Source organism: Myripristis murdjan, chromosome 22 (assembly GCF_902150065.1).
Source record: "Myripristis murdjan chromosome 22, fMyrMur1.1, whole genome shotgun sequence".
NCBI classification, from domain to species: Eukaryota; Metazoa; Chordata; class Actinopteri; order Holocentriformes; family Holocentridae; genus Myripristis; species Myripristis murdjan.
In genome coordinates this window covers 9,755,937-9,828,025 of record NC_044001.1, presented here as the reverse complement: position 1 = coordinate 9,828,025, position 72,089 = coordinate 9,755,937, and the positions used below count along the sequence as shown (strand labels likewise).

The 72,089-nt window shown below is 42.4% G+C and overlaps 3 protein-coding genes across 3 annotated transcripts in view; 2 read left to right on the top strand and 1 right to left on the bottom strand.

Annotated features, from left to right (window-relative positions):
- Nucleotides 1–2,555, bottom strand: part of crip2 (cysteine-rich protein 2) — a 19,448-nt gene extending 16,893 nt beyond the window's left edge. Inside the window, exon 1 of the mRNA XM_030044620.1 lies at nt 2,385–2,555. Within this exon, the coding sequence (XP_029900480.1) occupies nt 2,385–2,427 (43 nt within the window). The 5' untranslated portion in view covers nt 2,428–2,555. The remainder of the gene's footprint in view (nt 1–2,384) is intronic.
- A 13,669-nt stretch (nt 2,556–16,224) lies between these two features.
- On the top strand, nt 16,225–54,814 carry mta1 (metastasis associated 1). The gene is made up of 19 exons (XM_030045076.1): nt 16,225–16,352; nt 16,941–17,052; nt 24,944–25,011; nt 28,277–28,370; nt 36,758–36,884; nt 40,007–40,070; nt 40,416–40,533; nt 41,988–42,090; nt 42,432–42,531; nt 43,801–43,989; nt 45,185–45,259; nt 45,584–45,642; nt 46,007–46,137; nt 47,088–47,239; nt 47,981–48,170; nt 48,741–48,830; nt 49,305–49,460; nt 52,479–52,628; nt 54,137–54,814. The coding sequence occupies exons 2-18, from the start codon at nt 17,025–17,027 to the stop codon at nt 52,586–52,588; spliced, it is 1,854 nt and encodes a 617-aa protein (XP_029900936.1). The 5' UTR covers nt 16,225–16,352; nt 16,941–17,024; the 3' UTR covers nt 52,589–52,628; nt 54,137–54,814.
- A 3,305-nt stretch (nt 54,815–58,119) lies between these two features.
- Nucleotides 58,120–70,888, top strand: tmem229b (transmembrane protein 229B). Its single transcript, XM_030045305.1, has 2 exons — nt 58,120–58,249; nt 69,394–70,888. Exon 2 carries the CDS (start codon nt 69,449–69,451, stop codon nt 70,043–70,045), a length of 597 nt encoding a protein of 198 aa, XP_029901165.1. The 5' UTR covers nt 58,120–58,249; nt 69,394–69,448; the 3' UTR covers nt 70,046–70,888.
- The last annotated feature ends 1,201 nt before the right edge of the window (nt 70,889–72,089 follow it).

Sequence of the window (72,089 nt, the reverse complement as noted above, 5' to 3'; positions counted from 1 at the left end):
CAGTCCCTGCTCTATATAGCACAGCATGTACCACTCTGCCTCCGCAAGAAAATGGGAGCATATTTAGATCCTTATAAAGACAGGAAAAAGACAATTTGCTTGATCAATAACACATGTCCTCACTGTAGATCAAAAGCAGGGTGTTCTTTTTTTTTTTTTTTTTTCTCCACATTGCACCCTCATTCATTTCTGTATCCTGACTTTCATCCATTCTACATACTTCAGCCCAGCACAGGATGTCTTGCTTCCCTCCGCAGTCTCGGGGGAGTGAAGTGGCTGAGAAAGGGACGTATATGGGAGGAGCTGCTGAGCTCATTCTACAGCAGCAATCTAAATCTGAAATTCCTCACTGACATCATTGTGATGTTTCAGGACGTGGGCAGCGACGGCCAAAACGGTTCTCCCTCCCTGACCTCTCCCTCGCCTCATCATAGCTCTGACAGCCACAGCTTCCCCTCCTGTTACTGAAACCTTAATATTACACCCATTAAACCCCTTCGCTCACTTTCTCCACTCCTCCGTAGTGTGACGTCCACAGCTAATTTCCACTCATGCTGGCTGACTGTTCCCAGTAGCCATCCAGCATCATCATCATCGTCCCGCTGCGCAACAGTCGACTCAGCCCCAGGCGCACTCCACCCAACAAAACAAACCCAACCATGGTAAAAATAACTTCACAAGGCAGAATCTTGGTGTGTTACATAAAAAAAAAAAAAAAAAAAAAAAAAAAAAAAAAGCACAGAAACCATAGAGGAGCTGTGACTAACTCGCCGACATGCTGCTGCGAATTAAGGCAACAATGCAAAAAGAATAATCAGATGTGCATGATTGTATTTCAGGAAAATAAATCTTATTTGCCTGCATATTATTCCAGTCCAGTGACTTGCGGGACCCACAGGATGAGCAGCAGCTGTGATGTTCACTGCCACCCCCGTTATGTAAGAGGACTTCCATCCACTCACAAAATTGATTTTGACCCCATGACGGCTCTGCGTGCTGTTAAGTGGAGGCAGGCTCAGCACCGAGGAACGAATTGTTTTTGTAACACGCAGACAGCAAAAACATAAACATCGGCGGATTACTCGGGGATCAACAGAATGGTGGCATATGCTCCCTGAAAATAAATTCATCCTACCTAGAAAATTAAAAAGGGCGCAAATTCAGACTCAGAGCAGCTGTGGGCAATTGCGTTTATCCTCACAAACTGAGCCCTCGTTTCTTTGCTGTGCTCTTGCACTTCTTGCACCTCACGGGTTAAAAAAATGTCAGTGTGCACCCTTAATAATGTAAATACAACATGTAATCTTGCTCGGTGTTGCTACGTGTGAATCAAGGCTCTTTGCTCAAGTGGGTGTTTTGCCTCGCATCTTTGTTTACAAGCCGGTTTTCTTCCCACTGACACAGCGTGATGCTACTATGCTCCTCTATGAGTGGGCAATGTCAGCATATGGCATTACTGCACTCTTGGCAAGGGCTAGCAGCAACCTCCAAAGCCAACTGCCAAGCTTGGATATTTACCAAACACAACAAATTAAATATGGCACAGATCAGTCTCAAAATAAGATAAATCATTTAGAAACTCTTGTGAAGGCAGCCCAGACAGGGGGATGCTTTTCATCGCAGAGGTCATATGGATTTTATCCGCTTTTTAAAACGATAATTCACTGAAATGTTTGGAAATGTTTGCTCACATGAGTCCACGTTTACACTGACCCCATTCCCTCTCTGGCTTCTGCTTTTTCCAAAGTTTGTCTCTGTCAATTATTTACATTGCCAAGCACTGGCCAGACTAACTCTTGCCCTGAAGAAATGCCTAATCTAAGGAATGCTTTGAATCCTTCTTATAGGAAGGATTCCTTTGGGAATAATGGGCAATTTCTCATTTTTCCCACCAATGCTCCATAAAGCATTGGGGTCTCAGTATGATTAATGACACCATTACTGCAAAGAACAAACATTTCACACACTACAATATGCTTAAGATATATTAGAATAGATTTTAGCCAAAAACATATTAATAAATGTAGACTAAATTTATTTGAAATGTGTTATGGAGGCTGGAAATCTTTGAAAAGTCTAATTTCCTTTCATGAGAACATTTTGTAACACATGCTGAAGTAAAAGTGATATTTAGTTTCTCTATATGTGCATAAAGTACAGCTAAAAGCACTGTTTCATAACATGTATAAGCAAAACAAAATGAAGGGTTTAACCATACAGTCTCTGTAGAATATAACAGCATTAATAATAAGAAAGTGCAATTAATTGTGGAGGGTCCAGGCTGATCCCCTATCACGAGTATCATTTTGCTAATGAGCGGGATCACCATCATGTGCTACAAGTATTTTTGCAAACCAGGGACCAAAAAAGCGGACAGGACTTACCGAAATACACCGTCTTGTCACACTTGGGACACTTTGAAGCCATGTTGCGCTGCTTTGGGTCGAATGAAAGTGGTCTGTTTTGTTTACTGGCGCGTCGTCCACTTTCTTCGTCCTGTGTCTGTGAAACAGCAAGTGCCCCGCTCAGTTCACAGGAGCTGGAAGCATCTCTTCAGTTCACCGCTCCTCATTTGCATAGCCCCGCCCCCGCCACGATGCCCGTGCTCATGAGCACTTCACGTGCTGTCAGGAAAACTGCGCACACACGGCACGAAACGGTGAATACGCTTAAACTTCATAATAAGGCTACCAATCACATGCTTAAGTAATATTTAACTAATGCTAATGATGTATCATGAATTCCCGTTGCTCACCAATAACAAATGATCAGGTCACCATGACTTAATGTGATTAGTGCACACGTAATAGTAATTCACAGCCGTTTTATTAATTAATTCATATGCGAACATATTAGCTGGATTCCGCTTGCACAAAGGTGAATCTCAGCTCCTCTGATTAAAAAAAACTTCCTATTTCTATGAGATTATGCACAAACTGACAAATTAGAGGAGAATGATTAGGTACGTTGAAGCTCAATAGGATTGCCATAGGTCTACCCAGTAAAATGACAGCTGAGTGTAAAAGACACATGGAGTGTTCATCATTACTTTATAATTAGCTCACACACTTCATCATCTGTTCACTAATTTGTATCCCCTTGAAAACTGAATATTCAACCAATGCAACCACATGTCGTCCAAATAAAACACATCTTTTTTTCCCCCCACGATGATGCAAACCTTATTACTGACAAATAAAGCTTGTGGCTTGCTCCACTGATCAATGCATTTATTTGGGTTCACCTCTCTCCCAACTAAAATAGAATACAAAACAAAAATCACTTAATGGTTTGTACTGTACTGTTTGTAAGGTAAGGTCAGTCACAAGATGCCAGCAATCACACATTTAAAGATCAGTGGAGATTATTATTATTGTTGTTATTATTTGAGTGCATTCCGTCATTATTTGCCCAATGTGGGACGAGTGTTATCTTAAGTTTGATGCTTACGAGTAGCACTTGAACGCAGCGTCACTCTCTCCTTGGACCGGCCTGCGGTCAGTCCCAGTTAGGCGGGAGTGAGTTTGGACAGCCGGTGGAGAAATCTATGAGGGTACATGCAACTCCCACTTTCCTTTCCCCTTTTCCACTATAGGAGTAGGCAGTGTTTAGTTGAACTACAATGCTCTCTTTCAGAGTGAGTGACTCGTAGGAATTTATAAGGGAAAGGAAGACGCTGAAACGTGGCTGGGGTGGATCAGCTTTCCTCTTCATGGCATTTAGGCCTGCCAGCTTGGGAGATAGGCAGAGCAGGAAAGCAGCTTTTGGATTTGTCACAATCCAGCACCATGACTTGTTATTAAATTAACTTAAAATGACTAAATAAAAGACTCATTCATGAGGCTTTATCAGCTCCTCCAGCAGCAGTGCGTCTGGTTCTTTCCCCTGGGCCTCTTGAATGTGACTGAGGTCACTCTCTTTCACACATCAGTGCTGTCTGTCCGCCTGCTGACACAGTGCAAGTCTCCGTCCCGCAATGGACATTCCCCTGCTATTTCCCCACATACAGCTGTGTCCCGACTGATTATCACTTCTCTGCATGCCTGTTACCCGTTCCTCCTTATCACTGAGGTCACTGTTTTAAAAAGTGTTAAGTCTTAACGGTCAGCTGGAGTCTCTGCAGCTGAGATCCTTTTGAGGCAGTGCTACTGTACACAGGGCCGCTTTTAGGGCTGTCCTGACTGGCAACGGTGCCCAAGGATCTGCCTCTGCATTGTTGCCTGGATCACTTGGAAATATACCTTGTTTTTGTCTTCTCATTCCTCATCAGCCAATTCTAGTAGCCTTTACACTTAGCCAGTTGACGTCTAGCTGACTGGATAGCTACATGGTCTGTAAATGCATCCAAGACACAATAGGGCCTGGATTTAAATCTGAGTTCTTAAACCATGTCAGGTCACATGTTTATGCATCCGGCTACACAAGCCAAATATGCTCCACTTTAAATACCTGTGCAATCATCCGCACTGTGCAGGAAAGTCCAATTATAGTTTTATCCCCCTATAATGAACAGACATTGATGTGGCCAAGTGTAAATGGAATGTGAATAAATCAGATCGGGATGTGAAATTGATAGAATACCAGGTGTACATGCGATACTGTACTGATTGTAATTTCAATGATTGTCAAAGCAGGTTTGTTATGGAAATACTTTGGTATGTTGATGGTTTGTTGGCGGAAATGTCTTGTTTCTGCACCTTTTTTTTGCACTTTTTGTCCCAGCAGCACTATCGACTAAGTCATTTTTTGTCCCTTCTGGCATCATTTGGCCTATTAATAGTGTGCGAGTTCATTCAAGGTTCTCTCTGTTTGTGACTCTGTGGTCTCCTGTCCGAATTTCACCTCAAAAATTGCCTGCCCCGGTGTATCACCGCTCTCACAGTCAGAGAACAGAGACTGCCTGCCCCGGCGATGACAGTATCAGTTCCAGAGAGGACATGATGGGTTCATTTCTGTTCACCTCCATTCGTTTGCTGTGGTTGCAGGTTTGTTGCCAGTTCAGCTGCAGCGCACAATCAGGCTTGCTGAGAGGAGAGGAGGTCAAATATACAACAGAGAGAGGGGAACGGAGAGAAACAGGAGGCAGGAGGTTGAGATTGAAGAGCCAGTGTTTTCTCTCGTCCTCGGTTCAGTGGACGCGGTGCTTGCTGCGAAGATGGAGAGAAAAGTGAAGTGTATGATTCATGCTATCTGTGATATAAAACATTTATGTGAGGCAGGGTATTGCTGGAAAGGAGAATATGAGATCAGCAAAATTTCCCTTGGCGAATGAAGTTTAAAAACTCACAGTAAGTTCTCCATGAGCGGGGGGGGATAAATGGGACGATGCGATAAGAGTTGATGAGTGAGGGGATGAATGCTTCTGGCAGGCTTACTCTCTGAGGCGCTGTGTCTTGATGCTGCTGAGGAGGGGGCTAAACTAGGCGGACCGACAGAGACATATCCAGGTCACTAGCTTTACTTTTTACTTGTTTCTGATATGGCGCCTGCTTCAGACCCAAACTGCTTCTTCAGGCAAAGACAGGCAGCCTCACAGGGAAAGGCAGGCCCAGACAACAGACAACAACAATGACTGGAAAGGTCAGGAGATTTCAAACCCTTTCATGTTCCAGACTCCCAGTTTGACTTTCATTTAGCAGCAGGTGCCAAGCTGAAGTGATCTTGCCCCAGGGTCATTGTATGAAAAAGATATTTTGATTTGTGTTAAGAAGCCTTTTGAATTGTGTAGATGTCATAATAGAAACAGATAACTGACACTAGAAACAGTACTGACACTGAGCACTGACAGATAGATTCAGTGAGGTGAGATCAAAACATTGTGTTAATCATTCATACATATCATGTATCCTTACAATTTATAGTGAACTGAATTATAGTGAAATTAAATTGAGTACTGGTGTGGGGTACCAATGTATTTTAGTGCCTACATCATCTCATTTTTTCACACTTACATTAGAAAAAAGCTTCTTTTTTTTTTACTATGGAAATAATACATTCCTGTACACAATGCATTTTGATTGCATTATCTGTTTCTATTATGTCTCTTTATTGTATTTTTATGTGCTTCATTTCTGTATCTCATCACCACTATAAATGAGAATCTCTCCTCAATGTTTCTTCCAAGGTGAAATAAAATTGGAAGGTGATGACGAAAATCAACAGCACAGTGGTAATGAAGAAGCAGGAATCACACTCCCAACCTTGGCAGTACGCTCAACGCGTTGAGTTACACAGGACTAGGAAACGACGTTCAGGACCTTGAAGCAGCCTGTAGTGGAAGGGTGTACACAAATTCCTGCAGCACACCTGCCCCAAAAACGCCTCACCCCAACAGACATTATATAATCCATGTGGCCCAAGGCCAAACAGGTGCCAAAGCTGCCTTTGGCCCCAGACAGCAACAATCCAGCGTCTCTGTCTTCAGTTTCTTCCCTCTTCCTTCCTGCCCCCCCCAACTCTCAAACACACACACACTCCCACATTCTGGCTTCACAGATGCAAATGCAGGCATAATCCACGTGAGCCATGTGACACACTACATGGTGTTTGCACAGCCAGCGTGAGACCACGGCAAGCTATTTCTCTCAATAAGTTGGCACAACTGTGAGAGAGGATGCTAGATGATTTGGGTCAGGGTGTGGGGTTTTGGGGTTTATTTGAATGTACCAGCACATCGTTTTAAAGCCCGCAAGCAGCCATGGAATTTAAAAAAAAAAAAAAAAAAAATTAAGAGCATGTCTATAGCACGTGATTTATGAGCAAGGAGTGTGTGCGTGTGCTTGTGAGCGGGAAAGAGAGAGAAAAAGAGGGTGAATTAATTATTGAAATGTTCCCATAATACATACCCTGGCGTGGCGGTGGTTTTAGAAACAGTCAGCCTATGTTTAGCTGTGCAGGGAGACAGGAGGAGACTTGCACATTCGCAGCAGATGATAAGGAGATATATTGAGTGGCAGACTCTACTGTGTCTGCTGCTCTCATCAGGACCCCAGAGACTGAGTGAGTGTTCAGTTTAGAGGAGATATCTGCTCTTATTGATAAGACTAAGAGGGGGTGACGAGGCTGTCTTTATCTGCTTTCTTTCTCTGGGTCTCATCATGTGAAGGACCCTGTCTCCTAAAACGATCCCTGCCCTCTTGCCGTGAGACAAACAGTTAAACAAAAAGAGTTCAGCTAATTAGCCATAATAATAATTACTACCCATATGATAAAGACCTAGATATGATACTCAACACCTTCAATAATTAATGAAGTAGAAATCCAGTGTAGGTTCTTATGAATGTTTTGTAGCCATAAAAGGTGGTGATTATTCAGTATGAAACATTGCTGGATCAAACACCTCAAACCAAACCAAAGTCTCAGCACCTCTACCCACTTGGACTTTTTACTCGACTCGGCTTTCGGGGAGGCTTGTAAATGAATGCTCAGTCTGCCTCTAGTCTTGCACTATTTTCTGTCTCCAAGTGCACATTTTTAAGAGTGCTCCCGTGCTTCCTTTTGCTGTGGATGGTCAGTTTTCTGAATTGCCCCGGCTAAAAAAAGTATTTTAAACCCTGCGGGACTGTGAAGATCTCGGATTCCACAGAAGGTCATTTTCAGTGATGTGGGTACAGTATATTGTTTCACTTGGCAGACATCTTTACTGGCCTTTTGGGGAGGCTCCCCTGTCTGCTCTTTCACTGCACCCTTTTCTAATCTAAAAGGCCTATTTTTAGCTGGCACATACATATATACAATAAATCTGTCTTCTCACTGCCTGCTCTGTGTTTGCTTCCAAAGTGAATGAGGAGTGGGAGTGGGAGTGGGGGGGGCAGCATGCCATTCGAAGGACTGTTATAAGGGTGTGGGACCCGTGGAGAATCCTTAATGAGGGCTCTTGTGAAGGGAGGAGGGCGTGGTAGAAGCAGTTACTGGGAGCTTTTTTTTGAGGTTTTGATCTCTCTATTTTCTCTCATAATGTATGCTCTGTGATTCTCCCTCCCACAGATTTCCCTATCATTGCTGAGGGAATCTCCCTTGGGTCCTACATGGGAGATAAGACTCTAAATACAGGACTTGGGCCACAGTTTCTTTTTCTACATTAATTATAACTATTATTAACCTGAGGAGGATAATTAATAAAATGCCTGCTTAATAGAAGATGAATTGAAGGTGACTTTACCTAATGTGATTAAGCAGTTTATGGCAACATATTTAAGATCAGTGCATTGGTCTGCACACAGCTACTGACCTTTGCTGTTTACGCTGCTCAGTCATCAGCAGTCAGCCGTCCTGTTCTGGCGCAGCGGGCTGAACGTCCAACTAATTAAGACTTTTCTGTTTGTGCCGCAGCATGTCGCTGAAGTGTAACTCATTAATGATCAATACGTGTGATCGGTGATTCATTGCTCTTGACAACTCCAACTTACTCAGCGGAAGTATCAGCGGTGAAATGTGCTGTGTGAGCTTCATTAATCTGGCACCAATCAGCAGAGGAACTCATTCAGCAGTGCCAAACACTGACAGCTGGTCTGCCGTGTCAATCATGTAGTTTGCATGTTGACAGTAAGCTTCACAGCCTATGATGGTGCAAGTTTGTCACCAATACCAATTTTATGCAGTGCCATTTGATATTTTCTACTAGATATATGCTAAAGGCTTATTTTTCTTTCTTTTTTTTTTTTTTTTTCGAAATGAGGAATGCAGCATTTGGCATAAATTGACACCTCCTCTTACAAAAACGATTGCTGGCACAAACTAATAGGCCCACATTATTATAGTTTAAGGACAGTAAGTAGAGGATGTCCTTAGTAAGCTATATTTTCTGTATCTTAGTGGCATTGAAGGAAGACTGAAGCTCTGGAAATGAACACGTTAAAGGAGGTCAGCGGGGTGAGGAATGATGCTTACTGGCAAAACCCAAGAGGGACCATATCTCACTGTCTATTCTCTTCAGATGTCCTCTATCTGACAGGCACTCACACTCTAACTGTGTCCAGAAACAACATCAGACAGCGTCCTGCCTGTTTGGCCCTCTGGGGCTCAGACTTCATAATAAAAAAGCTCAGCACTGGAAAGTTTCTTTACCTCCATGTTAAACAAAGCCTGTCTGTTTCTTTCACACAGCAAGGGACATTTCAAATGTAGCCGCCCTACACTGACTAGACGCATTTAAAGCTTTAAAAATTTTGTTCCACTTGATGTAGTGAAACCTGCTAAGCACGCCAAGTAGAGCTCTTGTGGTGTATAATTAGACCCTCTTGACATGGGTGGTGGTGCAATGGAAAACAAAGCTCCCATATCACCTAAGAAGCTCTTCCAGGTCCCATCCTGTTGTTAGGGGCTTATGGGAGTCTTTATGGGACTTTTTTCCTCACTGTGTTCCCTGCTGGATAAAAGAGCAGGGGTGAGGCTGCTGCACACTACACTTTGCGGTGTAATGAAAGGTACAGTCACCTCTTTTATGTGCATAATAAACTTTCACACCTATTGGCCTGCATGACTTACACTGTATGGTGCGATCAGCAAATGTACCCACCTCACAGGCAGCATGTACCCACCTCGTAAAATACTGCTAAATTACAGTGTTACTGAATCCTAAGTAGAGACTTTGCAGTTATGTCGCCAATCTCCTGGTAACCACAGCTGGTGCCATCACTGAGGTCCGCTCTGCACATGACTGCATATATAACAAACAGGTTAGAAAAAGAAAGCAAGGTGGTGCTTGTGCAAGTCCAGTGTCATAATTTAAAAAAAATGGTCCGATGAACTGGAATTTAGCTGTATCCCACTGTGAAGCACTGCATATGTGGTAGGTTGAATAGTGTCAGCTCAGTTAACCTTTGCAAGCTATTTCAGCAAAGCATCTATGCTAATGTTAACATACAACCATTGCCCAGTACCCGACTAGTTAGCTACTAGCAATGTAATACCACAGCCACGGTGTACATCAGATGCAATAGTAATAAAACAGTGATAATAAGCTGAACACATGCTAATGAACAAACTGGCATCATCTACAAACTGCTATTCAATTGCAATATTTTGAACAAAGTATAAAGGCATAAAAAGCAAACATTTATCCCTCTCCAAAGAGCACCTCAAACTAAACTATGAGTCCATGAAGTGCTCCTTTTTAACATTCTTTCCAAAGTATAAAGGCATGATTATATGTCTTTATCTATGTCTATACATCTATTTCTGTATCTTTTTTGGCATTTCACCCAACATCCAGGCTGCTGCAGTAGGGACTTAGCCTCAATAAGTGGTACATGCTCTACCGTGAGCAAGGTGAGACACTGGTGCACCCCATTTGTGTTTTTTTTTTTTTTTTTTTAACCTTTTTAAAACTTGATCAAGGAATCTGTGCAAGCTTTCCATTGCACATATGCTTGTGTGTACTTGTGCAAATGGTAAATAAAGTCTTTAGAATCTTGAAATTCCCTTGAAACTAAAAGGATCGGCGGTATCAGCAATTAACCAATCTCTTTCCAGACATGAACAGAGCAAAAATAGCCACCCAATCATGCTGCGATGAGTCAAAAAGGTTTCAGCAGGTGTTCTCAGCCATAACTGCAAAGAGCTGTGGCGCTTCAACGTGGCTACCTTAAAGTCACATCAGTGGGTTCTGATCATGTGCAGTGGAGATCCAATAGAGGATACGCTTTTAGTTCATCCAAAGTGCAATGACTACAGTTCACTTGGAATGAAAAACCTATAGTCTTTTGAATCTCCATGGCACATAATTGAACCACTGCAAAAGCACAGCAACAGTGTTTTGTAGGCTAATGTGTTCTTCTGCCCTTCTTTTTATAGGTTTTATTTCTACAGTAAAAAAGAATGATTTTTATTGGAGAAAGTGTAGCACCTGTCCGCCTGTATGGATTAATCATTTATTTAAGGTAATAAGTCTGCCTCAGTTGTCTCAGCAGAAAAACTCCACTATTGATTATTCAGCAATCTATCTAAGCGGTGCACTAAGTAACAGGTTGTGTTCAATTGAATGTAGGACGTTTGTGTGTATGAGTGCATGTATGTGTGTGTGTGTGAGAGAGAGAGAGAGAGGGAGAGAGAGAGAGGAGTTTGTGCATGTGTGTGCTTGTATCCAGCCTGAACAGACATGGTAAGGAAAGTCCCTCATGCTGCTGAATCGGTGATTTAAGTGCCCTGGCATCAGCTGATAGAGCTCTGCCTTAACGGCGTCGACCAATAAAATGACATGCATGCTTGTCAGACAGAGATTGATATTCAGTATCCAGCTTTCTGATGCCAGTTGCCATTCCACTGATGCCTTTTTCATGTCTGCACTTTGTAGCGTCCCTCACACAGCACAGTCCTCTCACCAGCTGCCAGTTTTTCTCTCTGAAGATGCAGAGGCATTTGGTGGGTTACCAGCTGTTCCTCAAATGAACGTGTGGCTCTCTCCTGGCGGCTCCTGGTATTCCTGGCACATGATCGTCCTGTGATTGAGGTTGGGCACTCAGAGGCAGGATTCCCCAGCAGGGTGGGGTAGATACAGACAGTCATTTTGCTATTTAGGCAACTGGAAGGTGTGTCTTTCCGGTTGCTGTCCATGTCACACAGTCTTGCTATCCCATTGCATCTCAGTTGCATCTCAGTTTTTTTTTTTTTTTTTTCATTCAGAAAAAGGTCAGAGTTTCAATAACCCACATGTGCAATATGGTTAATCCTTTTGGATTAGGGCCATGGTTTCTTGAGAGGCTTTCAAAGTGTGGCTATTTTGAAGTGTCTGCAGCGCAGCCGTGTAACACAGACGCTGCATAGGATAGGCTAAAATAATTTTTCAAACATTACCCTAGCACTCTTTATTACTATTATTATTATCATCATCATCATCATTATTGTTAGTGTTACTACTACTACTACTACATTATTGTTATTATTAGTGCCACTAATATTATTGTTATTATAATCACTTTATTTTGGTTTAAGAGTCAGAGATTACATACTTTTTAAGGGATTTTTTCTCTCAAGTGAAAAGATGAGCAGTTTTGATTTTTAACAATCTCATTAAAATTCACAGAACTAAAAAAAAACTAAATTAAAAATAACAGAAAAAGTCGGGATTAAGGTCCGCTGCATTTAAGATACTGCTGTCTCCACATCAGTCAATGATATTAACAGGCCTGCACACACACACACACACACACACACTGAGGAGAACCACAGAGTCTACTGTATGTGTGATCACAGCTCTCAGACAGACACACACACGCACTCACACACTCACGCTCACACGCACACAAACGCTTTTGAATTTAACACAGGCTACAGCGGCGGAGAAACAATAATGAGGACATAATGAGAAAGTTTGATTTATGCTGTGTTTGAAGTCTACAGGCAACTTTTGTATCTGTCGGCCCGGGGGCTAATCGCTGGCCGCCTGTCACAGTATTCATAATGAATCAATTACCGAAGTGTTATTTCCGCCATTAGGGACCGCTGCATTGCTGGCCATTTTTTTCTCCACTGCACGACTGCAAGCCCGGGTGCATCTGAGGACAATAGAAAAGGATATGTGAGTGCTGCCCCCTGCTGGTGGACTGCTGCAACTGTAACTTGGAGCATCTTGGTTACTGATGCTTTTCAGTTACATGATCACATTTTGATGATTCTTGGATGATCTGCAGGACCTCAGGGTGCGTGGTGTACGTCATCTAAAAACCATGATTGTTAGTGTTGCTATACAAGTGCTCACTGAATAAAAGGAACTCTATATCGAGCCCCTATTAGGTCAAAAGCTGGACAATAGTGCCCCCTGCTGTCTGATACACATAAATACATGCGTTTGATGTCGCTGTGTGCACCATGTCTTGTGACAGTTCTCTCTGTTCACTCACTGGTATTTTTAGCTGTGAAATTTGTCTGACAGATCCCCTACAGCAGAGATTTTTATTGAAAAGAGTCACCGCTGCCTCACACCAAAGCTTGTGTGGCAGTGACAATATGGCTATAGTTGCGAACAGAATATGCAATTGTCATGTTTGGGACTTCAATTAAGGCAGTCTTGGTTAATGACAGACATTGCTAAAGTGTGACTAGATGGATTATATCCATTAAACACGCCTTGGCTTTATATAGGAGTGTGAAAACCCCAAACTCATGGCTCTTTTGTGACAGTGATGCCTCCTCGGTGTTGTGTAGCACTCAGCGGTGTTGTGTGTGGATCCCTGAGCGTGAGGACTCTTTGCATTGCTGTTGGTACACTGAGGTACATCACAGTATGAGTAATGTTTATTTCCCAGTCACTATATGCACATGCTGCATGAGTCAGAGCAGGGGGGGAGTATAGAATACAGTTTTCCCTGAGAAAGACGATGGTGCTGCTTGAAACGTCATTGTCACTGACCTGGCTTTGTCATCTTTTCTGCCTCAGTCAGGGAACACAGGCACCAGTTTGTTAATAAAAGTAGTTGGGCAATCCCTTTGTTTTTTTAAACACAAAGTGCACCCATGCATAGTTTGACAGCTAGGTGTGGAGGGGGTGGGGGGGGACTATGCTAACAATAGTTCCATTACTGCAGTACCTCCCATACTGTAGCTAGATCCAATCACAACACCCAGTGAGAGAACAAGAGGACGAGGAGTAACAATCAAAGAAATGGAATGGTTTCTGCCTGGAAACGGGCTTAACTGATTTCCTCTGTGTCTTTGTCTCTCCCGTGCATTTATCTGCTGGATGGAAGAGTCGAGGAGAGACAGAGAGAAAGGCCAAGTAAGAAAAAAGAGACAAAGAGATACAGTGCAAGGCCATCAAAGGTCATCCTCCAGCACTGCAACCAAAGCAAACCGAGGGGAGTTTCAGCGAGCATTGTGTGTCTCGGGCCGATCCAGCTCCACGGAATGAGATTCATGAGGGAGAACACCTGCACTGTGTAGTGGTCTCCCTGCATGCTTGCCTGCCTATCTTCCTTACTGCAGTAACATCTGGCAGAGGAGCAAGTGAATTCAAAAGGAACATCTGCACAGCAGCGAGCAGCCAAGCAAACAAACAGCCCTAATGGATGCAGTCACAGTTCCCAAACACAAAGCTTCATTGTTGGACACCTATTTTCCCTTAATTAAGACCATATTAAGTATTGGCACAATATTCTTTCCAGGTTACTGGGGAACATTAGCATAGTTAGTCAGGGAGCTGTCTTGTGTCAAAATGTGTATGACAAGTAATATACACATTTGCACATTCCAATATTATACATATTTATTGGAAAGAAAATTCCATTTGCAAGGCCAGCAGGAAAAAAGCACAGTACAAGCTAACAATATTCAGTTACGTTAACAGTTATTCAGTTAGATAAAGGTAATTTCAGGAGTCTGGTTGCACAGTTTCTTTTCATAGAGCAGCCACTGCAGAATACACACCATACATTATGCACAACAAGCATATAAAGCCTCATTCACCGGTTAACAATACTCTGTCATATTATCACACAAAATTATAGTGCACATTAAAATATAGTGCGCACCGTGCACAGCAATATAGAAAAAACTATTTCAAATTCACAGTAATTATAGTTGAATGGATTACATGCTTGCACACAGACACAAATAGACGCACACACTCTTTCTCTCTCTTTCATAAGTGAGACTTGAGAGACAATACGAAATTCCTCCAATGCTGCATAGTTCCAACACTGAGACTGCACACTTGAGCAGGAGTGCGTACAGTGAATACCCATGATTGGCTTAGAACGGTCATGTGATTGCAGGCTGTAGTCCCCTGTGTTAGGCCATGGTAATTGAGGTTTCCATATGGTATAGATCAGATGTAGCCTTCACCACAGCATTCCTCCAGCATAGAGGCTCCACGCTTATGTCCACACTGAAAACTCAGCTAATCAAACAACTACCTCCGGGAGGGAATGCAGAAGCAACCCCAGCTTAAAAACACAACACAGTTCTGTCTTCATCTCTTTCAACAACACCCTCTCTCTCTCTTTATTTCTCCCTCCATACGGTGCAGCGCCTCACTTCTATAGGACACCTTCAACGGCAGGCTTTTTTCCACTAAGAACAAAACAAACATATCACAGGCCAAAACTGTCCTCTTAGCCTGAAGCTCAAAGGAGTGTGGCTGTGTTTGTGGTAGATATTAAAGAGGGAAACGGTGCGTGGTCGCAGTGAGTCTTTGTGGCGTTAAATAATATCCCATGTTTTTCTATGGAAGATTATGCCCAGAGATGTAAAATCCTGCCCAGTTTCTATTTGGCTATATCCATGCATGTCTATGCAATTTACTGAGTAGGTGGTTGTAATAAGCTTGATAGTCCTAAATGTTCCTGTCACACTGCTTGAATACTGTGTGTCCCATACCACACTGTCATTTTCCGTACTGATCTGCATTCACTCTGCAGTAGTGCGTCTGTGTGTGTGTGTGATGTTGTGCAACTCATGTTATGTGCTATACATGTGATAGAGTGATAAAGGATGGGTTATGTAAAGAGGAACCAAAAACCAACATCGTAGGATGCTTGATTAATTAAAAGCCATGCCGTTGTTTACTCATCAGCAGGTTTTAGCGGCCACATTGCACAAAGTTAATATATATTATGATGACACCCCCAACCAAAATAACAATTAAATCCAAATCCTTCAAGAATGTACTATTTGAAAGCTCAATCCATCATGAAAAATAACTATGCTTATCAATTTTGGAGAATAATATGCACACAGCACAGCAAAACTTCAAGGTATCATGCATCACCAGACAAAAATACTCTGGAGCAAAGCTTACCAAGCCTGAATATAAAAACGAAAGAAAAAACAAAAGGAATACCATAATGAATAAGGTCATTTCACACTTCTTGTATGCCACAGAAACACTAGCAGGCACATAAACACACATGTATGACCCCTAATAATTAGGTCAGGGTTCCTCACATGGAAAGGAAGGGCTTTATTGTTTACTTGGTAGGGCCAAATGAATTGATCTATTACAGCAGCTAACTATAGCGTAGGTGGAGGAATAATAATGGAAATAGCAAAAAAAACAAGGTTAGAGCAATTCTTATACATTCTCTAGATAATTTCCAGAGTGGGAACAGTGCAATTTGTGAGCCTATTCCTCATTTGGTTGGGAATCTCACCCACTGGTGGTCCCCGAGCCCCACTTTGACCCCACTGATGTAAAGGATTTTCTGATCACAGGTTTATTTTTAGACTGGGATGATGGATCAGGCACTTGCAAGGGCAACGATGCTTGATAAATGATCTCTTCCGGTGTGCGCACCGAGGGAAAACCCACTGGATTACCAGCTGTATCTCGCCCATGAAGCACATACAGTCTATTTTTCTTGGATTGTACTCAGATTAACCGAGTTGGGTCCACCACTGTTAATCTCCTTAGCCAAGAGGTAACTCATTACTCATTCAAAAGTCAAACCTAGTTACGTTACTCACTACTGTAGCGGCGAAACCGTTACTTTTCCGTTACTCTCGCTAAATTTTAGTAATCATTACATCATCTTGTCGTTAAATTGAACTTCAAGACCTGACAAACATTTGAATTATCAAGTAGGTAATCAGTGTTATTGCCATTGTTTCTTCTAAATAAAGTAAGATAAAGCGCTGTCAGCAGAGAGGACGTTATTATTATTATTATTATTATTATTATTATTATTTTTAAATTGGACTTTTGAATTTTGTTTGTTTTGTTTTTTTTTATGGTTTAGGCGTTGTTAATGTTGGCTCCCAACGTCAACATCCACCGGGGGAGATAACATTAAAAAGAGTAGGGCCTAATGGTTTACTTTATGTGTTTTTAAGTGTTAAAAAAATGTTCAAATTCTAGTAATTCGTTGCACTACTCGTTTTTTTTTTTCCTCCACACAAAGTAACCAGCAAACTTCGGCTTCGGAGAAATATATGGGGTGTACTGTCTCTTTAAGATCCCTCGGCTAGTCTGCTTCGTATTGATCAATCCACCATTTTCCAACACACAGCGGCGGCAGTGCTAACACAGCTCCGGCAGCGAGAGAGAGAGACACCCCTCTACCTGGAGAGGAAGCCAGGGACCCGGGGCAGTCATGGCAGCGAACATGTACCGGGTTGGAGGTAAGGGGGGCAACAGTGTAGGACCTTTCCGTATCCTTTATGGCGGACTCACCGTGATTCGTCGCGGGTTTTTTTTTTTTTTTTTTTTTTTTTTTTACACAGCGTGGTCTGTCTTTCCTTCCCCTCTTTTATTTCCCTAAAGCTAAAGAGCCTTGTGCTTCACAGAGGAGGATGATGATGGTGACTGTGTGAGGAGGAGGATGGTGAGGAAGAGTAGCGGCTCGCTTTCAGAGCACCTCGCGGATTCTGTCGTTGTTATTATTGTTTTTCGGGGGGTTTGTTGCAACTTGGCGACTTAACCTAAGCAACTACTTCAACGTGATGATGCACCTAATGCAGAAGTACCATGCATTTGTGTTTGTAGAGGCTTCAGTAAACGTGGCGGACAGCTTTTAAAAGTTTGGCATGCCTGCAAACTATTGCTCGGGCAGCTATTTTGTACCAGCAATAACTTAAATTGGTGATATTATGTGCATTTGACTGACCAGCATCAAGCTTCCCAGAGTGTGGTGGGAAAGAGTGGATGCCCAATTCTTATAAGCAGAGAGGGAGCTGCAGGTCTGCACTTAAAAAGTTAGGCTTTTCTCTGCCACTAGTTACCTGCAAGAGCTGAAATGGGTAGGTGGGAAGAAAAGTCTAATTATAAATTTACTAATATATATATATATATTTTGTGTTTAAATTTCTTTTTTTAGACAAACAGTTCCAATTACTTCTTAATCAGTTAGATTTGTATTTCCCCTCTGTATTTTCTGCTTATACTACCTGGAATTGCATCCCTGTGGCTTCAGTGTGAATTGTCATATGAGGTATAGAAATATAGTTATATGTTAAAATATTTAAATTCAGCTAGTGGTTGATTCCTCTGGGATTATATTAACCTGAGAAAGGTCTGGAGAAGACCCAAATGTTCTCCAAAAGAAATTACCCGTGTTGCAGCATTTGGACTCCGTATCACACATTACAGTAGGCCACTGTAAAGGTGTTAGCCTACCTTTCAGTTTCAGACTGACTTGTCATCATAACAAGACGACACTTACCAAGTAAAAGTGTGATAAGAAAGACTGAAGATGTCTGTTGCAAGCAGTCACTGAAGGGCAAATCCCTGAGATGGTGTTAGCTGGTCAGCGACTGCAGTGTGCTCTTCAATCAAGCAGATATTTTCATGCACTTTGTACATGATGGTAATCGAGTTCTTCCTGTGAAATGGTTGGGTAGCCTGATTGTACCTCTCTCTTTTTTTTACTGTGTGAGAAAGAGAGGGAACGGGAGAGGCTGGTGATTACATTTTGAAGAGAAATGTGTGTGGAATGTGAGTGACACAAATCTAGTGAAACAGAAATGCAGTGATTCTGCTTGGTTTGCCCATGCATCAGAAATAGGTTACAGTGAACGTCACAGCCCTCTTACTTAGTCAAACGCAAGTAGGCCTACCTGACTGAGGGCAGGATTAAGTCTACAGCAGGGAAGGAAATTACCACGTCCCCAGCCAAGTGTTGGTAAATTTGGCAAAATCGTTCATCACTCTCTGCGGCAGAAAACCAGCTAATATCTGGATGTCTTGTTTGGTTGTAAAAATCCAAACTAAAATCTGTAAAATAGTTAAATGGGCAGGTGAATTTTGTGATTTACCTGGCACTGTGAATTTCAGATGCATTTGATTGTATGCCCTGGTTTACAGCTGAGCCAGAGGGTTAGGACAATGCTGACACATTCTGCAGATTAAAATGACATAAAATGATCTATTCTGCTCAGAGTATCACTAAAAAGTTGTGGTCTTTTCTATGTTACAGTAAAATAAATTACTTTTGGTAGGTTTAATTCAGACATCATAAACACACCTGATTTGGTTGCAACCTAAACAATTCTGAAACCAAGAAGAGCATTAAACAAATCTCCAACATGTAAGCATACTGTTGCAATATTATTAGTAGTTTACTGTATAATAAACACGGTTGTTCAGTCCCAAGGTTGACTGAAACAGCGACTCTGAGCCCTCCCTCCTCTCACACCAATCCAGCCTGGCATCAAAACAATGCAGAGCTCTTCTAAAGATGGCTGACACTTTGCAAGACAATGCTTGGATCATCTTGGAAAAGCAATGACTTCCCTTGTGAATGAAGCTTGGACAAGAGTCGGCTCAGTAGGCCTTGATGTCTTTGTTTTACCATGCGGGCCACAAGCCATTCTTCCGGTGCTTGTGGCGCTTGCTCCCAGTTTTCTTCCCGTATGCAGGAAAGTGTTGTTGACTGTAACGGCATAAGTCTTAACACCATCCTGGTGGGAAGAGAAGAGAAACTATCCCTCTGTTTCTGTCCATTTGCAACAATAGTTATTGGATTAAAAAACTGACCTTAAAAACAAGAGTCTCTTGCCATTTTTAAGGGAGAGAAGTGGAGAAAATCCACTTTCGGATTGTTGAGATGCTTGCAGTGACCAAACAGAACATGAATCACCAAGACCTGCTGCGAACTTCTAGCTCCAGCACAAAACATGCCTGTCTCATGATAACAAAGAGGACAATAATGTTTTGTTGAGACAATGTGTCTCAATGCATTAAATACAGTACTTGCATTGAGGCTATTGCAGTACAACAGCTCATTATGATTGACAACCTATTAAAATGTGTTTCTGTTGACAAAATCATAAACCAACAAACTTTATCATCATTTATATATATATGTATACATATTTTTTTTTGGTGTTGATTTCCCATTCTGCCAGTTGCCTCTCTTACAGGACTGGTAGGTGTACTCACAGCAAATTAACTTGTTTGTTTTCATCCTGACAAGTTTTGATGGTCTGTAGGACAGATGTTTGACAGCTATGAGATGAACTCACTAGCCTATAATTCGTCATCACCTTTCCAACAGTGCAACCTACACAAATAGCCCTTAAAACTAAGTCTGAGTTTTAATTACAAGCTTCCTGCCCGATAGCTTCTATTTAGGAAAGAAATTATTTAGAATGAAAATTCATTTTGCTCTCAACTGCCTGCAAGTCTTAAAATGTCTGTTTGAGAGAGGAGTTTTGTGTTAAAACTATGCGTGTTCACTGATACAGTGCATTTGAATAGGAACAGGCTGCAGTGGCTGCTGCAGCACAAGTGCAGGACAGATGCATGATGGAAGACTTCTGAAGTTGCTACCGCTGTTTATTAGACCAGAACCTCCCTTTTCAGACATCAACTAGCAGAGGCGCTTTAACACTTTGAATTCCTGAATGGGCACAAGAAGAATATTGCGTGTATTTCACAGCCCGGCATTGAATGTAAAGCATCTTTCTCGAGTCACAAGAGAGGGAGATTTTCCAAGTGAAAGACTTTATCTATTGTGTGAGACTAGATGTTCACCCTCTTAGTCAGCCAGGAATCACTGGAGGAATTGGTGGGCCAGATTTGGGTCTAGACAGTTTCACAGATCTAAATCTAAACAGACGTGTGCTGTTTTATCTAGGTTGATCATGCCTGGGAGAGTGAAAGTGAACGATATGAAAGTGTGAAAAAGAGGCGTGGGATTGATTCAGTAGGGGATTGAATTACCTGCCATTACCATAGTAACCTCCATCCATACTATGTGTATGACAGACTGAGTCATAATGTGTCTCGTGGTTGTTGCTCTCAACGACAGACACACCTGTGTGTGTGTGTGTGTGTGTGTGTGTGTGTGTGTGTTGGAAGGGGGTGAGATTGAGTCAGTGTGCATGGATTAATGTGGTTAAATGTTCACTTTGTCCATTTCTGGCTTCTCCCTTGCTCCTTGCAATTCTTGCCCGGCCCTTTTCATTACTCTTATATGTACACATAGGCCACCTGCATATTGCTGGGTAGGTTGCAATGCTATCGGTGTGTCTTTATGTCTGTTAGGATTACAACACTATTAATTGACAGCGCAGACTCCAGAAAAGTCAGCATAGCTGGAATCATGATGGACCAACCAAAGTTATACCAAAGTATAAATTAGATCTGGTTTGAATGGGATTTGTCAGTGGTTTGATGAGTATGCACCTTGCCAGTGATTTTTTTTTTTCCCTCCTGAATTTTTTTGTGTAGCCCCGCCTTTTGGTTTGTATCAATATGTCCACCTACTTGTCTGGTTTGTATCTCCTGTCCTGTCTGTCCCAGCGTGTCTCGTTTTGTATTTTTGTTCATCTTTTTTGTGTCTCACTTGCCTGTTCACCGACCCATCCACTCACAAAGTCACTGGACGCTCTTTTTCTACTTTGTTTGCAAACCAAGCCATTTTTCTGTCACTTGTATCTCTGCCAGTGTGTCTGCTTATGTCTTATGTCTGTCTCAAAGTCTCTTCTCTCTTTCTCTCTTGCTCACACTTGTGTTCACTCCATCAGTCCACTCATCTTTTCCCATTCTCATCATTGCCTCACTCTGACTGTGTGTCTCTCTATCTCTATCTCTCTCTGGCCTGGTTTGAATCAACCCAGCAGACTTTCTCTTTTGGGGCTCAGCAACATGCCTTGATTGGCTCACACAAAATTTGACTGCACTGTGACATCATCGGTGCCGGAGACTGCTGATTGGCTGACATTGTGAGCGGGGGATGGGGAGGGGGCACGCGGGCTGAGACGGCGGGAGGGCTGATGGGAATGGAGAGACTGAGTGACGCTGCCTAGTGCCTACAGGCCCTCTCTCGCTCACTCTCACTTTTAGTCTCTCTCTCGCTTGCTCTCTACCAGGCGTCAGCTTCTCGCATGGTGGAAACTCCAACAACCCACTTTCAACTGTCGCTCTTGACTCAGCCCTTTTCTTCTGGTGGCTTTCTCCTGCTGGAAGGTGGATGGAGCCATAAGGGTGGAATGTCTTGCTCTTCATTAAAAAGTGATTCCAGTCGCATGTCTAAGATCCCATCCAGGATAAACAAAAGAGAGCAGTGGCCAGTATCGCACTTTCACACCAACTCTGCATGCACTGGGAGAGTGAAACCAAAAGACAGGGGCTCTCACCAAAAAGGGGTGTCTTACTGCTCGGTGATGATTCACACCCAGCCCACACCAAAACTACATGTTCGTCATGTGGCTCCAGCTTCTTCATTGGAAATGGTCAGGGTGCTTTCTGCCTCGTGACTAGTGGATCCCACAGAGCTGGCCACTGTTGAAGGCCACGGTGGTTTGTCATGAGTCCCGTCCTTATTTTCGAGCTTGAAACCTTTTTGATGTGGGTTCTTTTGATCACTCACAGTGTTATTTACCTTTTATTTATCCAGAAAATGTTTAATGAGCAGTGTTGGCACATATGCTTCTCCAGCATGCATGCTCAATAAATGCTCAGCAATGTCCTAGTTTTATACAGTCACATATTCATATCTTGGACCCACACGGGAGATATTCCTCCACTGCTACCTCCTGAACTCCTGTGGGGCAATTGGGGATTAAGTTCCTTGCTCAGGGGCACCACAAATGGCATTGTTAAGTTTGGGGAGAGCGTCTAAGTCACTCTCTAAACCCAGATCTTCCCAACCGATTACAACCAGTGGCCGTTTGGTCTTAAACCCGCCTCTATAAGCTCTAACCACGAGACTGTAGGTAGCTTGGTATCTTGTCCTAATTTTCTGTCTCAGAGTTGTTCAATTTCAGGTCGGCCTATCTGATCTTCACCAATGGGACAAAGGTGTCAAATTGTAAGCGGAGTCTAATGACAAGCTAATACAGGGTAAAGAGTAGAGATCTCTCCTCTCCTTCTCCTGTTCTCACAGTGATGTTAGTGAATGTGATTGCATGTCTGTAGTTTCCAGATGTAGCAGTCATAGAAATTATTCACGCTCGCTGAACTACTGCTGCATTGCTAGTGAACCAACAAGAGGGATTGTTAAACCCTAACGGCTGCGTGCACCGTTTTTTATGTCATCAATCTCTGATCTCCAGTTCGTTCTAGGAGTTAAATTTGAGAAAAAGTATTGTATTTTGCTTTACACTGTACCCACTTTTCGCTCAGCTTGCCTCATCTGCTTCTGCTTCAGTCAGTGATTCCCTACATGTGCCATTTCTTTCATCGACCTCAGGAGAAAGGCTGTGAACTTGTTTCATTCAGTTGTGGCTTACATGTGTAGGCAGAGAGCAGTAGCAATAACGACAGAGGGCCCAGAGATTTTTCCAGCTGAGAAAAATCGAAAGTTGTGCCCCTTACGGAAGACACAACAGGCCTGCATTACATTGCTGCAGTGTGTCCTGGTCTGTGGACGCTACTTGCGGCGGAGAAATTGGTATGTCTGTCTCTTCTACTATCGTCTCTTCTCCCTTAATAATTATTGAAGATTGTTGCAATGGTGGATTTTCAAAGAAGCCTTTACTTTGGAATCTGAGAGGCTGACAGTAAAATCTGTGGTTTATTATTCATGTTTGGGATAGCTAAAAAAAAAAATTGCCGCAATCACACTGCTTTGTCGTTGCACTGGAAATATCTTTAAAAATGTCACATTGTCTGCATTTTGCCAAAGTATGCCATCAGAAGAACAAAATGGGCCCAGAAATGCAAGGCACATTGCCAGTAACTGGTGTTAAATGTTAGTGTTTTGGTGTGGATTAATGTAGGAGTGTTTCCTTTGTCACCGTTTTGTAGCAGTGGTGGCAGCAGGTGCTTTTTGGTGATTGTTCTGTGTCCATTGCTGTTTGTTTCACATCTAGTGCAGGTTATGCCACTAAAACGCTTTATATTTGGACACACGATTTCATGTAAAGAAGCTAGTCTAAACACTGGCCCTTTGCTTGTTTGCGCTTGTTGAAGCAAATTGAGGTGGATTATCATGTTTTGTTAATTTCCTATTTATCCTAGCTGCGGTGGTAATGCTCTTACCGCGATGGTGCACCATGGATGAGTTAATATAGAAGAAACAATACAGGATATATTTTTTTTGGCTTCGGTTGGGGTGTATAATTGCTTCATGGCTACTACTGAATATCTGTGCAGATGCATGTGTGCTAGCGTGATAATGCATACCTGTGCCAGTTTGTGAGAGACAGAGGAGGTACAGAGAAAGAAGGGCGGATGATGAGTGCATATCCTGAGCTGCTATGGTGGTGGTTTCTGGGAGATCTCTGGCCTAGTCGGTCAAGACAGCAGGGGCCTGGGGGCTTTTGGCGGAGGGGGGAGGTGGGGAGGGTTTGGGGTGAGGGGAGGATAGCTCCAGCTCCAGGCAGCCTACCAAGTGTGGGGTATAATCTGACAGCGCTCAGCCAAGACACATGCAGGGCTAAGACCAGGCACCCTACCAAGACTGGGGCCTGTGGGGACGTCCTGGTGAGAGCTAAGACTCCAGCGGGCCTGGAGCGGTGCCAGGAGCTGCACACACACACACACACACACACACACACACACACACACGTACATGCACACACATAAATGTACACTGACATACAATATACATACACGTGCAAACTTGTATGCACTCTCACACACATGCAATTACACACAGACACACATACAAAAACAGACGCACACACACACACACATGGGGGGTTCAGAGTGAAAAGAGCTGTGGGACAAAGAAGGCATGAGGGCTGAGGAAAGAAATACAAGGCAGTGTGAATGGAATGTTGGGAGAGCCAAATCTGTTGTGTGTCTGTGTGCGAGTGTATGTGTCAGTGTGTGTTTATGTCATTCAGTCAGACCTCCCAACTACGGCTGGAACTGCTGTGTATGAAATTAGCCTAATCAAGTTAAACCAACATTTGGTGGTTGTCTGTGTTGCACTTTCCTCTTGACTAATTAAGCTGTCATAGTTTGCTCCAACTGGAAATCATCCTCAATGGTTGGATAACCTTGCAACACTGACTGACATTCTCTCTCTCTCTCCCTCTCTTTTTTTTTTTTTGCTTCCTTTGCTTTTCACTTTTCCATTCCTCCCCTCTTCCCCTTTTCCCTCTCACTCATCCTCTGCAGATTATGTTTATTTTGAGAACTCGTCCAGTAACCCACTGCTGATCAGGAGAATAGAGGAGTTGAACAAGGTGAGTACCCCCAAATGCAGCGCCGGTCTGAGCTCCTCACTGCAGTCTGCATGTTCCCGTCTAAATGCCTGCCAAATCCACACTGAACCTGTTTTGATTGAGACTGAGGAGATCAGATCTGTGCTGCAAGGATGTAATATTTTTCTTGAAGGATTTCAAGACCTACAGCTATTTCTAATGAGAGATTTTGTTCTTTTGTGTGCCTGTTGTGTTTTAGCTTGTAATATCACTCAATCCTCTGACCAGGGTTTCTGTAGACTGTTTTTATGTATTTGTTGCTCAAACTATCTTTTTGGGATGTTATATACCTGAATTTTAGAATTGCGTCTTTTGTGATAATTGAAGCCTACGTTAAACATTAAATGAAAAAACCATTCACCTCCCAATAGGGATGGTGGAAAAGTATCAGTACTGTATAATACTGCTATGCTTTCAAGTCACAGCGTTGAATTTATAACTTCTCAGGATTCGTAATTTGAAATTCTTGAAAAAGGACATGAAAATGAACAGCAAAAACCATCAGTGCAAAATGTGTGAGGGGATAATATGCGGCACTGTGATGGCTAAAATGATAATCCTGGCTATTACATGAAAATTGCGTATTTTGTTTGATGGTTGTATCATGATTATTAATACCATCAAGATTAGCACTTGGCGATTTAGAAACAAATACATTAATTGCAATTTTTGCATTTTAAATCAACATTTTGACTATTTTCAGCTACAGTGGGCAGTCGAAATGAAACAGAAGGTTTCAGCATTGTCGATACGTTAATACTCTTAATTGTGGAAACTAAATTCCATGCAACAATTCCATGATTCTTGCATTGCTAATTGCAGTATAGTTACGCTAAAGTAAATGTAATGCTACAGGTAGCACCATTATGAAATCTTGGTGCAAGTATCGTGATAGTGTTGCTCTGGAAGCTGTCTGGCGATTCCCAACCTGCCTTCTCTTACATTGTTCATTCAAAGAAGGAGAAAAAGAGGCTTGTCTCTGTAGACTAGTAACAGGTGCCCACTGCCTGTCCCCTGTCCCAGGCTGGGGCTGGATAATATGGAGGCTGTTTAATGTGATTGACACAGAGCTCAGACTGAGCCTTCTGCTCTGCCTGTCACTGTCACTCTGCCTGCTCCTCAGGGATCTCGGCGTATCTCTACCATAAGGTCTGAGAAACAGGTCTAGAAAATAATGCAACAGTGTGAAAAATAATCTTGACAACCTCCAGCCTCTCTACTATGGAAAACACTGAAAATTAAAAAAGTTTGGGAAAACGGTGAACTGCTTGCTCCTGAGAGCCCGTGTGTGTAATGGCAATCGTCCAAAGTGTGAAACAATGAGTTATAAATCAGCAGCGTCTTAAAATCAAGGGCCTGAAGTGTGAGGAATTTTAAAATGAAAAATATGTATATCCTTGGCATCAGTGGTTCCCAGTCATCATGCTGAGATGCACTGATGGGAGAGCTGTGAGTTTATGATGTGCCTTGTAAATTTTCTGAACTGGAGGGGAATCAGACAAAAAAAACTAGACATTCACTTACATAAAATGTAATGAAATTAGCCTCTCGTAAAGTTGATGAAGTTTGCTGCTTGGCTGCCAGCTGTTCAGGCTGTACAGTGACGTATCCTTGTGATCATATTAGATATGGCAATACAAGTTATTATGTGACACTTCCCAGAAAATTATGTTTACCTTTGAATTTTCTTCTCTTCTACTCTTGTGTTGTTGTTTGTTATTTTATTTTTTATTTGTCTATATGTGTGTGTATATATATATATATATACACACAACACCCACATTTACAATATATATTTACAACACCCACACTCATCTCATAGTACTGCCTATACTTCACTCAATTTCTTGCCTTTATCATCAGTTCATTTATTATCATCTTCCCTTGTGTTCTCACTCCTCTTAAGGCTTCGCGGACCAGAGCAGCGTTCCAGTTTTGAAATAATGTGCACAGTGTTTACGTGCATGTGAAAATTTTAATTTTAATTTTGGGTATTAGCTGCTCTTTAGGATTATCTACTTGACATTTCCAATCAAAATGGCAAAAGGAATCATATTCCTGATAGTTTTTTGCTTCATTTTATGTTGCTATGGAAGATTAATTCCGACCATGTCCACATTGGCCTGAAGATGCACAAACGTGTCACTTGAAAAAGTGCTTCCCAAGATTTTGCTGGAAACTTGTGACCGGCATTTGTTGGAAAAAATAATGTATTAGTTTGCTCTTCTATTCAGTCATGACAGTGGAAATAATCTTGTCTCTATTCCTGATGTTCTTCTCGAACAAGGACACACAGGAAATTGAATTTCAGTGATGATTCCACCCATGTCTTTGATGGTAATAACGTGTCTCCAAAGTGTGTTAAGACATGACATATTGACTCTGTTTGCACATTCTTTCTCAATCCACCCATCTCTGTAACCCTCATCATGTCTCCCTGGAATCTGTTGAAGTTTTGATTTGCACCAAAACTTTTAATCCAATGTTTTTATGATACTTCAGCCGTGATAGGATAAAAATGTGATTGCTAATGGTACCCAGCGCTTTTAAGAATCACAGTTTATCAGTGTTACAATTTGTGCTGCAGCGTAATGTTTATTGTTCCATTTTTCTTTTATGTGGCTGCTGTAAAAGCTGAAATAATATTCATTGGAACAATAAAATACTGGTCAAGTGTACTTACGACTCAAAAGCCACAAATCAGAATTTTAAATGAACCCATATTACAGCGTATACTTTCTTTCTAAAACGACTGTTTTTCTTTTTCGACATCCATTTGATAGAGCATGTTTATGCAACCCCTCATTATTTAGCTTTATAGTATTATTGAGGAAAATACTGCAGCATCATACTGGTTTCTTTTTTCCCCCCACCAACATTAATATTAAGTAAGTCTTCCTTCACTACGTCTGATGATTATCTCACATCATTTGGCTGGGAAGTGAGTCAGCCTGCGTCTTTCTCTACCACGTCACATTTTACACCCTAAGAGATTTACACACACAAACCACAACACACAAAATGATGCCGTCCTGATTGCTGTAACGCCTATTGATTGTGATTGGGAGACTTGCTCGAGTCTAGCACTGTGTGTTCAGCCAAACTTAAAAACTAGCCTCACCCATGGGTTTTATCTGTGTGTGTGTGAGTGTGTGTGTGTGTGTGTGTGTGTGTGTGTGTGTGTGTGTGGGTGCTGTGTGTGGCGCCACTTGTTGCCGTAGTAACGCCGATTGTCTCTGGTTTGCAGACAGCCAATGGGAACGTGGAGGCCAAAGTGGTGTGTTTTTACCGGCGCAGGGACATCTCCAGCACACTCATCGCCCTGGCAGACAAACATGCAAGTGAGTGACTGACCATAACCCAGCCAGCAAACATGCGGCATGAAATACTCCAAAATGCCATCCAGTATTCAAAACAGTCCTTGTTGAGTGCCCTCCTCAGTTATTTTCCATTGCCAAGCTGTTGTAATGCTTTCATATCCAATCTAAAAACACCCAGAACTGAGAAATACAACTTGATTTGCAAACCAGATTTTCTCACGAGACAATGAAGAATTGAAATGAACTGAGAGAGTTGGTGCACTGTGGTTCTCAGCTGAGAGAAGTGCTCCAGGCTGCAGTGCTTCTGCTGTTGGGCCTGACTGCAGACAGCATCCACTCTGCTAGGTATATCAATAAGAAGACACCTGCGTGTGTGTGTGTGTGTGTGTGTGTGTGTGTGTGTGTGTGTGTGTGTGCTCGCGCTTGTGTGTGTGAATGAATGCGTATGTGTTATTCAGTGTGTCCCTGCCTGTTTAAGCGTGGGTGTGTAGCCTGTATTTGAGTGTGGTGCTGTTCTCCAGAGCTTGGAGCAGGCTCTGCAATATCTGGTGGATGCTGGCAGGCGTTGACTTCGCGGCTGGGCCGTACCTCAAACAGCACTGTGTGGGCTTTTAATGTTCCCGGTACCAGATCGTTTTTCAGAGGGAAATGAAGATAGACAGTGATTGGTGGTTTTAAAAATGGTCGGGAAGGACGGACACAGAAGTACAAAGGCACTGTTGGAATGAGATGGAGACTTAAAGATGGCCAGTAACAAAGAGAACAGAAGAACGAGTGAGATGCAGGTAGAGAAAGAAAGTGTTGCTTGAAGGCCGAAGTCGTTCTTGACTGCCTGGTCAGCTCCCATAGTGGGCGCTTGGGGCTGATGACCTCAGGGCATTGCTTCAGAGAGTCTAAACTCAAAGAGTAAAAGAAAAAAAAGATGTGTTTGTTCTCACTGCAGGTTGATTGCTTAATTTGCACATGGCACAGGATTCCCACAGGCTTTTAGGGGGGAAAAAATGCCTTGAAAGTTCTTGAAAATGAATGGATGGCAGAAAGTGCTCGGTTTTAAAATGAATAAAACAGAGCAAGAGAATTCATCAGTATGCCAGCTCTCTGCACCTCCTTCCATGTAGAATCAATACTTTGCATCCTCAGCAAAACCCAGTGATAGACATTCAGTTACAAAGGATTTCACCAGGATTTCTTGGTTTGACATGATCATCAGCCAAAAAAAAAAAAAAAAACTGCCCTCGATGATATCTTATTTTGACTGGTGACATGCATTACCTCAGACTGTGCTAATTTCTAGTCCTTCAGATTGGTGAAAAGTCCTTGAATTTGTTGTCCAGGTGAGTGTGGGAACCCTGAAAAAAAGATGTAGCCTGTTTTGCATCTATTAGCCACTGGCTTTTCCTCTGGGGATATCATGTAATGTTTATATGTTACATGTTGTGGTAATTTGTTCGGTGGTTGGATTGCAAACCCTGTTGGCACATCACCTTCTCCCCTGGGGGTTAATACAGATATGAACTGAACTTAGTGAGTTGCTGCAATATGTTCCTGAGCTGAGAAAGGACCTGCAGTTTCCAGCCCCTCTTCCACCAGACCTCATTGCAGACAGCATCCATTCCCTTGGTAACGCTGCTCTCTACCTACACGTGCCTCTGTCTTCATTACAACCAGGGTGGGAAAATACCACCACCTACTCGCCACATTCTGGTAAATTTTGGCTGCGGCTGATTAGTCATCCCCACCAACGACCTTGATATTTAACCAACCGTAATTTTGTAGTCCTATTTATATTCTAAAAATCTAGTTGGCTGTTAAAACAAGTATCTGATGAATATTGTGATGTACCAGCCACTGTCTCCTGTGGCACCAAAGAGTTATTGTTATTTCCCCTTATTGAATACAATTCAGCCATCGGTTTCAGTTCACAGTTGTTTAATGTTCAAATACGGAAAGTACTTCCACTCTGACTTGACATTTACATCATGTGTACACACAATCTGGGGGGAAAATGTCTAGCTGTTGCCAGATGTGGACCTGAAAGGATTTTATATCAGTGTCATATCAAAAAAGTTTAACTTGGGTACGACTTATTTGGGCGCACAGGCAGTGCTGTCATGAACAGTGGAAACTCTGCCGTCCTGGCAGTCCAAGCTTGCAAAGCCAACCATTAGACTTTGGCTGGGCGTGGTGGGCTAGATTTTGGCTCCTGGGGTGTGAGAGGGTGTTGTGCATGTGTCTGTGTGTGTACGTGTGTGAGAGAGAGAGAGAGAGAGAAAGAGTAAGAGAGAGAGAACGAGCTACTGAGCAAGAGTATGAGCCACCGAGTGTCCTATTTGAATGAGCGTGCATGTGCTTACATTTGTGTGTGCTATGTGTGACCCTAACCGCAGAGTCACAGTGGAGGCCTCGGGGTGTATCCATGGCAGAAGGAGATTGTTTGTTCTATTGGACCACACAGCATCAGTCTGGAGTGTGTGTCCCTTTAAGAACCACCGTGTTTATTTTTGAGCAGTGTGTGTCTCTGCGCAAGTGTGTTCATTGCCATGTAGTATTGTGCTGAGTGTGTATGAGCCGTTTTATAATTGGTAATGTTCATATGTGTGTACCTTCACTTAAAACGTGCTCAGCGTGCATTCATCTTCAAATTCTTTTATTCGGTGTGTTGTATCTATCTCGTGTATCTGAAAACGGAGAAAGAAAGTTATTCCTCTAATGTTTTCTCATGCCATCATCGTCATTCAACATAGGCTAATTCGACATTACAGCCCCCTTTTAGGTCCAGTTCTCAGCTTTTTAAAAAGTGATGTATTTTCAGATATAGTTAAGAATTATACTCTCTAAGTAAATGTGAAATCTTGCATATCACCCAAAGTAACCTTACCAAAATCTCATTTTTGTTGCATGATTAGTGGAACAAATGGTGACGCTGATTCACTGGTTCACTGGTACACTGGTTCCCTTATACATCGGCTAGAGCCTTTTTTTCTCTGATTGTAGTGATAGCCTCTTCCTATATGGGCCTCTTGGTTCTGGCTGTGCTCTGCCAACAGCAGTTCGGTAAGGGGCTCCCAGACATTTGCAATATGTGAAAAATGCATGGCAGGAATGGCTGTGCACCGCATGGGTGTGGGCTGTATCCTGTCTGTGTTTCTGTAGCAGCAGCCTTAGTGTGTTCGTGTGTGTGACCGTATGCATGTCTGTGTGCGCACGTGTGTGCTTATGTATGCATGGTGAACTTGACTCGCTCTGGGTCCTTTCATGGGAATTGCTGTAGGGGCACATTTAATTCAGCTTGTTATGGATCAGTGGAGAGTAACAGTTGAGTGTGTGTGCATGTGTCTTTTGTGTGTGTCGCCTGTGAGTCATTGATCAAATATTTTCCTTACCGAGATTCTTAGCACTCCCTGAGTGGGACTCTGACTCCGCCCTCACACTCTGCCTTAGCCCCTCCCCCGTGACTACAGCTGCCTGCTGAGTGGCCGGTTGCAGTGGCGGACTTGGCATTTTCATTTCCGTGGCCACTCCCTTCAGACATTTGAATTTGCCATGACTCAAAACTTTTTTTCTATTTCTGAGATGTGGCTCCTAGCTGCCATAAACAGCAGACAACAGTGTTGCCAGTGAACTGATTCACAAAAGCAGAAGCAGTTTGGCTGAACTTTAGGCTACGTGGAACAAAACCAGCAGTGAAGTGATTATGCATTAGCCAGTGTTTTCATATTCTATGGCCGCACCCTAAAGCCCTTCTTTTAGGTCATATGCCATTGCCTTCTTTCCAAAACACCTTACAGTACCAAGAGTGAATACATTTATTCATTGTGTCACACGACCACTCTCCATTTGACAAGAGCTGTGATATGTTTTGTTATAATGGGACTAGGTACTAAAGTAAGAGGATAAATTTCTCATTTGCATCTCAAGCTGCAAAGCTTTGAGAACCAAAGCCTTATCCACCATAATGAGAACTAAGAGGAGGCAGCATTCTTCCCCGGTGTTGACACTGTTATATATTTGACCATTATGCCTCATATGAAGCCTATTTAAGTTCTCCAAATTAATTATCAAATCAGATGGGGTCAGTATTACTGATTGTATGTTAGGGAGGAATGCAGGGAAATTATGCATGCACTTGGATGTGTTGTTTCTGTGGTGCGCTGTAAACTTGTTAGCCTTTCTCCTGTTGAACACAATGGCCATTCGCTTTTTTAAAATGTTTTTGTTAAATAGTTTAGTTAGTAGAGTATTTTGTGGCATTTTAAAATAGTTCAAAGTAAAGAGAGGAAAGCCTGAGAGAGAGAGAGAGAAGGGGATGACACACAGCAAAGGTCCTGGGCTGGATTTGAACCGCATACTTCTTGTTTACGTGGCGCGTGCCTTCCCTCCATTGAGCCATCGTTTTTCATGACTGGACATTTTCAGTTCTCTAATTGACATTGAGTGTGATAATTCATCTGTATGGAGAAAAGGCTACTTTTTTTCTTAAACACCTAATTCTAATTGTATACACCAGTCACTTAATACCTGCATTTCCTATTCACACCCTATAGTCCCTGCTGATGAATAATCAAACAGTGTGATTCTGTGCAGCAATACTTGAAGACATTGCATCAGTCACTTGTTCTGCTAATATATCACTGTTTTAATTCCCAAGTCTGATCAATATGTGCTGCTGAACACACTGTTGCACTATCCGCTTTTCTGTACATTTTCTTGAGTAATTTTCACTGCATTGTCAGCTCCGTCAACTGGAAAACTGAATGACAAATGTGGCAGCCCTGAAGTTCAAACTAGGTTAAAAAACAAAAGCAACATTGAAATGGCTGCACATGAAACGGAAAACAATCTTCAAGAAGCAAATGTTGAAGGTAACTTACTGTATTCAACACTGTTTTGAACTTTGTTTAGACAAACATGTCACCTGGTGTGCCTGATTTAAACATCTCATCGACTCTTCACGCCTTCGGTCCTTTAAACATTTGAACAGTAGAAGTGAGTAAAATGTACTTTTCCCAAATTGTCTGCTAAGTTTGCAGAGAAGCATTAATCTGATTATAGGTGTGTGCTTCTGTGCCCACTCCTTTCGCCTCCACGTACACATGCACTGTATCATAGAGGGGAAGTTAGTGTGTTAGGGTGATAACAATGTGCTGTACTCACCTCACCTCCTTGCCCTCAGGCCTCCTCTTTCCTCCCCTTTCCCTCCCCTTTCCCTCTCTCTGCCTGGTAAGGTGACTCATTCATCAATAATTGATAATTGGTTGGGACAGGTGAGATGGAGAGGCAATTTGTGTAGAGTATGGTGTGGGTGTGCTGCCAGGAGATTGGCTTGGCGGCTGGAGGAGAGAAGGACTGAGGCTGGGGAGTTGAGTTGCTCTTCAAGGACACACAGCCAGGGATCGGTGGACGCAGCCAACCTGCTGAGTTGCTGCTGAATAACCCTGCCCTGCAAGTGCTCACTCACGGATCGGTGTGTGTGTGTGTGTGTGTGTGTATGTGTGTGTGAACATCATGCTACCAGAACTGTCCTAATTGATACCAGCGCCAGTGATATTCTGCAATTCTCTGTGTATGATTTAACCTTACGGCAAAACCAACAATGTCATCCAGCACACACCACTTGATTTAAAAGCTTTGTAGAAACATGAACAAGTAAACAGAAACATTATGTCAAGTATGTAAACATAACAGCAACATTACAGGAAGAACACCGACTTACAAGTTGGCCTGTAGCCTTCAAGCGTAAAACAAAGCAACGCTGCAAAATACTAATTTCAAGCTGTATGAAATGTCCTGCTCTAACAATAATACAATGGTACGATTATGTGCTCTCATTTTGCTTTGCACTCCTTCAAGCGTGACTGCAACTCTAACCGTTTCAATATTTAAACACACAGGCTGAGGCTTCATCGGAGTTAAAAACACTGAGTTACATTTTTGTTGAAACCACCGATGATAAAAACACTAGTACTGGTATCATCTTTCAAAATTGCACATGTATACACATCGCTCCGCTCAACGGCGGCATCCATCCCTGTCCTCCACTGGAAGCTGAAAAGTCATCTCACCTCACATCAGCCTCTCCATTGAATCCTATCTCGTCTCCTGTATCTTCCTCCTCCTCTCACTCGAACATGCTCTTATCTCCCAATAAAGAAAATCCTTAAACTTCTCTTAAGCTTGTGTTTCTCTCATGTCTGTTCCTGGCATTTTCGCTTACGTGATCATTCATCGGTCACAGGAATAATGTCAGGGCATCACGGTTCTGACCCTCACACCGCTCACTGTTGATTGAATGTAACGCCGGTGATCCAGGAACTGAAGCTTATTCCGCTGTTGCTCTCATCATAAGCTGCCTGGCCGAATGACGCCTGGAGCATCAGCTGGATCCCTAAAAATGTGAAGCTAAACACAAAACACAGGTGGATGCATGTAGCATGAGAACTGTGTACACAAACGGCATGTTTAACACACACCAAAGGCGCATACACTTGCTCTGTTACTAACAAGCATGCAGCTCATATCCACATGTATTTTGTGGTGTCACACATTTGTGGACTGAGATGCCCCACTTCCTGTCCTGTTCCCATTTCGCAGCTCCCCACCTGATTTGCTGTTACCTATCACCATTTATTTTTTTAATATCTAGTCCTAAATTTCTTCCCTTTACATGGTAGAAGATGGAGTCAGGGCGATGCTGTGCGTCTAAGACTGTGTGTGCGTACCCTACCGTTGGGCACTGATAGTGTCTGGTGGGTGCTGAGTGCTTGGGAGAGTGAGGGAGTGAAGGAGCACTTATTGATTTTGGCCACACATCTCTTCTCCTGAAAATCCCTTGATTGCTTTTGTTCTGCTCCCCGTCTCCCTCTCTCTGTCTCGCTTCCTCTAATGAAACTCCAAATGAATTGGAGCACGCACTGACTGGTCTCTCTCTCTCGCTGCTTCACTGTGGCTCTCTCACTGTCCTCCTTGCTCTCTCGACCATCTCTCTCCCTGGCTCTTTCTCTGCCTGTCTTTCTGCCTCACTCTTCTTCTTGCTCTCACTCTCCTTTCCTGATTTCTCTATTGCTCCCTTCCCTCCTTTCTCTCTCTGTCTTTCTTAGTCTTTTTTTGTCTTCTTTCTTACGCTTCCTCGGTCTTCATCACTTCATTGCAATGTTTTGCCTGTTTTTTCTTTGGCTCTCTGTTTGTCTGTTTTTCTTCCTGTCTCACCTTTCAAGCTTTCCTTCTCTCCCTCTCTCCAGCCCTTCCTCATTCTCCCTTTTACATCCTCCTTCCTTATAGCCAAGAAAGACAGCATGTGGTAGAGATGTTGCCTACCACCAGCAGCTGAATCTATTCTTATAGAATGACTCAGACACCTGACTGACTCATATGGACTGATAACCCTCCAGCAATTGGTCTGCCCATTCATCCTCAGCCCGTTCAATTTTCAAGTAGTGTTTCTCGTCCAGTGTCTTGTAGCCTTTGACTCTTATTCTCTTGTTTTAACCTGTGTGTGATATGAGGTGTCCCCAGCATGGGTCCCATGGTTCATTGAATTTCTGGAAAATTGTGTCAATTTGAAATGCTTATTACAGACAGGAGAAGTCAGTGTATTTAATGAATATTTACAAAAGGTCATGGAATATCATGGCATTTTATCGCCTTCCAATTAGTTTTTGACTGATTTGTAATATTTATGTTCCATCTTGTTAACATTATTTTCACTTCCTCTGCTGAACGAAACAGAATAATCATTCTTAATAAGCACTGTCGATCTGGACATTTTTTTTTTTTTATTTTAACATTTGCAAGGTCTTGGAAATTAAACATTTTAGTCATGGAAAAGTCAAAAAATTTTACATTTGACAAAGAGTGGGAACCCTGGCGCAAGGTTTTTTAACTGAACAACACACTGCCAAGCCCCCTCTGGTGCTAAGCTGTACCTGCTGCCACTGGCTTTTGAGAATGAGCACAATCAGTCACACACAGACACACACACACACACAGTCCAGTGCAGTCACCTATTATAGTCACCTATCCTTTAATCTGAATGTGCATAGGGATGTGGAATAAGCCCACAATGCAGTCAAGGAGCACAGAGTGATGTGTAACACCAGTACAAATGGCTGGTGCAGGGGAGAGCCATGAAATAAGGGAGAATCCTGGGGATAAATAGGAGTCAGTAGGCAGAATTTGCGGAATTGCTTTGTAAGATACCTGTGTACGCGTACATGAGTCTCATTCTCCCTGGGGACCTCATTGTTCCAGCTCATCAAGTGTGCATCCTTGTGCGTTATGTCTGCTTGTTGTGCGGCTGAGACTGTGTGGGACTGGAGCCAATATATTTGGATCCCTCTTTCTCCCAGTGGACGCCATTGTTCCAGCTCATCTGATGTGTGTATGTTTGACTTTTGACCCCACCCACACAGGGGAGCTGGAGGAGGAGATGGAGAATCCAGAGATGGTGGACCTCCCGGAGAAACAGAAACATCAGCTCAGACACAGAGAGCTCTTCCTGTCCCGCCAGCTGGAGTCCTTACCTGCCACGCACATCAGGTATACTCCCGTACATCATCCTAATAAAAAGGGATGGATTTCATATGCTTGTCTTTTTTTTTCTTTCTTTTTCCTTTCTCTGTCGTTCTCTTTGTTCCAAGAATTTAGGCTTTTGGCCTGACTCTGGACACTGTGCTGACCTTTTTTCCATGCGGCACATGTGCTCCAGAATCGAAAGCTTTAGGATCCCAGACAAAAATAGGAGCATGGTCAGTAAAAATAACTGCAAATGCTCATACCTGCTTTGGATCAAGCAGCACATGATGTGCTCCTTTTTTAAGTTTTGTAGGTCACATAAATTTTATTTGTGGCAGTGTATTCTACAAGCATTTCAGAGCCCTGACACTGATTGTCCCCCTCTCAATGAAATTGGGGTGCAGTGTATCTTTTCATCACACACTGGTATAACTTCCAAATGGATACTTGGATTTCCACCAAATTCGGTAAGAAGGTTGGTTGTGGGCCAAAGAAGAATGAACTAACTTTTCACACTGCCTGGCCGAAAGGGGACATGGTAATAAGTGGCGCTAATTGCAAAAAGGTGCATAACTTCCGAACAGATTCCGACATCATCATAAAACTTTGACAAGGTGTGTCATGGGCAACAGACAGACCTAATTAACTTTCAGGCCATTCAGTAAAAAGGGGGTGTAGCAGTGGGCGTAGATTAGCACAACACCACAACATTTTGACACTCACACTGGTTGGGCCATGGTCATTTCCTTCCAGGCCGTGCACACTTTTTTTTTTTTTTTTTTTTCAGTTTCTCCAAAGAGGGCCTTATGCAGTGCCCTCTGACTTGATGAAAAGTTAGTTACAATTCACACATTTGGCAGACACTTTTTATACGCCACAAGCGAAGATCTACTGAGGAGTTAACAACAACATCAAGTGCCATAAAGCTCTGGTTCTGGTCCAAAAGACAGAGGTGCTGTCAGGCAGTGCAAAGCGGGAATGCATAGAGTGCATAAAGTACACAGAGGAAGGCAGAAAATATAGAGGCAGAATTTTTCTTTTTTTTTTTTGATTACACAGCCTGTTAGGTGAAAAGGCAAGAGCTGGGTTTTTAGCCTTTCTTAGACTTTTAGTTGACGCACGGCCACACCCACTTCTGCTTGTGCTCTTCATTACAGATTCTGGATCAGAGGTAGTAGCTCTGCTGCCTTTCTGTTTCTACAGATAAAGTTGGGTAGGGGGTGGGGGAGATGTACTGTACTGTGAGTGGCGACATGTTTACTTGATCATTTCTATTAAAGCTAAACGAGGTTGCAGTTTGCCTGCCCCTCCTCCGATATTGCTTCTTGTCATGCTCTGCCGATTATATTTTTACATGTCACACCACATTTCACTACAGAGAGAGAGAGAAATATCAAGTACATTTCTGCTTCCAGTACTCTGGGTTTGGCTACGAAAGGCTGCAGCTCTCTGACCCCAGAGTCGGTGAGTGATAATAACGTGATACTTTATTGATTCCCGACTCTGGGGTCACAGTGCATAGTCAGCTACAGAACAGCTATGCGAGAAGTTTAACTAAGTGAGCCTTCACCTGGTCTGAATCGACTCGACCACAAAATGATCCTCACAAAGCCGGTGCACATAGTAGGCACATACTGTAAAGTGTCAATGGAAGGACAGGAATTGCTGTTTCCCGTTGGTAAGCTCTGGGCAAAGATAACCAATCTTAGTGTTTTATTATTTGATATTTCTGAAGAGTTAAACAAGATCTGCTCAAAGAAAAATGTCATCAGTTAAACATGTCCATAATAACACCTCTATATTTATGTTTTATATTTACACTTAATAACTTCATTATTTAATACTTAATCATTGAGTTTAATAAATCTCTATAATCTAATTATGAATGGTCAATTTTTCATGCTTTGCTTGGAGTATGATCTCATGATTTTGTATGTGTCATATTATTTGATATATATATATATATACATATATATATATATATATATATATATTTTTTTTTTTTTTTTTTTTTTTTTTTTGCTTTTTGTCATATTTGGTATTGTTTAATTATTTTATTGTGATTGGTTTTTAAATGTTTTGTCTAATTGTGCTTATACTATATATCATTGATCATTGAAAAAATGGTACATCCTAACAAAGAATTTCCATTAAATTTGCACAGTTTTCCCTTTGATGACCAAATAATAACCTGTGATTTTTATACCAGGCTCAGATATTTTGTTCACGACTTGTAGGGTTGATCTAGGATTATTGACTGACTGAGGATGATTTCTTTGACTGAGTAGAAAACCCGAGCCAAATGCTGCTTTCAGATAGTTCTTTGCACTGCAGTGAAGTTTACCGCATCAGTGCAGTTCAGACGATGTGGGCTATGTTGTCAATCCCAGAAAAGTTGAGCTCATTTTTGGATCGCGAAAGCAAGCTGTCACTCCTTATGCTGCTCCATGTGGCAAACCATACCTGTTTGGTGCTGATTAAAGCAAACTCAGAGAAGTGTTTTTTGGCAAATGCTGTGTCACTCAGCACTGATGAGGCCTGTTTAGCAAGTTTTAAGCTTGATTAGATTTCTAACTTAACGCCAGCGTGCAGCAAGGTCGAGCAAGGTGTTTGAATTATTGCTTTGCCAAATCATATTTGCTCCCGGCTAGAGAGGTATGACTAATGAGTTGGTAGATAATTTGAACTCAAACAAGGGGCAGCAGTCTGCTCTGCTCAGTAGTGTAGGGAGTGACCAAAATGTGTGATATCAACAGACCGATTCTGTTCCGATATGAGCCCCCTGTTAGTTCAGCGAGCGGGGGTCCATCTCATTTCTGGAGGCTGAGATGCATCTTATAGAAAAGAGGGTTCCTAGATGGGTTAATGGGACTTTGATTTGCACCAGAATAGCCATTTTCATCTCTTGATTAAATAACACCAATATTGTTTCTCCCAGACTGCATGCAATGTCTAATTTTCTGTTTCCATAACTATTCTGTTTCCTTTCCTTGTTTCTGTGTTCCTTTTTCTTGCTGTCTCTTACTCTTTGCTCCTTCCTTTCTTCCTCTCGTTCCCCCGTATTTTCCTCCCGCCCTTCCCTCAATTATTTCCTCTTCTCATTTCCTTGTTTTCCTTCCTGGTTGTGTGTGATTGGTTGATTGCAGGGGGAAGTGCTGTGTGACGCTGCTGAATGAGACAGAAGCTCTGAAGTCCTACCTGGACAGAGAGGTATGTACATCTGCCAGCTCACCATGCCCAATAGTATGCTGGGGTTTCCTAAATTATAATTAGGTGTATTAGGTTTAAGGAGGTGTGTGTGTGTGTGTGAGAGAGAGAGAGAGAGGCTTATGAGTTTGGAGAGTCTCATTGCCTGATGAATTATTCAGCGTGTTGACCCAGAATGTTCTTTTCACATACAGTAATGAGGAGACGAGAGACTAGCAGAGGGGAAAACACACACACACACACACACACACACACACACACACACACTCCACTCTTCTGTCTCTCCATCTCTCATCCTGTAGCTTTCATTCTAACCTCACATGTTTTCCTGCTATCTTTATTTCCCAGGATGCCTTCTTCTACTCGCTGGTGTATGACCCTCAGCAGAAGACCCTGCTGGCTGATAAGGGGGAGATCCGTGTGGGGAACAAGTACCAGGCCGACATCACAGACCTCCTGAAAGAAGGTACCTCACATTTACATCTTAAGTGTTTAACTTGACACTTCTATCCAGTGCAACTTTCTGTCAGGGCAGCAAATTAACATTTTTTTTTGCAAGGACAGAGAGAGATTGGTGGCTTTTTTTCCCCCCCTCTGTTGTGCCCTGATTTCTTTCACAAAGATTTTTCAGCGTTAATAGTGTTATGTGATCCATAACCGGTGCAGATGAGAGAATTTTGCACCGGCATTCCTGGGGAACATTTTACAAACTTTGAGGTGCTTTATTGTCCCAAGTCCCTGTTTATTTCCCTCTCTGTTTTTTTTTTTTTCCCAAGTAAAGTTAAAAAAAAAAAAAAAACTAATCTAGGTTACCATGGGAACCAGAGTGCTAGCATGCTCATACATATCCAAGCATTTAGAATAAAAGGCAGATGATATCTATGCGCCGCACGACTCTCTGCTCTGAGTTCTTTGGCTCAGCGGAGGGGAGGCTTGCATGCCTGCGTTACCCTAACCGATCAAATCAAATCCCACAGCAATGGGACAAATTATGCAACATTATGTCAAAGTCTGCGTGTGGACTCTTGATGATTTTACAGTTGCCCAAGTGAGTGTGGAGAGAAGAGGGTGGGGTGCATTGTAGTTGTTAGTTTCTAGCCAGACTGCAAGGCTGGAACTCATCACGAGTTTCACATCAAAAGCTGATTATAGATGGAGCCGTGATCCCAACCCCAATGTGAATCTCAATCTATGGCTCATCCTAATGTAAATGGGGGACAGATGAATTTGATAACCATCAGTTTTCAAAAGTCACATATTTTTAATTTATTTTTTTTTTCACTCTGCAACTTGTTTAGAACATTAAACCCCTCAACTACATTCTTCTTTTTCATCATCTTCTCTTTGTTTTATCGTCATCTCTATTATCAGAGTTTGACCGATATGGGCTTTTTGATGGCTGATACCTGTAGTTTCAGACTACTGCCACTGACTGATATTAAAACTCTTTGAATTTCATGCCAAATAATTACAAGGATTCCGTGTTCCCACCAGAGTTTTATTTTTAGCAGGGTGGAAAAGCCCTTGTAATCCCAATCAGACCATCATGGGACCATCACTCTCCACTGACACCCATACTAATGAATCTCTTAAATGCAAATTAGAAGGGTTGGGTGGGTGGTTGTCTGCATGTTGGCAGGGTTAGCAACCCCACCTATTCAGTGGTGAAAGGAAACTCCGAGATTCATTGCAACTTTAAAAGAAGAAGCGATTTTTTTTTTTTTAAAAGGATTATTGAGCAAATGAATAAAATGTACAAAATACAAGCTAGTTTTTATGCAGCTGTGGTTAACAAGGAACGATATTGGCTCAGAACAACATGATTTCCTATCCACAGTATTTAATGTAAGAATTATTATGTTAAGTTAATATTTATGAAATAAGTGTGCACTGAGTTTCTGTGTGTCTGTGTTCATCTAGGTGAGGATGATGACAGGGACCTGGCCAAGCTGGAGGAAAGGGTCTGGGATCCCAGCAGCTCGCTGACAGAGAAGCAGATCGACCAGTTCTTAGTTGTAGCTCGGTAAGACCAAACCTGGAAGTGCAGAACCTACTAAAACATTAAGGCATCTCAGACTTTTTCCAGCCTATAGTGATACTTTTCTTCCTTTGCACAGCTAACTTTGGTTGCCAATTGTAGCCAAATCAGTGCTAATTGGCTGGAGTTGAAATTCAGGCATTAGATTTAAGACTTCACTGATTTCTAATGACTCTTTCTGAGTCTTAATTCTCTCTGTCAGGTACTTTTTTTTCTTTTCTGACACTGTTTCTCTATAGCAAAGGTTTATGTTTTCTTTCTCTTTCAACATCTCTGTTTCTCTATTTTTTTTTTTGTGCCTCTCTCCCACACCCCTGTGCCCCCAGGTCAGTAGGTACATTCGCCAGAGCCCTCGACTGCAGTAGTTCTGTCCGGCAGCCCAGCCTTCACATGAGTGCTGCTGCAGCCTCTAGAGATATCACCTTGGTAAGAGGAACACACACACACACACACACACACACACACACACACACACACACATATACATAAAAGCTGCCTTGGGTTAAATCAGTATCACACCATAGGTGAAAAGTGTAGGAGTGAAGCATTACTGTTAATCAAAGCAAATGCTTGTAGTTTGTGTGTGTGTGTGTGTGTGTGTGTGTGTGTGCATGTTTGTGTGCGCGCGTGTGTGTGTGTGTGCGCGCGTGCGTGTGTGTGTGTGTGCATGTGTATGTGTGTTTGTGGTTGTCAAGGGCTGTCTGGTTATCCTTAACAAGCACTCGGCCCCAGCAGTCTTGCGCGGGCCTGTGCTGCCCTACTTCTGATCCTCATATATAAAATATCCATGAGAGGCCTTCAAGCTACATGCATACACACGCTCACGCGCACGCACACACACATACACACACACGCACACACACACCAAAATCTTTACACATGGGCTGCATGCAGTGATTTAAAGACTCGGGCGCTTTTTCCAAACCTCACAAACTGAACAAATAAAAATGTGTCATACTTGCTGCAACTAATTAACAGGATACTGAAGAAAAGCGATTGATGTGCTCTATTAAAGGTGGAGTCCTCAATTCTGCAGAAACATTGTCGATATTTAAAATCAACAGATTCACCGTCCCTCTCGCTCACACTACCTCCTCTCCCCAGCTCCCCTCCCCCTCCCCTTTGCCCCTGTCTTGTGCACGAGCACCAACGCCCCCTGTTGCTGATTGGCGGGAACAGTGCTGTGTGGCCTGATCCGAGCCACTGTGTTTGTCTCCCATTTACAGAGCCAGAGCTGTATACGCAAGATTTTTTTTTTTTTCCACTGCACACACAGAACAGACAGCTAATGGACCGTGAGAAGATATTCGCTGAATTTGTTGATTTCAGATATCAATGACTACTGACCCCGCGTTCAGCAGCCCAAACCAAAATAGTTTAGTCAGATGGCTGAAAAGGGAATCGGTGACTAGCAGTTACTAAATTTCACTGAATGAATTTATTTGCTTGCTTCATATCCAGGACAATGGACTGTTGCACTACAACAGAAAAAAAATGTTCCATTCGTTAAAATTGTGTGACATTTTATGTATGACAGTAAATTACAACTGTGTCCCTGATGGATTGGTTTCTTTGAGTTAATCAGTCCTCTTTTATGAAGGACAGTTGCGCAATCCCATACATTTAAAAAAAAAAAAAAAAAAATGTCAGGACGACGCAGTGAAGTCCTCAGGCTTATTTCCATCTTGTGTTTAGTTCCACGCCATGGACACCCTCCACGCCACGGGCTACGACATGACACGGGCCATCGCAGCGCTGGTGCCTCAGGGCGGGCCCGTTCTCTGCAGGGACGAGATGGAGGAGTGGAGCGCCTCGGAGGCCAACTTGTTCGAAGAAGCATTGGAGAAATACGGCAAGGACTTCACCGATATCCAGCAGGACTTTGTGAGTAGCAAACGATTGGAAAAATCAAGTTCAAGACTGGCACAATAAGGGATTGTTCACTTTTCACTCCTCCGTGCTAGTAGGGATTATTTATGAAGTATTTCAAAGCCATTTTTGTGTACTTGTGTGGTAGAGGTATGCAGGAAAGAGGAAAGGTGGTTTTGAGTAGCTGTAATGCTCCAGGACGCCCATGAGTGAATATATAGGGATCCACGGGGCTGTAATTGATGCTTCTACATGCAGAATCCACAGAGGAAGAGTTCAACTTCTGTAGGAGGCATTTACATTTCATCAAGGTATTTGCTTTTATGCAGAGTAATTTCTGGGTGCAACTATGGAATAAATTAAAATTTCTGGATTGCCAACATCATAGTCATCGATGACTAAAGAGAGTAAGCTGCAGCACAGAGTACGAATAAGTATTTCTTTCTCCCTTGAAACATTGCATAGAAATTTATTTGACTGCGTTGACTAAGTATGGGACTTATTTAAAGGCAAAGAGAATGCTGCTTTTCTGCTGTGGGTCCTCGCAGTCCTCTGTGCTTTCAGCCTGAGAAGAATGGTGCTGCCGTTACTGGCGCTGTGAACAATAAATTGTGCCAGGCCGTCACTGTGTGCCTCACTCTACCACCTGGTGGCTGGCTGCCGTCAGTGCTGCTCGCTCCGTTTCCACCCGGGCCTCTCTCTCCAAACAACAGGACTAACCACTGTTATGGGTGGGGCCACTCCTGGCAACTTGACAGCTCTGTTGCCTCTCAAACTTCTTAGAGGGAACTTTACAATGCAACCTTAGCAGATTAAAATAGATTTTACAGCCAGTTGCATATTTCTCTTTCATAAATACATTCCGCCTAAAAGTAGAAACTGAAGTTATTTCTGCTACAGATTTTTTTTGTTGAGACCTGTGTTCACTTTTAGAGATGCAGCGGTCCGCTTCACATTTAGTCAGTTACCTTTTACACTGAGTCACAGTACTGCTGACCACTGAGTAACAGCAGTGGAAATGTTACGTGTTAAGTGCTTTGCTCAAAGCCACCAATATTGTAAAGCATGAGAAGTTCACATCCCATATCCAGATTTTCGCCACCAGTCTGGAGAACCAGGCGAGCAACCTGCCAATCACAAGTCTACAGCTACCACCGCAGTAAATGATAGACTGAAATAATGTTTCTTTTACTGCTCTCCTCTCCTCCAGCTGCCCTGGAAATCTCTGACCAGTATTATCGAATATTACTACATGTGGAAGACCACAGACAGATATGTACAGCAGGTAACACAATTCATTACTCCTTTCACACACTGATTTATGAACATTTGAGGCAATCTTAGTGGGCGGTGGTGCCAAGATTTATGACCAAACATATATTTTTTTTATTGTAATGTTGTTCCTTTATAACCCATTAAGTGTTTGACATTGATTTTGTCACATTTTATGATTTACATCCCTGTCAGAGGCGATGTTGCTTTTGCCTCCTGAATACCGTGCTGGCTGTATTTAGGCCATCTCTGTCATAGAGGGAAGAAACTTACTTCTGATCACATCCTTCTATCGCTTTATTTTCTCCCTCCTCCTCACCCTCTGTTTCCGTTCCAGAAACGGTTAAAAGCAGCGGAGGCGGAGAGCAAGTTGAAGCAGGTCTACATCCCTAACTAGTGAGTACCCTGATGGAAGTTTTTCATGAGAAATACTGGATTTATTTGTGTTTTTCAGAAGGAATTGTGCAGCTTTCTCTCCGTTTGAATACATCAAGAAATGAATGGCACAAATTTTGTGGAAAATTAGTGACCTTCTCAACAAAATCTTAAGTATTTTAGAGTTGGACATCTGCTCCAGTTGTTAGAGCACAAGCCCTTCTTTCAGTCTATTAGTATTCATGGACGCTCTCGCTACAGTATCAGTGTAACTGCTGTCCCTGGCAGTTGGCTGATGAATGTTATCTATTCTCTTGGTAAATGTACTCTGAGTTAGCCAGTCCTGTCTTTTCTGTACTGTCTCTCTCTGTCTGTCCCACACCAGTAACAAGCCCAACCCCAACCAGCTGAGTAACAGTGTAAAGCCCGCTCTGGTCAATGGAGCAGCAGGTACCGGCGTCCCTGGACCTCCAGGTCAGACCCCTGGCCTGGGCCGAGCCTGTGAAAGCTGCTACAGTAAGTTACTCCCACAGCACTACTGTCAGATAAAAAAAAACAAAAAAAAAACAAGTTGAAATGATTATGCACATGTCGTGTGAGTGTCATGCCTAAAAATTGTGTTGTGGTGTTCTTTCTCTTGCCTGAAAAGCTTAATTTTGGCATAATCGTGTTTTCACATGTGCCCTGCCCAGACATTCACCATCCAAATAATCTTTTCTCATGAAATTGTTGCCGAACCAAATTTCAATAGCTATTTTGTATTTTTGTATTTTCATCTTAAGGCTAACCATTGACATTCACATAATTACATGTCTGCTGTCAGCAGACTGTAAACTGGTGAAAATCAATAACATTGCAGTGATAGTTGGCACAAAAAGAGCCTAATAGTGGAATGGGTTGCACGCCATTTCCATATCACACTGCCGGGAACACTGTTATACATTCACAGTGCTCATCCTGCGACTTGCAAGGTTAAGTTGAAAGTTAATTTTAACTTGCAAGTACCAGCATGAGCACTTTCTGTAGTAAGGTGTTTGCTCTGTGATATCGACATGCATCTGACCTCCAAGTAAGACTTCAGTTCATCAGCTCTGCCTAAATGCTCCCCGTGGACCCCAGCACAAGGAGTCACTATATCAGGCCCTGAGTACTGACAGTGTCCAGAAAAACCAAACCATGTAGACTTGGTCAGTGAGGGTGTTAGAGAGTAACAATCACAGGAAGCCAAGAGAGATGGGGGAGGAGAGTATTATCTGCCCTGCAGCAGAGTATTGTAGGAGCTATTTTAGTGGTTGTAATTAATTCAGTGATGAGTGATTAGAGGCTGTGCATGCGCGTACATGCGTTCATGATTGTGTGTGGGATTGTGTCCAGTCTCAAATGCTTGTATGTGTGTGTTGGTGTGTTACTGTACTAACATTTGTCTCCATCGGGGTGTGTGTGTGTGTGTGTGTGTGTGTGTGCAGCCAGCAGCTCCTACCAGTGGTACTCCTGGGGTCCTCCCAACATGCAGTGTCGTCTGTGCGCGTCTTGCTGGACCTACTGGAAGAAGTATGGAGGTCTAAAGATGCCCACCAGGCTGGACGGAGAGAGGCCTGGACCCAACCGTAACAACATGGTACACACACAGACACACACACACACACACACACTTGTGTTGGGACACCTTTGACATACATTCACTCACCTCTAACCTTAAAGGTTTCCCACACCGTTAAACCACATGCTTAACCTACGTTTAATTTTAGGTCAGAGTTTGAAACCATAACCCCCGCAAGCATTCCTCGCAAGTGACCCCATGTAACATCCACAGGAACATGCGCGCGCACACACACACACACACACACACACACACACACACAATCATGCCCTTAAATCCCCTCAGCAATTCAACAAGCCAGATTAAGTTACACAAACATAAACGTAGCTAAACTTGACTGGAGATTTGCCAGACTGATGAAAAGTGTAGATTGTTTAGCAGTGAACTCTGGGCCCCAGGTTAATTATTGGGATATTAAATTACTTTGGCTGTCTTAGCCCGGCCTATGTGCTCAATGTACAGTATTTACACTTTTGGGGGCATTCCAGTTAATTCCATTTTCCAAGGAAATGAGTAAATCCTTGGAAAAAAGTAATTGAATCTATTTCAGATAACAGTTCACTCTAGATTCTGGCTGTGAGTCAGTTGATAGTTTACCCTTTTAGCTTGCAGTTTCTGTGAAATTCTTGGATTCATGTCTGTTCTCCTTTTTTAGGATTTTCTGTCTTTGACGCTACATGTGTCAGTATTTAAACACGTTGCCACACACGTTGCCTTGGCTAAGAAAGTGGTGTTTTTTCTCTGATTTTTCTGATTCAGAGCCCCCATGGCCTGCCCTTGCGGCACAGCGGCAGCCCCAAGTTTGCTGTGAAGACACGACAGGCTTTCTACCTGCAGACCACCGGCCTGACGAGGGCAGCACGGCGCCTCTGCCAGGATATCATCAGGCCACGCTACCTGGCCAGGCACCCCTACCTCCCTGTCAACACAGCAGCTATCAAGGCAGAATGTGAGGACCTGCATCTGTCATCAGCCATACTCTTACTTATGTTTTCATCTTTGCTTTTTTTTGTGCGGATTTAGTATTTTAGCAATATTACTGGACAAAATTACCAATGATGACAACAATTCTAATGCTTATTTCCATTGTGAGAATGCGTAATGTGAGCTAGCATTTAGCTGTCGCTGTTTGCTAAGAAAAGTCCTTGACCGAGGCTCCGTGCTAATGAAGGTTTATGCTTGTATTGCTGATATAAGACATGGTATTATGAATAAATTAAGGATGTAAACAGGGGCCAAGTAAACAATTATACAGACGTTTGCGGTAATGCTGACATTAGGGAAATGAGTTGGCTGCAAATTCTGCAAGTCAAAGCTGCAAAAAAAGTTTTACAGACCTTTCTCAGATCAACACAGTGCCCTTGGTTGGACATCACTCACTTTTTTAAAGATAATTGTATTGATGTAAAGAAAAACAGTTGCATTCTGGGGCTTGTAAAGATAATGCTTTTTCTACTCATAGCTGGACTGTGTAGTCTGAAGTTTCCATTAACTGTACTGTTGCATTGTATTTCTACAGGTGCTCTGAGGTTGCCAGATTGGCCAAAAAAGCCTTTGCCACTGAAACCTGTGGAGCGTAAACCCCTGGAGTCAGTGGTCCGATATTTAGGTAAAAGGAAGTCAGTCAGCCCCTGCATCTCTCACTATGGTTGCATAATCTTTTGCATTGGACTTGATGTTTTCAAGCAGTTTTAACTGGGTAGGGATATTGTTTGTTTTTTTTTAGATACCATAATTGTTTTAGATATTTAAAAACATGTCATACCAACTTTGAAATTTTTCAATTTCTAATATTCCTATCATTTTGTTCTTTTAAGAGGAATCAAACTATGCGTAATTTGTATTTTCGAAATAGTTCCATAATCATGTGAAGTAGGGGGGTAATGTGATGATGCTGAAATAGCATACCCTTATTCACCTGTATACATCTCTTTTTCCAATTCAAGTGTTTGAAAACATTGTGTCCACTTTGTTGGCTTAATTGTTTTTTTTAAGCATTCTTTAGTCCTCATGTGATTTCTCACTTTCCTCTTCTTACCCCTTCTTGTTTGTGCCCTCTACTTCTCCTCCTTTCCTTCTTCAGAAGCACACCCCCGTCCAGCCAAACCAGACCCCCCAGCTCGCGGAGGGTCCATCTCCATGGGCAGCCTGACGCCCATAAAATCTTCTCCCATCCTCAACAATGGCTCACCCACCATCCTGGGCAAACGCACCTACGAACAGCACAATGGACTGGATGGTGAGTGAGAACACAGCACTGATCAGGAATGGAGTCAAAATCTAAGCTGATGGTACAACTAATCAATTTTTGTAGAGCCGCACCTTTAATCATGTATAATCATCGTATAAATTGCGGTTCTGAGGTTGCCATGGCAAGTAATTTTCAAATATGGGCATATTACTATTCTTGAAACACTTTCTTTGATCTGCTGCAGCTGAAAATAGTGAACATGATAATGCAAGATTCAAAAACTGGATTAAAAATGTTTGTGACATCATCATGCCTAATGATACTGGTAATCTTATGTAACTAATCAACAAAACGTTATATCCTGTCTAACCTCTGTTAGATGGCATATGAGACTTTTATTTTTATGAAGAAAACTGAGTAAATTAATAGGAGAGTGACCTCAGCCATTATATTTGTGTTATGTTGTGTTTCTACTCCTAAGGCAGTATTTCTCAGATTATTGACACCAGAATGCCTATTTATAGATTGGTCTGAAATATCACACAGCCTTTAGCTAGTATTATCATACTGCAGGAGATGGCAAACTCGTGCTGGCCAGGGCTCAGTTTTATTATCTTAAGCAGAATGATAGTAAGGTCACATGCTGGGTCTACTACATTTATTTATTTATTTATTTATTTTTTCATGTGGTGTTAAATTCAGCAGAAATCAATAGGCACAAATGAGCTCTGATTCATTCAATTTTAAAGTTAGAATGTCTTAAAATGTATTTATTTTTTAAGATTTAGACGCAGTCTGAAGGCACATCTGATCTCACTCCATGGCCTCAACACACAATTTGAAATCCACCGCCCAAAGGGTTTGTGTGGGGCTTATGCTTTTTATTTATTTATTTATTTATTTCCTCTCTTTTTTGGGGAGGGTGGGGGGGTGTCCCACTTTCCCTCTCCCTCGTGACAGAGGGAGAGAGGCAGACTGTGCGATCAAGAGAGTGATAGAAAGCGAGAAAGACAGACAGAAAGGGGGAGAGAGAGAGAGAGAGAGAGAGAGAGAGGGAAGAGCGATTGCAAGAGGATCGGATCGGCCTTGATGCTTTAGCTGGAGGCTACAGTCTGTGTTGTCATGGTAACAGCAGAGAGGAGGAGGACTTGGTGAGTGTATCCTGAGGGAGAGCAGCTCCACTGGCCTGCTAGCCCACCTCAGGCCCAGGCTGGCATAACACTCCAGGATGAGATTTGGGTTGGATATGAGCCTGTTTACTATGCTAGGGCCCAGCATGGATTGGGGATTGCCTGGATTTTACCAGAAACTCCTAAACTCTTGAATTTTGCACTGCGAACCATTATTTTTTATTTATTTATTTATTTTTTACTTTAAACTGACATATTTGTAAGTTACCATTCATATCATTCCTCCCTCCGCTTTATTTAAATAGTTACAAATGTGGGAGAGCACCACTGCACTGACTTGTTTTTCTACAAATTGCAACCAAATGAGCAAAATGAAAGCAGGAGTGGAGTATTAACAAAGCCTGTCAATAAAACCAAAGTGTTACACAGCAGTGTTTCCTCTGTAAATTTATGCAGCTCTGTTGCTTTGGGCTGTAAGTGTTGTTTTGTTCCTATCTGTCACTATGTGGATCTAGGTTGATCTATGTTTAAACTTGAAATTGTCTTGTCCTAATCATAGTACTATCATTTCTAGAAACATCAGCACACTGACTTTTGTAGTTACAGATAATGCTAACTAAATTACATGGTCTAGTGGTGCTGTCTTGCCGTTGTGGCACTCCACTGCTAAATACAGTGGGGAACACTTTATGCACTATTCATCATCAATCCCCATTCCATCATTTTGTTATCAAATCACAAACTTCAAACTTAACAGATTGTGAGTGACACATGTTGAATGGCCACATCTCCTTCTGCGTGGAGAATTGCATGAGAGGGTTCTGAATTCATAGTTCAGTGGAAGGTTTGGCACTGGATGAGGATCAGGTTTTTTTAATGGGGCCATGGAGTCTTAGTTCACTGTTTTTTTGTGTAATTTTGCAAATGCAGTGGATTGCCTGCAGTCTTTGGGTTTTGAATCAGTGTCAAAGTTTTGAGCATTCATCTTTTGTTTTGGAAAATCACTCACCATGTCAAACCTCACAGGCGCAACACAGACAGTGTGGTTTACCAATCAGACCTTGTAGCATATCTGTGGACCTTGTCAGTGTGAATTTAGTAAGCATGGCTGTTTGAAGAAAGGCTACTTTTTTAGGAAGGTTTACAGTTATAGTGCCTAACTGTTGACATTGTAATGTCCATTCAGGGTCATATTGTCAGGAGTATGATCATGAATATTTAGGATGATTGCCCAGGACCTGCTAATATTCGCCTCTCTCTCTCTCATACCAAGCAGGTGTGTGTTGGAGAGGATGATAGACATGTAACAAGGCAATAATGCATAGCTTTTTCTGAATATGCTGAGGATTGTGAGTCAAAATTTCCATTTTCAGCATTTCAGATTTATTGTTGATTTTCACAATAATTGCCCTTATACTTAAAGTGGCAGTTTGGATTCTTACCCATATACTGTTATTTGCTGGTCCATAGCAAGTGTAACACAAGTTCGGTCCATTAAATCCTTCCCTGTGGCAAGCTGAGGGCTGTACTGCTCTAAAATGAATGAATTCTGTTCATCAGATAATGTGAAATAAAGAACAGACTTGATTTCTAGAAACCCATGACAAAGTTTGATGCCGTAGGTGGAAGCAGTTTATGGATGTCTTTATCCAAATGAGATGGGACTAAAGAACAGGCAGTGGAGAAAATGCTGCAGGTGGTCAAGGGAGACTTAAAACAGATCTCTCCTCTCCCCTCCATACCATCTGTCATTAGACTTCTGAGTCCATAAAAAGAAAGCGCTACTTCATGTTGCCACCAGAGGGCAGACAACATCATCTTTTGGTGTAACCGTTGGTGGCAGTGGACTGATGGCAGACTGCAGGAGGCAGATTGTCTTTGTGTGTTCTCTGAACCAGCTCAAACTAACACCCCCTGTGCCCTTCCCAATCTGCAGGCACTAAATCCAAAGCCCTGGCTCCGCAGTGGGACATCATGGCCAAACGGGTGAGTGAACCAGGACGTCCCACGGGCCCCATGCAGGACGAGGTGCATGAATTGGACTGACCACTCTATGGGAATGACCTCTATTACAAACCCCAGTGAGGTAAGGGAGACTGCTGGGAAACCAGGGCTGCATAATTATGGCACAAATATTCATCCCCCTCATTTTCTCGAACATTGTGATCCCAATCATTTGTTTTAGATGCAGGGAAGTGATTTTTATTTATAAGAAGTTATTGTTTTAACTCCTGCTGTCTTACGCTCAGTGTGGTCCTTATTTACAAATTCAAATAATAAATAATGAACTGGGTTTTTGTTTGGTTGTGCCGAAGCTGCAACCTTAAGCCAGACAGAATCAGAATCATTGCCTTTTAGTCGACGTCTCGTTTAAAATCAAACTATCACCAAATGACTAACAATGAATAAAAGGTTATAAAATTGGAACTAAACCTGCTGTTATGCATATTATCTTTGTTAATATAGGGCCTTATTCTTTTCCACTTTTCACATGTTCCTTGTAGCACATTCAACGGCTGTGATAGATCAAACTTAACACAATAGGGGAAGTGCTTTACTTTATTCAATGTAAGAAGTGCCTCAATGTGGCTGAATTACACGATTATTAATCACTGAAACAGAGAATCCTACTTTTTTCCAAGCCTTGGAGCGATTTTTTTTTTTTTTCTCCCCAGTGTCAAATCATCATTATACCAGTTCCGTTGTTCAGTCTTTCATTTTTGATGAATGTGTAAGAGTATTTCATTTGCTGTTTGGTTTTCTAAACCAAAATCAGATCATGTACAGCTGATTTCTTCCCCTTCCTGTTATCTAGCTCTTAAGCCGCATTCAGAAGGGATTTGTTTTACAGGGTTAGGTGGGGTAATGTAATCATTACCAGAGCATGTCTGTAATTTTGGTCCTGCCAGTATCTGCTGCGTTGGTTTACCAAAACAAAAACAAAAAAAGGAAAAAAGAAAGAAAAGAAAAGAAAAAAGAAAAAATAGCCTCTTTAACCTCCTGTAAAATGTCCAGTGAAAATAACCTGAGGTAAAACTAGTCCTTTCTGTCCATGAGACTGTGAGTGTGAATATTCTGTCATTTCCTTTGGGAAAGGGACTCTGTGTGAATCACAGTTCAGTCTCAGAGTCTCAACTTTTGTCCCGTTGCGGCTTGTCTTTTCTTTTGCATCTGTGCTTTATGATTATTGATTGAGCATATCAGAGTATTTGTGTATGTATGACGTATGACTAATGTTAAGTCTATCAACAAAACACATAAATGGAGTAGATAATCCCATCCCTGCAATTGTGGAAACACAGATATCCAGTGCGAATTGGACATTGACATTACAGATGTTCTGTATTAGCAGTTGCTTTACACACAAACCCTTTTGATTCCCGATGAAGGTCCTTTAACGAAACATTGACTCATCATTAACTATTGTATTGAGGTGCAAAAGCAGGTAGTGTGCAAGTGTGTATTTATGTATGTATGTATTGTACATATTCAGGAATACTGAAGAAAAGAGGTGTGAGTGTACACCACATAGATGTTTTTAACTTCAACAACACAAAATAATTTTAATAATCTCTTCATGTGTCTTTTTTGCAGCAAAATGGGACATCAAATGGAAGGCATTTTCCAATAAAGCAAGGCCGAGGGAAGCTGGATGGAGAGGAGACGACAGTATTGGCCGCCTGGCTTCAGTCCGCATGGGTCTGTCAGACTGTTGAAGACCAACCAATCGTCTTTGCAAACGGAGTTTAGTTGCGGTCATCACAAGATGAGCCTGACTGTACAGGACTGTGTTTATTACTTACATTTCTCGTTATTACTGTCATTGTAATTATTATTATTGTTATTATAATTTTTTCTACCAACTATAACTCAGAAGCTTATTGTTTAATTGTCGATCAAACGATGAAACTTACGAAAGTTTCGTGAAAACATGCTTGCAAAACCCTGTGGAAAAGGGTGGAAGGACTGTAACATAAGCCACTTGCATCTTCTTCTTCGTCTTTATCTTTTTTCTTTTTTTTTTTTTTATTACAAGTTGGATTCTGCAAGGTTCAATCCTGCAAGGAGACGCACTTTTATTTCAGCAACACAAGTAACTCCTTGTCCTCTGTTATGATTTTGAATGCTTTACGGGATTCTTCTGTTTTGTGAGCCAGCCTTGTTCTTTGGCCAGAGAGGTTTAACTTATTGAGAAAGACTTGCTGTTTTTTCTACCTTTTTCACAAGTAATGCATCTATGCTTCGATAATATAATTAAAAAAGATAATTGATTTTCCCTTTCCTTGTGGTGTCTGTTGACAGAGATGACTGTGTCAAAAGGAGCACTGAACGCTCTGTTCCTTGCCGGCCGTGCAATTTTCTACTTTGAAATCACTCTTTTTCCTCCTTTGGTTAAACAGCGATGCATAAAGTTCCTATTCATAAGCAGATGTTGCTCTCCGAAATGTAATACATCAGTTTTAGAAAATATTTCCTGCCCTAAAATTCAATCAGTGTTACAAATGCAAAAGATTACACATTTACAAACAAAAATGTATTGTAAGCAAAGGTCCAAACATAATTAATCAGAATTCTGCTGCCATGTAAATTCACTTTATTTTCAGGTCAACAATCATTTTCTCAGAGTAGTAATTTTTTTCCTACATTAGTTGATATATAATGTTGGAATAAAGCTCCTCAACTGTGTCGCTGGTGTAAGCACATCAGTCATCCCAGTGGTCGCTCTGTCACGATGCCTGTTGATAATCACGAAAAAAAAAAAAAATGCTGATATCCATATTGATAAAACAGTAATTATTACTGTTAGGTTACCATTGCTATTCAGCTTACTTGCACTAAACCTAAAGCTCATATTCTCAACCATAATTCAACAACACAGGCACATGAATTTTATTTATGATTGTTCCCCTGGCTCAAAGATCATGCTATTCTCCCACCACTAGTGCACAGTAAATATCATAATCTCATCAAAATAAGGTCTCATCCTTTCAAGAATTATGATAGAGTGATATTATAGTTATTATAATGATGACTGTGATGGTCTGATATCACCACATGTATCAGCTTGGTCCGAATCCTCTGATCTGAGACGTTTGTTTCGATCATTTTTTCCGGTCCACTCATCTGTAGGGCAAGGCCGACGCTAATTTGCAACATAATGATTTTGAGTGATCAGCCGGGCGCTCCATCTTTATTAGGGCCTGTGGAAAAAAGCATTTTGAAGGTATCTCAGTATCGCCCATTAATGCCCAATTGAGATGATATCTGGTTAGTGAGATGGCCTTGGTATACAGATAATGTCATTACCGTGCTCTTCAAATCATTGAGTGACCATTGAGAAACCATTAGAGCCCTACACTGTAGTGGGACTTTATTGCAGGGGTTTCGTTCATTTTAGACATATTTTGTCTGTGTGGCACCAATGGGACATAATGGATGGGCGTTGGTGCACATTTTGTCCTGCACTTTTCCACAGCTTCTCTATGCCTCTCCTCTAACTTGTGCATACCAAAATAGCTGCCCTCTGTTTTGGTCAGTGTGAGCTCTTGGCTGCACAGTTTATGTGGATGAAGACTTAAAATCATTTCACATACTGTGGTATTTGTTTGGACGGAGCAAGATGGGGCAAATAAAATCATATTGCATATTACGCTGGAAGATGCTGTAATTGCAATATGATGACAATTTTAATGGAAAGGATTGTTTTCATGTCATAACTTCAATTTTCAGTGGGAAAAAAAACCTACGCAGCACCACCTACATCGTCTAGTGCAGTCAAGAAATCAAGGTTTTGGAAAAGTATAGAAGTTTAAAATGCAAAATATTTCAGAATTCAGGCCGTTTGTCCCAGTCCAATACTGGGAAAAGCTCCAGTTCAAAGGGATTGTATCAAATTATCCCAACCACATTAAACTACTTACTGAACTGTTAGTAATCACTTAACCAAGCCTTCCTTAACCAATTCATCCAACAAACCTTGTTTGTTGGATGAATTGCACCATGCGCCTTAACTTCGCTGCAGTGTGCCACTGTGTCATCCAGCGAACAGTGGAAGTAGTTTGTGTGGGAAACACTTTTGAGGAAGGTACTTTGAGGTTTGTGACTCTCACAGAGATGCAGTATTTATGAGCTTTCTCCACACCTGACTGTTGAACAGCGATCCTGACTGCATTCTCACTTAACATGACTCTAATTAATGATTGTGGCACCTCGGCTTGGGACACTTGATATTGTTAACTGTTCGCACCTCTACAGACTGCTGAAATATTAATCCCTCTGGAACGCTAGTGGCAATAAACATGGTTCCTGCAGAGGCAGCATGGAGAGCATGGAAAAAAATCTGGAGGTGTGCAGGTTTTGGAAAACTTGTGGATTACACAAAAAGCCTGGAAAAACAACAACTAGTCTTCAGAACTTATAAATATGTGTGTCAATATTTTATGTAACAACATACACCGTCATTTTAGATCATTTTATTCAAAAAATCCTAAGTAGCAGAGTGATAAGTTAATGTCATGCTGAGTTGAGTCATACTGTTCCTGTTACTATCAGCATACTGAACATGGAAGAAAGGACAAAAACGTCTTGGATGTTTTGGATGACCAAGGAAAATGAGTAGGAACCAGTAAGAAAAGTCTTCCGCACTTTGAAGTTTTGGTTGGGATGGGGCCTTTGTCTCATCTTATCCAGTGTTTAGTCATCTTACTCTTAGATATCAATTATTCTGCATTCTGTATTGGTAAATGCATCAAGAGGGGCAAAATCAGAAAACGTATGAAATGAACAAAAACCAAACCAGGTGAATAAATCAGTTAATCGGCAAATAAATAAACTGGCTGATGAATAGATAAGCGAGTAATGCAGGAGTGCCCACCCTGACCTTGGGATTAAACTGACTTTTTATGTTGACTTCCATATCCTCCATTCCCTGACCTTAGAGGTTGGTTTCAAAACTGTAAACCTGACCTCAGCTCAGCCACAAATGGACGTGGCCTCAAGGTTGCCTCAAGGTTCCTGATCAGTTCCTGTCTGTCTTCAAAAGGTGACCCAGGTTCACTGCAATTTTTGTGACAAAGACAAAGAAAAACAGCCAGTCTTACACTTAAGTTTAAGAGGTTTGCAAAAAAAATACATATATATACAGCACCCAACAGGAATATTACAATTATAGGAGATATAATTTCCACAAATCACAATTAGGTCTTATATCTGCACCATTGATCATGCACTCTCCAGGCCCCAGCAGGACTGTTTTGTTGGTGTTTATTTTGGGACGGCCAACCAATAAAGCTGAAAATGAACTCTGATAGTGCAGCAATGTGACACACACACTGCAGCTAATATTGATCTCACAGCCTGCTGATGTGTGTGTGTGTGTGTGTGTGTGTGTGTAAGAGGGGTGTCTGTCTGTCTGTCTCTCTCTCTCTCTCTCTCTGCCTGTGCACTAATTAGACTTTCTCCGGCACGCAAATGGTTAAGCGGAGATGCAATAGCTGCGCGAGTCTGTCTGAGCATGTGCTGCTGCCGCTGCTGCAGTGAAGTAAAATGTGTCAATTTCCATCGGAGAGCACAGAGGCTGTGGACGAGAAGCCGGTAACAGGCGGCCAGCAGACGGGGGGAAGCAGCATCCTGGACCACCTCAGCGGATGTTACAGCTCATCTGCCGGCCTGCATCCTCTGGGATCCTCTGCAGACCCCGATCTGAAGGTAAAAACACACACACATACACACACACACTGGACATCATTCATACCGTCCCGCCAGTGTAGCCAGCCGGACAGCGACATGGGATGCTGTAGCCTACATGTCAAGCTCACCAGAGGGGAAGCGCAGCTAATAATAATAATGACCATAACGACACTGCTGTTTATTTATGGCTTCTGACAAGTTCAATTCTAGGTGCTGCATCGTGAAACTGACATTTGCATGGCGAATCTGCCATTAATTGTTGTTTGGTAGCTTGGCAGCTGTGCAAGTGTTAGTTTGTGGTTGTATTTATTTATTTATTTATTTTAAAACAGTGTCCCGATTCCATGCTTTGTGATTTATGGTGTGTTAAGAACACAGGACGGTCTATGTTCCTTTGGCTTTATCTATAATGTCAGGCTTCACCTCTTAAAACATGCATGCACAGGACAGGAGAGAGACTCAGCAAGAGGACAGTTGTAGACAGTGTGTGTGTGTGTTTGTGCAGCATATGCGTGTGTGCTGTTTTGCGAGCGTGTTTTGTGGTGAATGCTCAAGTGTTTTCACATGTTTTCCGTGCTCCTCTCAGCCTCTCGGTGAGCTTTAAGCAGCGCTCGGTGGTATTTGGAGAGGACAGCCGCACTGCTCCATAGGAAGGAGGCGTGATGCTGCAGCGGAGTCCCAGCAGCCGAGCCTGCGCACTGGAGGCGCCGATCGGCCCGTAGTTTTCAGGGACAAAATAAGATGACTTTGGCCGTCTAGCGTAATTGCACCCATTGTTATGTGGAGCTCATAAATCCCCCCGCCGTCCCTCTGCTGCAGCTCCATCCGATGCTGCGTTTTGCACAAAGTGGAAGTGCAAAGGAAGGTTGAATTTTGTCCTCCAAAATCCCCTCATGGATTCATTCCATGTAAGGCCTGCATTTTCACTATTCATTTGGGGGGTGAGACAGTCCCTGTGCACGGTGCTGCTGCCTCTCTGCATTCCCCTTCAGCTTTACACCATAGTAAGGGCCTATTAATAATCCAACACCAGAGGACACGACAGGGAATCCCCGGACCCAAAACCATCCCATGACAGGAACAACAGGGAAAACCTTTGTCTTTGATGAATCAAGCTCTGTGTCTCAGCATCTGTGGAGGCTGGAGTGAGCCTAGTATTTTGTGCACACCCCTGTCAGCTACCATGATGCCCCCATGTATTGTCTCTAGTCTCTACACAGCTCTGCTTCATATTTAAACATTTACATATTTACACACAATGGGGGCTACCCAGCTGGGGGTTAAGAGTCTTCCTTAGGGCGTAACTGTAGGCAAAGGGGACAAAAAACAAACTTTCCCAGTTTGTCTAGGGATTTGAACCAATAGCTTTGCAGTTGAAATAATCATAATAATCATAATCATAACAATAATAATAATAGAAGCACCTTTACCTTAACAGAGCAGTGTTGGCTTGGACCATCAGAGGTCACTGGACAAAATAACTAATATTAAAATTCTCTGTTTTCTCATCATTCAAGAAACTCAGGCTTCTGTGTGCCACAAATGGAGCAAATCATGCTTTTATTTTTGACAAGTTACTCAGGGTATCTGATATTAGTATTGAGTGAAATCCTTGATACTGATACTGATGCCTGGTATCGGCACCAAAACCAGTATTAGTACTGGTGAAGTCCTAATAATAATTATAATGATAAGTAGAGGAAGAAGGAGCAGAAGAATGAACTTTATTTCTGTCGCACTTTCCTCATGCAGATACAAAGTATGCCACAATTAAACCAATAAAAATATGAAAAGGCTATATACATACGTTGGATATTTACATGGTACAGCAAAACAAAGAAATGACACCAACCTGATTTGAATGGAAAGCAAAATAACAAAACAAAGATAACATAAAATGACATACTAGTCAAATGCAAGTGTATAAAAGTGAGTTTTAAGATGCAAAATTTGATGAACATGGGCCTATTTCTTCAGGCAGATTGTTCCAGAGTTTAGGCGCTCTGCAAAGGCTTGACCACCTTTAGTCTTTAGTGAAGCCCTGACCTGACACAGTTCCCCCACTACTGTAGAATCTCCACAAATAGCATGCTAAATATTTAAGATCTGAAGGGCAGCTGACATTTTTTTTTTCCTCCAGACTCTGCCCGTTAGCTAAAGATCTATTGCGCTAAATCCTTAGCTGAGCGGCCAGCATCAATTATGCATTGTCAATGATTGATTCAAAAGCTTTTCGGTCTGATAACAGATTAGCGTGCACATGCATCCCTCCATCAAAGGCATTACGCTCCATGGCACGAGGATGACCATGCCAGTGAATCTGCTCCTTTCTCTGTAGCAGCTCCAAGATTTCTAATCTATGGGACATGACCCACATGCTATTCAGGCCAGAGGGCTTAGCTCCCGCATCTTAGGGTCTTTCATTAAACTCCAAAAGGCTCAAGAGCTGTAATGTGTGCCGGAAGGAGAGAGGGACAGAGAGAGAGAGAGAGGGAGAGAGAGAGGGAGAGAGAGAGAGAGAGAATGAACAAGTGAAAGAAGGAGAAGAGGAGAGATTTGCAGATGGTTTAAACTGCGGAGGTCACAGTGCGAGGAGGTAATGTTGAGAATATTGCACTGATTAAAAAAGATGGACAGATGGACAAACAGGCAGGCACACAGAGTCAAATGCAGAGGCTTTGAGAGATCCCACACAAGTCCCGCCCGCAGCTCAGACAACTAAACAAAACAGATGAAAAATCAAAGTGGATTGCATTATGCTCCCTGTCCCAAGGATAACACCAACTGCGCTGTACTGAAAGACAAAGTACTGAACAGACTCCCTGCCACTAGCGCTCTGTGTAATGGGTGGGTTAAAGTGAATAAATTAAAGTTTTGCTCCCAAATGAAATGCAGACCATTAAAAAAAAAAAAAAAGCAACACCTACACAAATGTTAATGGTGCTTTTTAAAGGACAACACTTGTGGTCTTTGTTGACAAAATGCTCAGGCTATTACAGATTGGATCCTCTTCATTTAGAGATAGAGTGGTCAACCTCGGATAATGATATGTTGTTTCTCCCAAAATGAATGTGGCTGTGCAAAAAAGTCAGTACAATTGAGTTTTGTGATATTTTTTTGCAATACTGTGTACTCTAGCCCCTTGTATCGCACTTCATTTTCATACGATGTTATGGCAGCTACATTTAAATCCACTATGTTAGTGTAAGTGAGTGCATTGTGCTATTTCTGTTCTAATAAATAGGAATAGGACATTTGAATTACATTATTATGAGTCAGTTTGTCACCCACTTAATCTTACACTATGTTGTGATGTTGAAACTTTGGCCTCTTCAATGCAGTTTTTCCCACATTTTACATTGCAACAGACCATTTGGCAAATCATACTGAAGAATTCACAACATATAATCAAAATGCCTCGATTTCCAAATTTGAATTTTTGGTTGAGACACCCACCTTATGATGTTCTGCTTCTGTGGCTAACAAAAAGTCATTGCCATGCATAAACCACAGAACTGAAAACTTGCTGTGTAAAGCAATCGTTTCCCCTGTTTTCTGTATAAAGTATAAAGACCGTTTTTCTCAATTTCAAGTCATCAAAACACAACAGTGCTGCTGCTTTTAGAACTAATGTGGAAGAGAAAGTTTAAAGTCTCTGAAAGTTAATTTTTATATCGCATTGGAACAAATGGAAAACCAATGGCTGGATAAAAGGTAGTAAAATGATATCGAAGCTCTAAAATATGACTGCTTGCGTTGGGGAAAGATTAACAGAACCATGAAGTTTATACTTTTTGTGCAATAAACATCCAACATCCATCACTGGTACGGTCCTTTAAGTCAATTCTGCAGGGTAGAGGGTTTCAAAGTGGGGTCTGAGGACTGCCGGGGGTTCTGACGAGTCTTCCAGGGCGTCCTCAGCAAATCGACGACAAGGTTGACTTCACTTTAATTGAATTCACGAGAAATTGTGACGATACAGAAAATAATTAAACAAGAGATAAACATTTTAATACTTAACACAAACCAAAAAATCTTTTCCTATCTCGGTCCCAAGGGTAAAACCACTTCAGATGGGGGGCCTGCAGATTACTGAAAATCAACTGGGGGGGATGGTACATGAAAAAGTTTGAAAACCTGCTGCAGGGTATTGCAATTTAACTTGATACAATTCACATTGTGCCCCATTTGTCATGATTTTGTATTGTGACATTCTCGTCGAAACTCCCTGAAAATGAATATAGAGTGTTTTTGAAATGAGCTCTTTAGAGTGTATAACCCACCACTCTGAAGAATAAGGGTTGAAGTGACGGCCTAGAGCCCCTCTCACTCCCTCTGTGTAGTTGGTTCAGGCTCTCACCCTGACAACATGCAGAGGACGCCTGCTGGAGTGTTGCGTGAACCTCCGACAGCCGTGCCGCGTCCACGCTTTTAGTCCCAACCCTCATGGCGGCTCTCCACCCACATCTGAAGCCCTTCTTCTTCTTCTTTGCACCATCCAAATGCTCTCTGTGACTCTCCACCATGACAGAGATACAAGTGTGCTAGTTTGAACCCCTCGACCAACTGGGAGGATTTACCGACAGGGAGCCTACAAGCAAGGCACTTACTGTGCTAACAAGCTCAGTCAAGCTGCTCTGCAGGGTTAGAACAAGCACAGGAATTGTTTATTTAAGTAAAAGTAGAAAAAAAATCCTCCAGTAAAAGTCCTGTATTTAAAGTCAAAGTATAGAAACATTAGCTGTAGAGTATTAAAAGTAAAGGTAGTGGATTCATGCATCAAAACATATTATAATGTTGTAGCTCTATCTGCCCCATACTGTTGGTCAGTTCACAACCTAACAGTGCATCATTTTTTGCTTTGCATGTAAAAGCTCATACTGCTCGGGACTACAGCTTTATATACTTCAATTCCATCTGTATATTTCTTTTCATATTCATTACCATCTGTATATTTCACATCCCATATCTCTTTTTCTTAGGTTAGCCCTTATTGTATATTTTTAGTTTTTAGTCTTTATAGTCTTTATTGTAAATATTTAGTTAGTCTTTATAGTCTTTATTGTAAATATTTAGCCTTTATTCTGTTTTATTTAACTTTATTATATGTTTCTACTGTTGCTGCTGGAACACCAGAATTTCCCTGGTTGGGATCAATGAAGTATATCTATCTATCTATCTATCTATCTATCTATCTATCTATCTATCTATCTATCTATCTATCTATCTATCTATCAGCTGTCAGATAAATCCACTGCAGTGAAGAGTGCAAGATTTCCCTGTGAAAATAGTGCAGTGAAAACATAAAGTATTACAAAACAGAAACACTTCAGCAAAGTGGCAGCGCCTCAGAACTGCGCTGTAGTGCAGTGCTTGAGTAAAAGTACTCAGTTACTTTCCACCCCTGCTGCTCAGTGACTAACAGTGTAACGTCGTGCTTGCACCGGGCTGCCCACTGGTTTAAAAATATGCAGCGATATAAATGTGAAGAACCACATGACTAAACAAGGGCGTCTATGCTCAGCAAACCATCCATGAAAAATTAAAGGTTAAAAAAAGACACCATGATGCGCTGTGTAACATTAACAAGTCATTCCATGGGCCTTTGACATTTTCATAAAGATAATGCTGATTTATTAGGAGCTCAAAATTGAACAGGTCCAGGTACCGGGCAGTCCAAACAGAATTTGAAATGACTTTTTATGGTTTGTATTTTCCAGCGAGGTGCTAGACGAGTGGCCCCGGCCAAAAAAGATGAGAGGATCTCGTGAAAGGCAGCTCCAAACGCTCGCGTGTGATTGATAGCATAAGTGACTAATGTGAATTGTGTTGATGCAGCAAGCCCCGGCCAGCGGGTGCTCTGAGAGAGTGAAAACAAACGCTAAGAATTATTTGCAGGCTAGTATTTCGCCTAAGTGGGATTCCAGGTGGAGGAGGAGAGATGGAGTGCTGTTGGGGGCGAGAGCCAGCTCGCTGTCTCAGGGGTAATTGACCTGTCTTTGCCATTGATTGGGATCAGTTTGTTTTGTGCTGCCTTGGAAAGCTCTCTCTCTCTCTCTCTCTCCATCTCTCTCTCTCTCTCTTTCTCTGTGTCTCTTTCTTTCTTCCTCCCCTTCACTTACTCAATCACTCACTCACTCACCGCACGCACACACACACACTTGATTCGCACCAAATAGACTAAGAAGAAAATTTGATCAGGATCAATAACTGCTGCTGTAGGGAACTATAAAGCTGTCTCCAGTGCAGCTGTCAGCATCCTGCTCGGCCTGTAAAGCGTCGAGCAGAGTGACACCCATGACATCACCCGCTCTGTGTCGGTCACCGAGGCCCCGGCCGTAGCGCGTGTTTTAGGCCAACAGGATACTGAGTGGTTCATTTAGAAAATGGAGTTGCCTGCTGTGCCTGTCATTATCATTCTGGCCTGCCTGTCCCCATGGAAATATTAACCTTAGATGTATGGGCTTTTTCCACAAGGGCAGATACAGCTACAAGGGCACATTGTAAGTATTTTCTGGAGGGGAGTAGCTGGGACACAGGCCAAAATTAATTAAAGGCAATGTCCTCAACATCCCAGAGTTACTGTAGCTGTTGCCTAAGTATGAATCTAACTTTAGCTGCTCATACTGTGGGCATAATACTGTTATTTTATGTAAATCCAATCACAGGCGGTGTTATAAACAGCCCGTGGATTATTGTTAGGAAAAGCAAACACTGAAAGATGAGAGGACTAATGGTTATTGCAACCAAATGCCATGCACAACTTTATTTCACACCCTTTCACGCAGGACACAGAGGACAGTTTAGTGCCAAAACTTTTACTAATGGCTAGTCTGGTTTAGACAGGCTTTTGCAGGAAATGCTGTGGCTCATCAGATCGCACCGTGAGAATGGTATTTTATAAAGACTGACGTTCTAAGTTAAACACATCAAAATCACATTCATTCAGTGCGAGTGCTGTTGGTGCTCGGTGAGGCAGCACTCTCTCAGTGACCCTGTGACCGTGATGCTGCACAGGCCTCAGATCTGCACCGCACACAGTGTCACCGGGCCACATAAAACTGGGATTATGCCGTAATGTGAGGTCAGTGACGGGTTAGCTTTCATGATCGTGATGTCAGAGAGCACAGCTGTCATGATATTTTCACTACAGCGAGACATTTTTCCTCCTATATTGGTGTGCTCTCCTTCCTTGTTTACATCCTGCTACAGGAGTGTCCGACTGAAGGACCTGTCAGTGCTGTTTTGAGCAAACCCCTGAGAAAAAAAAAAAAAAAAAAGCTCTCTTAGTTTGCTTCTCTCTCCCTCTCCACATTCAGTCTCTATTTCTTGCTCTCTGACTCACTCTTTCTCTCTCTCTCACACACACACACACATTCAGTGTCTTCACTCTCTGTCCTCAGTCAAACCCCTGGTACTCCTCGCAGCACCCTGCCTGCGCTGTGTGTCTCTCTCCCTGCGGTCATTAGGAGGTAAAGTGGGCAGGTCTCTCGCAGCTGTCACTCTGATCATCATCACACTGCGATATCCTGTTGCGGGGTTCAATAGAGTGCTGGCCTATAGTGGAGCAGGCTGCCACAGTAAGAGCTGGCCGATCGATACTCTGGGCCAGCAAGAGAGCTGGTGGGCCGGCGGGTTGGTGGGGTGATGGTGATGTGCTACAACAGGAGCAACAGCAGCAGCAGCGACCAGTGTGTGAGCAGTACCACGCTGAGGCAACAAGTCAACTCAGGACACAAACGCCTTCTATAGATAGCACAGACGCAGGGCTAGGCGACAAAAAAGAGAACGGAAAAAACAGGCGAGCACGTTACATAAAGTTAAAGATTCCATGTGCAGCATTTTAAATGTCAATAAAGTCATTATCAAATTAATTGTGATACCATGGTATAATTACCATGAACAAATGAGACCATGGTTGAGATAATTGGTAGTCTTATACTGGTGGTATTATTATCATTATTATTGTCACTGTGCTGCTCTAACTTAAGGTGGTGGTTTCATTGCTTTGATTTGACAAACTGAGCTGACTCAGAAAGTTCAGACTTTTTAATTTCAACTTAACCCTTTCAGGTTTCATAGCGGTCACTACAGTGGACAGCTTAAAAGACAGTTTAAAAGTCATTTTCTCCTAAATGCAATGGTTTCTATGGCGGAATTGCATATATCAGCTGTTAGAGTGCTCTCTGCTGTGTAATACTATGCATCATGACATGGTAATACCAGTCCTGCATTCTGAAAGAAGTATGGAGACTCACAGAAATATTCATGCCCTAAGAAGTGTAAAAACACATAAGAAAAAAATCTGGACTCAGGCTTTCATAGTTCATGCATGAAAGGGTTAAAGCAACAGTGCAACACAAAATGCCGAGTGAGGCCTTTGCCAATGTTCTGTAAAGGAAAGAGAAGAAAACCTTTATACGTACTGTAGTCTGTGGAAGTAATTAGGCCTAATGATGACTTTTTAAACAAATCCAGTGTTTAATTTTTGACATTATGAATGTTTTTGCTGTAATTTAGCATGTCAAAGTGCAAGAACTGCAGTGAGAAAGAAAAATGCACGGTTTAGTGAACTGATGTTTGGTGCAGCCTGACAGTTTTTTAGGTTTGACTGTTGCTAAAAACCACGCCTCCCTGTTCTGTGACATAAAGCAATCTCCCTTTGTGTTGGAAAGCATTTAGCACCATTTTGCTTGTTTTGTACTACATCACGAAACTTGCAAACATGTCATTTCTATGTATCCTTGGTTTGCAGAAATGTAAAATGCCAACATTTTTTTCCTGGCAACCGGGCTGCCTCTACTTTCCCAAAATTAATATGGTCGTGATATTTTTTTTAAATGTTAAAACATCACAAGTAGAACCTTAAACTCAACTCTGAGCAAATCCTGTCCATGATATGCGGACAAGAGACACTGTGATGGGACTGCTAAATAACTGATAATGCCGTCATGCTCACTTTATGTTCGTTAGCTTCACAAATGTATTAGTTTATAGCATTTCACTGTATATTAAAGCTACACTGGGCAAAATCCATATGCAAAAATACTCCCATCTTTCCACCCTAAATGACAAGTGGGGCTGGAATAGAGAAAATCATTCCATTCCCTCTAATTAATGCCCAGTAGATTTGCCCTATTTTCCTCATATGATATCCTGGGGTTGGGTATTGACACTTGTCTGCCTGCATGAAGTGATAAATGGAAACTTTAGAGCGAACACAAACTGTCTCATAAACATCATAGCAGCTGCGAGCAAACAGCCCATCCGGAGAAAGGTGGACTCACCAAGGTTACATCTTCTGCCTATTCGTCCCTTTGGTGTCCTTTGGTGTAAAATTATCACACATCAGCTGGATTGAGTGCTGAGTGGTGTGCAGTTTACTGATATTGCCTTACATGATTTGTGGCTGTTGAGGGTCACATTTATCAGAGAGTTACCTATGCTGCAAATTTGGCGCCATCAGAATGTGAAGATCAAGTGTAACTTGAATTGAAACAGCCATTTAAAAGATGGCATGTATAATATTATGAAAGGTTAGCAATATATCCCACATAATGGACTTTTACTTTTGGTTAATTGTTCATTCTAGAGAACATGGTTTAACTGGCAGTTGTAGAGCAAGCGATCAGTGTGTGTACTCAACTAACATTTTTCTAATTTTTTTTTTTTTTTTTTTGCCCCCCAGTGTGTGTGTCTATAGGGTGTTTGTTTGGCAGGGGCAGGAGTTGCACTCTGTGGCACGGCTTTGAATGAGGCTTGCCAAATTTTTCACCACTTGCAGCTTAGTGGCCACGTGAGTGTTGATCCCATGATGTCTGTGCAAGCAATGGAGAGAGAGAGAGAGAGAAAAAAAAAACAGAGAGAAAGACAGCAGGGGAAGGAAAGTGAATTGTGAAAAGGGGAGGGGGGGGAGAAAAGTGTGTGGAGCGGCGGAAAGAATGAGGGCATGTGATGCTGGGGACAGGAAGGGACAGGAAAGACAAAAGGTGGCAAAGAGAGGGAGGGTGTTTCGATCATTCACAGCAGTGCTTTGATGCAAACTGAAGGCAAAGAGTATCAGGAAGACATTCTGAGCAATTGTTTTAACTTGCTTAGATTATCATATAAATGAGGTTCCCCACAGAGGACAACAAAAATCATAGGAATAATCACAGGGAATAATCTGAAAGTCAGTTTTTAATGCTTTATTATGATAAATGTTGGGATAAGTGTCAGCACGTCGGAATTATCCCGATGTGTGGACCCCATTTAGCTGGTCCCCTTAGCAGGTTAAAACGTTTCACTAAGAATCTCTTCAAATACTGTTTGACCTAGCTCTGCCTGAATAGAAGAGAGAGGGAGAGAGAGGGAGAGAGAAAGCGGTTTCCAGGGAGGTAGTGAAAAGAGGGTGTAGGGGGTTTAGGGAGGTCAGTCGGTCCAGCACAGCGGCCCAGTTCCTCACATGAAGCCCTTGTTCCTTGTTTGGGAGAAATGTGCTAATCCTCCTGGGCCCAGCCTGGGCCCCAGCCAGCCTTTGAAGACAAAAAGAGCAAAAAATCGGCTTTTGTTCTTCAAACAAGCTTTTGTAGTCCTAACCTCTCTCTGTGCTTGTATTTTACGGAGCTGTTATGATCCATTGTATAATGTTTGCTGTTATGACACAGTTTCCTCGGGGGGGCATTGTATAGCATGCCATACACTCTGCGGCCTAATAAACTATGTGCTCTTTGAACTTGCTCGCTCCTCAGTATGGTGCTGATTCCCTCCGGTGTGCCTTACTGGACATGCAGTGTGGTAAATAGACTGGATGAAGGATCCATCCCTACATGGGCCTCGTGACGTCTGATACCAAAGCCTGTTTGTGTCAGGCTGGGTGATTCGAAAAAGAGCACATGATGTAAGCAGTCAAAGGATGGAGCTATACCTTACATAAGAACCTAAATAGCACTGACCGGGGGAAAACCACAGAGCCAGTGGACAGGAGAGTTAAGCTCGCTCAACCCTGGGAGTCTCTAGTTTCATCTTTCTCAAGTCAACCCACTGTTTCATAACTTTGTCCTCACTTGAACTTTGACTTGACACGGTTTGCAATTAAATAGGGCTGGATGGAATTGATCTTTGTGCCCTGTTGACTGTTTTGTTTTACTTTCTCACACTGTTCTCCTGCCCTCTCCCTTCAGGCCTGCTTCTCATCAGTGGAGATAGACAGTTAGAGAGCGGAAGTGAGGAGGAAGGATGGTGGCCATGGCAACCTTAGAAGCCCCCGTGCCGCTGACCGCGCTGTCACGCTGGTACTTGTACGCCATCCACGGCTACTTCTGCGAGGTCATGTTCACTGCCGCCTGGGAGTTCGTGGTCAACTGCAACTGGAAGTTCCCCGGAGTGACCAGCGTGTGGGCGCTCTTCATCTACGGCACCTGCATCCTCATCGTGGAGCGGATGTACCTGAAGCTGCGCCGCCGCTGTCCGGTGCTGCTGCGCTGCATCATCTACACGCTATGGACCTACCTGTGGGAGTTTGGCACGGGACTGCTGCTGCGCCAGTTCAACGCCTGTCCCTGGGACTACTCCGAGTTCCGCTACAACTTCATGGGCCTGATCACGGCCGAGTACGCCGTGCCCTGGTTCTGCGCCTCCTTCATCGTGGAGCGCCTGGTCATACGCAAGACGCTGCGGCTGCGCTTCCACGAGGGGCCGGAGGACGGCTGGGCAGACTGCCGGTCAGATGCTGGGGGCGGAGGAGGTGGAGGAGGGGCATCAGGGGGAGGCAGGAGGAGAGAAAGGGGCAGAGGGATGGGCAATAATGCCAACGGCTACTTGAAGGGGGAGTGAATGAATGCATGCAAAAAATGAGTGAATGAATGAAGGAAGATAGGACATGCAATCTGAAACCGACCTGACTCCCCCCACTACACCTCCTCTGCCCTACTCAGCCTCTCTTCACATGCAGTCCTCTTCCATTAACTCCACAGGGAGGGACAGACGGACAACTACTCAGTCTGGGCCGCTGTGCAAAAGAGGATGGAGCACTCAGAACAGCCTGAAAACAAATACCTAACTGGGGCTACCAAGGGCCCAAACACACTCTGTGTCCTCTACTGTCATCGCGGGGGCACATTAGCTCCATGCTGCTGTGTTTGCTACATCGCATAGTGTACCCACCCATTCAATGTGGGGCTGACCTTAAGGAGACCAGGGTCTAGTGCTAACAGGAGACCCTTAACCTCCCCGTATTACTGTACCAAACCTCCTCTTCCAATCAAATGCAAGGAATTTGGAATAAAAACAAACAAATTACTGCTGCAATGATTTCTCTTATTATAATGTCTTAATGATTATACAGCAAAGCAAAAGATTCAAGAACTAGTTTGACACTGTCAAATCAGTCCGGTTGAAAACAGAATGCTAGCTACTAACAGAGAAAAATAATTTAAAAAAAAAAGTAGCTGCAGGTGAAATGTGTCGTCTTTAAAATGTACATATTATTATTTAGCATTATTCGAAGTACTGTAGTTATGTAGCTTCAAAAGGCTCTTTAGGTGCATACTGTCCACCCTGAAGCAATGCGCCATGTGTCAGTTTAACGTCATGGAGAATGTTTTTCTACTGTTAGTGAATACCCCAATGCCTGAAAAAAAAAAAAAATGCATGACAAACCTTGTCTTCCAAAATAATGCACACGTCTTTTTTTTCTTTTTTAGCATATTCTTTGTTTTTTTTTACAATGCAATTCACACAGCAGTCTTATGTCATCTGAGTCTGCTTTTGTGAGTATTTTTTATGCTCTACAAAGCCCATAATAGCAGGGACGCCTCTCTGTTGATGGTAATGATTATGAGTCACAACCATCGACATAAAGCACCAAGGCAAACCACTTGGTGACTCACTCGTTATTTCCTTTGGAGTTTTTCTTTTGGAGCCTTTTTCATATTTCACTGTCTGCACGTGCATTTTGTGTACTGTAACATCCGTGTTCAATCTGTGCTTCATTCTGAAATCTGACAACCACTGGTGAAGTGAAAAATTGCAGATGGTAAAAAATTAATGAAGAAACCCTAATGGTTAAAAACTCCTACATTTTGTCCAACATAATCGGCATCAGTGTGTTGCTTACTTTCTCCCTTTTGTCCCTTCACCACTCGCACCTTGGGAGAACTGCAAGGTTGCAACAGATTTTGTTTCCTTGCTCAATGGTTAAATTTAAATCCATGGTACTGTACTTTGACATATGAGATGGGCTGTAGAGGTGTCAGGAAATACTCAGTAATGGGTGCACACAACCCACAGCTATTTTAATACAATATATATGTATACTGCTCTAAAATGCTCAGAATATACTGTGTCACTATCATTGAGAAATTATCACAATCCAAATAGCGTTAGATGAGTTGTTATTCTTCCAAAAAAAAAAAAAAGAATGAAAATCGACTTTTAAAAAGCCTGAACTAACATTGTGTCGTCTTATCTTGCAAAGCCCACCCATCTTGTACTCCAAGCATGTATAAACAAATGGAAAGTATTTTCTAACACTGTATGACCAAGGTCTGGTATTGTTGCTCTCCATTCATGTGCTTCTCTGACCCTTTTATTGTGGAGGCAGAAAGAGCAAGGATGAAACACTCACCTCCATGCACAAGGAGCTGATAATGTTGCTCCCAGCCTCAAGTCTGTGGTTCTGGTGCTACTGGTTTAAGACGGACAATCCTCACTTGACAGTGATTCTGAGGTACATGGGGATTTGTGGTGTACCTGAAATGAAAGCTTAATGAAAGATGATTGCTGTTTTCCTCAGGAGGGTCATTTACGTTGCAGCCGCTGTGATGAAGTTGCCCTTTTGTGCTGACAGCGAAACAGCTTCTGCACTCAGCCTTCCCTC

What these genes read in the sequence shown, in the direction of transcription:
- mta1 (XM_030045076.1), top strand. Translation starts at nt 17,025, where the DNA reads ATGGCAGCGAACATGTACCGGGTTGGAG. An exon ending in CCTGGCAGACAAACATGCAA is followed by an intron (nt 28,371 to 36,757) that starts GTGAGTGACTGA and finishes CCACCCACACAG; the next exon opens with GGGAGCTGGAGGAGGAGATG. An exon ending in GACCCAACCGTAACAACATG is followed by an intron (nt 47,240 to 47,980) that starts GTACACACACAG and finishes TTTCTGATTCAG; the next exon opens with AGCCCCCATGGCCTGCCCTT.
- tmem229b (XM_030045305.1), top strand. Translation starts at nt 69,449, where the DNA reads ATGGTGGCCATGGCAACCTTAGAAGCCCCCGTGCCGCTGACCGCGCTG.